Here is a 69,620-nt window from a genome sequence, read left to right as displayed (position 1 = left end):
TGCCAGTCACATGCTGTTGTCCCCAGCCATGGCTGTCCAGGATGGTCAGCAACACAAAGCCCTGCTCTCCTCACTGAAAGAACCATCTCCACCTCTGTTGCTAAATGATGTTGCTTTGAAGCAAAATGATTGCCTCCAGTATGAGACTGAGAAACACTCACTGAAACGACCTGCCTTTTCTAGGATGCCCTTTATTCAGTGCCTGATAGAGCCTGGCCCAGACTGAGCACAGAGCTTCTAAGCAGCATTTGCTCAAGTTAAAGAAAAAAATCTTTTTCCAAGTAACAAATATGCAAAGGGGCATCGTTGTCCCAGCAGCAGAAGTTTCTCCTGGAAATAAAATCTGTCCTGTATTTTCGGTTCACCTGTGCCTCAGCTACTTTCAATTTATGCAGTCACATTGGTCACATATACAATGCCTCCATGATGAGCATGGGAGTGCCTAGAAGTGGAGAGCCCCACTGACTTGATCCTGTTCAATGCTCCTGTGAAATTAGGCCGTGTAACCAGTTTAGCACAGCCCAGAGCTACACTAAGGCTCCCTGTCTCTGGGGTATTTCTTGACACATGCTCAGGGACACTCCCTGACCACACTGCCCAGTTTCCAGTCCTTGGTGTATGGTGAGTAGGAAGGGCCCACATCCAAGCAGTGCTCACTATGGAGGAGGTGGAGATGTGCTCATTAAAGCTAACGTTAAAAGCTTCATAGTTCAGTCACAGCAATAGGTGGTCCTTGTTCAGCACACAAGCAACGGCTTCCTCCTGATGTCGTGGTAACATGGCAGCCTTTTCCTCTGCATCAAGATCCTGGGTTTGCTGCTCCTCAGATGATTCCTTGCCATATAACAAGGGTGGAGAGTAGGGTGTGCATATCCAAGAGGAGGCTGCAGTAGATGTCTGTTCGTCCAGCAGAGAAGGTGGGCAGATTTCTTGGTGTAAGCAGATGCTCACCCAGCACACCGAAGGCCAGGCCCTCTGCTCACAGTGATTTACAGTGGTGGCTGTTCTAGGAGCTATCGAAAAGCTCAGACAGAAGGATGCATGAACATAGCAGACTCAAATCTTGCATCAGCTCCTCACTATGCAGTTTCTGCTCATGGGGCTGATGCCTGGATGACAGAGGCTTGGAAGTGCTCTTTCGACCTTCCGTATGCTGGAGCAGCTGAAGCATATCTGACCTTGATATAAAAGCTAGAACAGCCACAGGGTTCTAGTCTCTGTGATCCTTTACAAACCCTTAGAAGCAGAGAAGTCTCCCTCCCCAAGCTCTACACTGGCCACAATGGCCCTCTGAGTTGCCACCTTCTTTATGTTGCCACAGTGTGGTATGGAAAAGACTTGTTGGGCAGCGACATGGAATCAGCAAATATTTTCAGCTTTACCAACCTCCCCTTCCCCACTGCTACAGACAACACACAGTCCTTCCAGGAGGCAGGCTGCTCACTGAAGAAGTCCAAGGTTTGATAGAGGCAGACAGAATCCCTTCCCAGTTGACTCAGTGGGAAAAGCAGTCCAGACTCTCCCTCTGGCAGCAAAATGCATTTAAAATGAGGGAGCAGAGGGAAACAGGTTTGTGTTAATTCAACTCTTCTCTTTAATTAAAAAGATGGGGGTCTATGACCTGTGCATAAAATTAGGCATCTGCATCTCCCTCACTGCCAGAATGTACCTCACCTCTAAGGAGGGGGTGCTCTCTGCCAGCCTGCTCTTCTCTGTCATGTCAGTGCCACAATGAACTAGAAAGTAACTGGAAAGCTGGTGCCAGCAGGAAGCTATACAGGAAACAAGCTGCAGAGGCTCAGAGAAACTCAGATTTGTCCAACAAGCAACAGTCTCAAGTTGCAGCAAGGGAAGTTTAGGTTTGATATTAGGAAAACTTCTCTCATTAGGAGGGTAGTAAAACACTGGAAGAGGTTACCCAGAGAGGTGGTGGAGTCGCCAACCTTGGAGGTTTTCAAGACCTGGCTAGGCAAAGCCTTGGCCGGGATGATCTAGTTGGGGTTAGTCCTGCTTTGAGCAGGGGGTTGGACTAGATGTGACCTCCTGAGGTCCCTTCCAACCCTCATTTTCTGATTCTAAGTGAGAAGGGGGAGATTGTTAGAAGCAAGTGAACTACAAATACCAATCCCTTTGACTTCCACCAGGCTTCTAACTCACTGAGGTGCTCTTGAAAAATCCCATCCAGTGCAGCACAAGAAAAAGGGAAATAGGGACCAGAGAGGAGCAAACTAAGGGAAGCACTGGAAAGACAACCACCCCCATGCATGAATTCTGAACCCCAGCTGCCTAGACAACAACTAGTTGCTTGCAAACAAAATTACACCTACACCCCAATCTTGTCAACGTAGCCACTGAACAGTACCATAAGTAGGACTGGCTCTAGGGCACTGACTTCGAGGGGATGCAAGAACAGCAGGCACTACCACTGCCATCACCCAGGACCTCCTTGTGACACCTCTGCCACTGAAACTTACCTGCAGGCTGATAAGAGCAAACTGCCTTTCCCACTGAAATCAGTAGGAAAAGATTTCTCTTCTTCAGCTGTTGACATCAAGCTTCTTACCACACTGCAGGGCCACATTGGCCTGAGCCACGACCATGGCAGGGATGTGGACACTACAAGTATTTGCAGCATTATTGAAATAGATCCTCACCAGGGTTTTATATGCCGGGGGGAGGGGGGGCAGGAAATCTCTGTGTCTTTGTTTTAAAGGTTATATTGCTCAATTTCCTGGGGCTTTTATGGTTGTCCACATACACCTCAGATTTCAACCTTCTGAGGAGGTGGAAGGCAAAAACTAAATAGTCTCTGATTCTCACCTGGTCCTTACCCATATGTGGAAACATGCCAGCCTTTGGATTATGAAAGAGCAGCACATTTACCACAACATACTCACTTTATCATGGATGAGTAGACAGAGAAAGAGAAGGGCACACTTACTATCTGAATGGCCTTGCAGGAGCTGAGACGGTCATTGAGGCCCATCCAATGTTGGTAGTCCGGGTACTCTCCTGGGGTCAGAACATAGGTGTTCCCTGAAAAGTTAGGCCTCTCATAAACTACCCAGGCACCTCCTTGAACTCGGATGGAGTTGCAGCGGCTCAGGTAGGTGTGGAAATCAGAGCAATCGCTCTCACACTCGTAGCGACGGCCCTGAAAGTTCTTGTCTTCATAGAAGGTGACCTGAAACCCAACCAAGGCAAAGTTAATGGTCATTGGAAGAGAGGCACTAAGATTCAATGCACATGCTTATGTGCAGTCAATATTCTCAGTCAACGGTCATTGGAAGAGAAGTACTCACTCAACAGTTACTGTAGGAGAAGTGCTAAGAGTCAGTGTGCAAGTGTGTGTGCAGGGAGGAATGTGCATAACTGAGGGAAGAATCATTACTCAAAACCACAGTATTTTTACAAGACCATAACTTCCCAAGTGCTGCCTATACATAAGTAGGCTACTCTAAATATGATGACTAAAGGACACTAATGTAATTGAGACCCCCAAACTTAGTTTTTGAGGGGGGAATTGGGACTTATACTTGAACCACTTTGCTTGCAATAAGACTTGAGAAGAAATACATGTGAACTTCTGTTCCCAGCCTGAAGTGGGTGCAAGTCTATATGAAAAGAACTTTCCCTTTGTAAGCCAGGGTAAAACAAGAAGGAAATTGGGTTGGGGAAAAGGATATTCCTTATAGGTTCGCAAAAGTATTCTTTCTTTCAGAATAAAACATGCTGCCCTTTAAGTCCACTCACTTCCTGTGGATACAACTTTAAGGTGTTCCTTTCTTGTATTTGAAGGATGGTGGGGAAATGACCACGAGGAAAAAATAAATAAATAAATAAAACCCACTCGTTCAGTCTGCCTAACCAGACAAATCAAGAGTCATTAATGTAAACTGATAACAGAGCAGGGAAACTGAGCACAATTCACAAATTTCACTTTACTAAATAAAGCATTTTAATGGACAATATAGCATTTTAATGGACAAAGACAAAACATGACAATATGGCACCAAGGCTCAAGCAATGGGAACAGGCACCATACAGTTTATGCAGCTACTGGGGAATTTAAGATGAACACAAGCTGTGAGAAAATAAGTTAATGAGGCGCAAGGAAATATTTGTTCTTTGCACAGGCAAGTACTGTCCCATCAGTCAGCACTGGCCTTCCACCCCTGCTGTTTGTCATACATAGTGCCACACTTGCTTGCTCCAGGACCTTGCCTGCTCCAGGACCTTGGTTGTCATGGGTGACTTCAATTACCCAGACATCTCCTGGGAAGATCACTCAGCAAAATCTGAGCGGTCGCAAAGCTTTCTCTTGTGCGTGGATGACGTCTACCTGACTCAAGAAGTCTATGGGCCAATGAGAGGCAAAGCGCTGCTCGACCTGGTACTGGCTACGGGGGACGACCTAATCGGTGACCTAGTGATTGATGGGAAGCTGGGTGACAGCGACCACGAGCTGATCACCTTCACCATCCGCCGTAAAGCTGGCAAGTCAGTCAGCAACACAGAAGTCCTTGACTTCAGAAAAGCCAACTTTGACAAGCTCAAGAGGCTAGTCAGTCAGGCCCTCAGGGACCATGACCCCAGGGAGATGGGAGTTCAAGAAGAGTGGTTGCTTCTCAAGGAAGCGATCCTCAATGCACAAGCTAAATCTATTCCAACACGGAGGAAAGGCAGCAAGAAGGCACAGCAGCCCCCCTGGCTCTCCAGGGACCTAGCGGACCTCCTGTGGCTAAAAAGAAAAGCCTACAAAGGATGGAGGACGGGATTCACCTCCAAGGAGGATTACTCCGCGCTGGTCCGGACCTGCAGGGAGCAAACCAGGAAAGCCAAGGCTGCAACTGAACTCCAACTAGCTTCAGGCATCAAGGACAACAAAAAGTCCTTTTTCAGATATGTGGGGAGCTGGAGGAAAAGCAAGGGCAATGTTGGACCCCTGCTAAACCAGATGGGGCAACTGACAACTGACGCCCAGGAAAAAGCCAACCTATTAAATAGGTACTTTGCATCAGTCTTTCATCAGTTACATGGGATGCCCATGCCTGATATGGGACAGGGAAATCTGGGTGAGGGGGATCCCCTACCCTCCATCAATGCTGACCTCGTGAAGGAACACCTTGAGAAGCTGGATACCTTCAAGTCAGCTGGCCCTGACAATCTGCACCCCAGGGTACTCAAGGAGCTGGCGAGCGTCATAGCCCAGCCCCTGGCACGGATCTTTGAAAACTCCTGGCACTCTGGTGTAGTGCCCGAAGACTGGAAGAAGGCCAATGTGGTGCCGATCTTCAAAAAAGGGAGGAGAGTGGATCCGGCTAACTACAGGCCCATTAGCCTGACTTCTATCCTGGGGAAGATCCTAGAAAAGTTTATTAAGGAGGCCATCCTTGAGGGACTGGCCCAGGCTAACATCCTAAGGGACAGCCAGCACGGGTTTGTTGCGGGTAGGTCTTGTTTGACCAATCTCATTTCCTTCTATGACCAGGTGGCCTATCACCTGGACAAGGGAGAAGAGGTTGATGTCATATATCTTGACTTCAAAAAAGCTTTTGATCTGGTATCCCATGATCACCTCTTGGCCAAACTGGCCAGTTGTGGCCTTGGCTCCACCACGATCTGCTGGCTGGGAAATTGGCTCCGTGGTCGGATCCAGAGGGTTGTGATTGATGGCAGTCACTCATTGTGGTGCCCTGTGACCAGTGGGGTCCCTCAAGGCTCTGTCCTGGCACCCATACTGTTCAACTTCTTCATTAATAATGTGGACATTGGAGTCAGGAGTGGAGTGGCCAAGTTCGCCGATGACACCAAACTTTGGGGCAAAGCATCCACGCCAGAGGACAGGCGGGTGATCCAGGCTGACCTGGACAAGCTCAGCAAATGGGCAGATGAGAACCTGATGGTGTTTAACACCGAACAATGCAAGGTTCTCCACCTTGGGAGGAAAAACCTGCAGCACCCTTATAGGCTCGGCAGTGCTACGTTGGTTAGCACTACAGAAGAAAGAGACTTGGGGGTCATCATTGACCACAAGATGAACACGAGCCTGCAATGCGATGCTGTGGCTAGTAAAGCCACCAAAACGCTGGCTTGCATCCACAGATGCTTCTCGAGCAAATCCCGGGACGTCATTCTTCCCTTGTACTCGGCCTTGGTGAGGCCGCAGCTGGAGTACTGCGTCCAGTTTTGGGCTCCACAATTCAAAAAGGATGTGGAGAAGCTTGAGAGAGTCCAGAGGAGAGCCACGCGCATGATCAGAGGTCAGGAAAACAGATCTTACGATGACAGGCTGAGAGCCATGGGACTCTTTAGCCTGGAAAAGCGTAGGCTCAGGGGTGATCTGATGGCCACCCATAAATTTATCAAGGGTGACCACCAGGATCTGGGGGAACGTTTGTTCACCAGAGCGCCCCAAGGGATGACGAGGTCGAACGGTCACAAACTCCTGCAAGACTGTTTCAGGCTGGACATAAGGAAGAATTTCTTTACTGTCCGAGCCCCCAAGGTCTGGAACAGTCTGCCAGCGGAGGTGGTTCAAGCACCTACACTGAACACCTTCAAGAGTAAATTGGATGCTTATCTTGCTGGGATCCTATGACCCCAGCTGACTTCCTGCCCTTTGGGCAGGGGGCTGGACTCGATGATCTCCCGAGGTCCCTTCCAGCCCTAATGTCTATGAAATCTATGAAACTTACATCTAATAAAGCAGTGCTCTTCTGGCCAGACACTACAAATAGTTATCCCCTTGTCAATAGAAGGGAGTTCCTCCCTGCTTTCAGATCAAACCTCTTGCCCCACTTTAAGGCCCCAATCCTAAAATGTGTTCTACAGTTTCTTCCAGGATCAGGGCTTAGAGGTCTGTGCATCACACTCGTACTGTGCTAAGACTCAAAAAGAGGAGCCAATAATACAAACATCATGCCTTGCGTGGTAATTCACATTATGTCTCTTACATAAAGAAAGACGTGTATAAGAAAAACATGTATAAGAAACAGCTCAACAGTAGTCGCAAGAGATTCTACATGACTAGACCTTATCCAGTGAGGCCGAACCAGAGCCAAAAGAAGAGAACCCAGGTGTCCGGGCTCTCTCTCATGCTTTCTGCTAAGTAAAACTCAGGGCTCGGAGCCACATCTCAGTCTAGTTTAAATTTATTAAGGTTCCAAACCATCAGGCACACTCTTGCCTCCCCACTGGAGTTAGAGAGCATGCTGCTCTTAGCTTTAAAAAGTCCAGTGCTATAGTTTCAGTTATTGACATCCAAGTTGACTTCCAGGCACCCACCACTCGCAGTCACCAAGGGGAGCATGAGGCAAGATTCCACTCACCTGAGAGCTGCTTCTCTGATGTCAAATATTCAAGGTACAGGAGATGCACTTTGTCAAAAGCAGAGCCTTGTTGTTTTCTATATTCGACCAAGTTTGGTTTGAAAAGCTGAGTGACAGAGAGGGAAAGCCACTGCTGTTCTTGAAATACAAGCATTTGTCCTCTGGTTTGATCTCTTTCCTAGCTTCTCCTGCTCCTATGAAAATCTACTGCGTTAGCCCTAAGCTTCATCTACATTTCTCCCACATCTGTAAATGAAAGCTGCTTATTATGCTCCACCTCTTTCAAGTTTGTAATGTCTGGAAGCAAAGAATTCTTGCAAACATACCTTGGTTCCAGTTTTGGACATTTTTGATTTTCATGCGGCTCCCCAGATGCTGAAGGAATCACAGGAGCCGCTGCGCAGACCCAGAAGCGGAGGCCCCCTTTTTATAACAGACTTGTTATAAACCAGACAGTCGCTTTGTCATGAGAATGGGATCCAAAAATTGAGTCAGTGATTCTGAAACTATTGGCCGTTTCTAGAACAGCAAACAGGATTACGGAATAAAGGGAAGCTTCACTGTCCACTGTATTTGTTACCATTGCACTGTGCGCTGAATGCTTCGCTGAGTCAGAGCGCCAAAACTCTGCCAAAAACGTTAACAACAAAGAGTACCCAGCCCCCAGGAATGTGACAATTTGTCCTCGATCTCCCATTGGAGCATGCTAAAAGGGATCAATTCTAGTCAGCTGTTGTAAAGGTTTTGAACTCCTCCACCGATTTGTAAGGGAGGGTCCCCTACATGCAAGCACAAACACGTATCCTCCTGCATAGGACAGGAAGAGAGTTTGGAGAGGTTGGCCTCTCTGACAGGCCAGCACTCAAAAGCTTCCAGTGGGAATATTTGAGCTGCGGGAACACCATGCATTTCTCTAGCGTCTTCCAAGGAGGCAGCTTCATCTCAAGGATGAAGCGACGTGGCCAAGGGTACCCGGGACACTTATTGGAATCAGGATTTTTCTTAATTTGACACCTAGGACCAAATCCTGTTCCATCAAGTGGATGTAGGCACCTAAGTGTGATCCTAATTTCACCCTGCTCAGTCAAGTCCCTGAAAAACATTAATGGGACTACTTTGGTAACATCTTAGTCTTAAAATTAAGTCACCAGTGAGCAGTGAGAGGGAGGAGAAGCCACCCACATTTTATATTAAGTTTTTCAAGGACTAAAGCAAAGCAGAACAGGATCATAATTTGGTATCCAAGTCTATTTGAGACCCTACCAGGTGGCACAGAATCTAGTCCCTAGATTGGCAATTTAACCAGGATGCCATCCTTTTAAGAGACACCCTTAAGTTGAATGTACTGGCATTCAACAGGGGTGTAGGTTGTAACCATGTTGCTCTAAGGCACAGGTGGGCAAAATGCGGCCCGGGGGCCGGATGTGGCCCGCCAGGCCATTTTAGCCAGCCCATGGGACCCCTAAAAAATTTAGAAAATTAATATGAATCTGCCCTGAGCTGCCTGTCATGCGGCCCTCCATGGCTTGTCAAAAGTCAGTAAGCGGCTCTCTGCCCAAAATAATTGCCCGTCCCTGGCTAAGAACATAGGCAGACAAGGTTGGTCTAATAAAAGATATCAGATTCACCCAAAGAACCTTGTTGGGGTTGACATTTACAAGTCAACATGAAGGGGAAGAAAATAAGGAACACTACTTGCAAATATCTGTGCCTCTTAAAGTTACACTGTATCATAAATACCTCCTCAGCTAATTATTGCACTGACCCAACAACTGTGAAAAACAAAGCCGAGTGAATTTAACACCTGAATTTAGCCATTATTTCAAGAGACATCTCTTTTCAAATATGCTAGAAGCTATTCTGTTCACCTGCAAAAGCCAAGAACTCCACAGGCCTCCTAGACCAATAAGTTCGGCTGGAAATCTGCCCAGTGGCAGTCTATTTCCCACCTTGCCCAATCTTCTTTAAGCAGGAGCTATTTTTTTTGTATCTTTTCTAGTAGCAGGGTATGAGGCCACTCATAAGGAACAATACAAGTGCTGTTCTCTGGAGAACTTAAGATACAGCTTATGACCCAGCTCCTACAAAAGGTGGGCTTGGTACGTTAATCCTACAGCCGTACTCCCTTTCATTATACCCTATTTGCCATTCAAATGATGGGTGGGTAAATCTCTATGCCTTTACCTGCATTACTCCCTGTGTCCATGGGTCTCAGAAAGAGGTTCAGGTGTGTTTGGCCCCTCAGTAAACCACATCTTTACTTATAGCTTCATAGTTAGTAGGGTCAGAAGGGACCTGAGCAGATCATCAAGTCCGACCCCCTGCCACGGCAGAAAAAGAGTACTGGGGTCAAATGACCCCAGCAAGGTGATTGTCGAGCCTTGTCTTAAAGACCCCCAGGGTAGGAGCCAGCACCACTTCGCTTGGAAGTTGGTGACGGATCCTAGCCACCCTGACTGTGAACTAGCGCCTCCTGATGTCTGGTCTGAATTTACCCTCTGCCAGCTTGTGACCGTTATTCCTAGTCACTCCTGGCAGTGCTCGGGGGAACAGGGACTCCCCCAATGCCTGCTGGTCTCCTCTGACTAGTTTGTAACAGGCCACTAGATCCCCCCTCAGCCTTCTCTTGTGGAGGCTGAACAGGTTCAGGTCCCGTAGCCTCTCCTCGTAAGGCCTGCCCTGCTGATCATGCAAGTGGCCTGCCTCTGGACCCTCTCCATGTTGTCCACATCCCTCTTGAAGTGCGGCGCCCAGAACTGGACGCAGTACTCCAGCTGCGGCCTGACCAGTGCCGCATAGAGGGGGAGGATCACCCCTTTGGACCTGCTTGAGATGCACCTGTGGATACATGACAAGGTACAGTTGGCCTTCCTGACTGCATCCCCACACTGCTGGCCCATGTTCATCTTGGCATCAGTGATGACTCCAAGATCCTTTTCTGCTGCTGCACTGCCGAGAAGGGAGTTCCACAGCCTGTAGGTATGGTGCTGGTTCTTCCTCCCCAGGTGCAGCACCTCGCACTTGTCAGTGTTGAATCCCATCCTATTCTCGTCCACCCACCCCTATAACCTGTCTAGGTCTGATTGTAGCCTATTCCTCCCTTCTAGCGTGCCCGCGTCCCCCCACATCATAGTGTCATCAGCAAATTTGAACAGGGTGCTTTTTACCCCCTCGTCCAAATCACTGATGAAGATGTTGAGCAGTGCGGGCCTGAGGACCAAGCCCTGGGGGACCCCACTGTCCACATCCCTACAAAAATGTCCCGTCCACCACCACTCTCTGGGTGCGGCCCTCCAACCAGTTGGTGACCCATTTTACTGTGTGGGTGTCAACACCACAGTCCCCGTTTCTTAATGAGAACAGAGTGAGAGACAGTGTCAAAGGCCTTCCGAAAGTCCAGGAAGACTAGGTCCACTGCTACCCCTGCATCTAAGGATTTGGTGACCTGGTCATAGAAGGCCATCAGGTTGGTCTGACAGGACCTGCCTCTAATGAACCCGTGTTGGTTGCCCCTAAGCATAATCTCCCCTGCTGGCCCCTTGTGGACATGTGCCGGAATAATTCTCTCAAAAAGCTTACCCAGGATCGAGGTAAAACTAACTGGCCTATAGTTCTCCAGTTCCTCCTTTCTCCCTTTTTTGAAGATGGGAACCACATTGGCCCTCTTCCAGTCCTCTGGCATCGTACCAGAGCACCATGAGTGCTCATAAAGCCGTGCCAGGGATCCCACAATGACCTCAGCTAATTCCCTCACTACTCTGGGGTGGAGATCGTCTGGACCAGCTGACTTGAATACATCCAGTCCCTCCTGAAGTTCCCTAACTAGTTCTTCACTAACCCTTGGCCTAGGTACGCCTCCCCTGAGGTCTAAAGGGGGCCCAGAGGGAGGGTGGCTGTTCTGGTCCCTGCTCAGGAAAATGGAGGCAAAGAAGTTGTTAAATAGGTTAGCTTTGTGACAACCAGATTTCCTAGCGTGTCTTGCAAGGGCCCGTTACCCAGTACCTTCTTTTTGCCCCCTATAAATTTAAAAAAGGACTCCTTGTTGTCCTTGATCCAGGAAGCTAGTCCCAGTCCCATCTCCGCCTTGGCCATCCTGACTGCCCCCTGCATCCCCCAGCAACCACAGTATAGTCCTCCCTGGTGATGGCCCCTCCCTTCCATTGGGTGTGCGCCTCCCTTTTAGCTAGGAGACATTTCTGGATGCTTTGGTGAGCCATGGGGGTTTTTGCGCCCTCCTACCCCCTTTGATCCACGTTGGGATTACTTTCCTTGAGGCTTGGAGGATCGTCTCCTTAAGGAGCGACCACTCTTCTTAGACACCTGTCTCCCCTCCCCTCCGGGACCTCAGTGCTTCCCCGACTATTGTCCTCAGCTTTTTGAAGTCCACCCTCCAGAAATCTAGGGCTGCTGCCTTGCTGCAGGCCTTTGCCACCTTGCGCTGGATGGTGAATTCCAGCAGGCGATGATCGCTGTCACCCAGGTGGTCGAACACCCGCAGCCCCCCTCACCAGGTCGTCACCGGTGGCCAGCACCAGGTCCAACAAGGCGTCTCCCCTGGTGGGGCTGTGCACTTCGTGGGTTAGATGGAGGTCCTGCATTCCGGCTAGGAACCTACGTGAGTGGTGAGACCTGGCTGACTGCTCTTCCCAGCAGATGTCTGGAAAGTTCAGGTCTCCCACGATGACCACATCCTTTGACCTAACCACCTCCGTGAGCTGACTTAAGAATTCCTGATCTAGCTCTTCCCCTTGTTTGGGTGGTCTGTAGTAGACCCCCACCATTAAGCCTCTTTCCCCTCGACTGCCTTGTATTCTAACCCAGAGAACTTCAGAGTGCCCCTCCTCTGGCTCTGTGCTACCTGATGAGGATATGTATTCCTCCTTAATGTAGAGCGCCACGCCCCCACCTTTCCTTCTTACTTGGGCCATGTCCAAATGAATGCGGCCATGCAGTATGTGGCGCCTCAGACCCACCTGTGGATAGCAGATCCACCTGCAGAAGATCCTGGGCTAAAAAAACCTATGCAAAAAAAGCAGGGCAGCAAACAAGGGTGCAGTACGCAACACCCAACACCAGAGCCTGGTGGCCCAGAGCCACATTTCACCAGCTGGCCAAGCTCCAAGTTGCAGGAGCATCACGGCTGCAGCTCCCTAAGGCCCCCAGGATCTCAGGGAGGACTTCTGGGACCAGCCTCACCTACGCCACCTGGGATAACCTGCCGCAAGCCAGCGGACACACAGCACAGGAGTACCCCGGGGACAAGTAGCAGTGGCACAAGGTGCGCCACCACTTCTTGTCCCTAGCCAAACGCATCTATGCTCTTGGGGACACAGCCTTGTGGTTTAGGCAGATCTCCCCCTGGGTAAAGGGAAGGTCCTCATAAAATGAAAACTGAAGGCTAAATCCCCAGCTGGGGTAAATTACCATGGTGTCTCTGCTGACCTCAATGAAGCTGCACTAATTTGCACCTGGTGAGCTAGATTTACCCTTGTGATTCCCTTAGTCTCCTCCACGCATGCCTCTCAAATGCCCCATTCTTCCTCCACCTTGCTACATCTTTACTGCACAGTTAAAATGCTGAATACTTCAAATGCTACCCCAAAAGACACCCAGAGAATTTGATCTTGGCATTTTCCTCATGACCACTGTATTTAGATGCGTTTCATGTTTGCAATTTGGAAAATTAAACATCTCACCAGGCTGCATTTAATCAAACAGACCAAAGCTCTCCTGTTTTACCTCACCACTCTGAATTAGCCCCTAGGATGTGGATCTAAGAGGGGCTCCTAGGGAAGAACGACTTCAATAGCAGGAAACAAGGGTGGGGCCCACTCACAGTGAGGCTCAAGAGAGAAGCTAAAATATTGAGCAAAGTAAATGCTGCTCAAATCAAATTACTATCATGATATTCAGCATAATCTGAAACACGCTGACCTTTCAGAGAAGTGAGAAATCCAACTAGCTGCAGCTAAGGGAATCAGCACTTTCCCCCTAATGAAATGCTGGCCTGGTCATTCTGTCAGCTCCTGCAGTGCTCTGTGTCACTTTAAGTTCCCATTAACAGATGAAACCTTTTCCTTAAAAAACATACTTGGCTTGTCTCAGAATTCAATTTATTAAAATTTAGTGGAAAACAGCAGGAAACAAAGAGATCTAGGAGATTTCACAGAATGTCATAGTTCAACGGCTAAACTCATCTCTATATAAAAATATATCTACTGAATTTTACACACTGGGTAATCAAACATTTGTTCTGCAGTTTATAAAAACATACCAGGCTCTGCCATAAAAGTGCTCCCAAAAGTCACAATCATGGAACCAGCTTCACACCAGGAACTGCCTCCTCTACTGGATACGTTCAGGCCAAGATTGCTGAATTCTACCAGCTGCCTCCTGACTAAGGGGCTGACAGCCAAGCTCAGGCTTGCTTCTCTACCACTGTCTTGTACCAATACAGTCCTTCATTTATGTTTTTCCCTAGAAGCTGGGCTGGGTTGATGAAACAAGTTTTTCATATATCCCAAATCCTGGAAGGTGGCAACATGATGCCATGATCTTTTAACGAGGAAAAGAGAGTCCGGTTCATGCTGAAGCTGCAGGCTTTGAATTTCCTAATTCATTGGCAACAAAATAGCCTGGCCCCAAAGCAGTCACTAGGAACTGACTGTGGTTTGTCATCATCTGTCTTCAGAACTCTGTAACAAAGTAGAGAAGCAAGGTTTACTCCCTAAACACAGTCTCCAGAGATTTGATCACTTCCCCTACATGAGGTCCACAGCTTTGCAGGAGAAAAAGGCAATGTGAAGATCAAGAGCAGTGGGAATTTAGAAAATCATTCATTATGGTTTAAAATGTACTGTGATGATAGGTTATGCACAAGTGCCTGCATGTGCTACATCACCACTTTGGGGAACAGATTAAGTAGAAATTATGTGAAGCATCAAAAAAAACCTCCCTGCCGAAAGGTTCTGGTGAGTAGATGAGAATGTGAGTAAGTAACATCAGCAGACCTGTAGGCTCTTCTGCAGAGGAGCTAGGGTGTACAAGACAGCAGAGGGCCATTCAGAGGTTTTGGCTCCAAACTTAAGCTTGATCTGATGTTGTTGGGAGCAGCCCCATAGAACAATTTCACATTCTTGATTCACACCTGGATAGGGCCCCCTCCACACCCCACAACTGCTGTATATAGAAGAGGATGGGAAATTTTCCTACGACATAACAGGAGAGAAATGGCCCCCATACTCACCCTTCTGTTAGTGAAGACAATCCTACCCCGCTGCCTGCTTTGAGCCTGCTGCAGGAGGCACAAGGCTGTCCAGTTGCTGACGAAGTCCTGTGTAAATTAGCCAGTCATAGAACTTGTTCTCCACTAGTACCTGGAACTGCTTCCTTTGACTCCTGGAACCCACCAGAATAAGAAAAATGTAGCAAATGATACACAGTTTTGCAAGCCTTTGGGCCATACTTCTAGGTCTCTCTCCTCAACGACTGAAATGAGTAGCCCTCCCCAGTGGAAAATAATAATAAACTCATTCCTACTACAACTGACTTTGTTTGGGTTTAGGACTTGAACTACCACTGATATTAAGAGAAAGAGTTTATATTTAGTGAATTTGATTATTTATAATGCTTCTGAAAAAGATACACTGATAGTGCTGACAAAAGTCATGTAAACATCCTCACACTGCTGTTACCACACCTTTGCTGTCTGGGACTGACTTCTGGCTTTGGTCTGATGTTGCAGAGAGCACAAGCAGTTATAACAGAATGCAAAAACAAACCACCTCCATAAACAAACATCTACATCACGTGGAATTTCACTATGAACATCTCAGTCATTTTGCAATCCAGGCAGGATTTAAATATATGGTCTCCAGTGAATGGCCATTTCCATAGTTCCATCCTTACTCAACAAATACCCACTCAGGCATAAGAAATCTGGATAATCAGGACAAACAGGTGTAATAAAGAACAACAGAAGTCCTGAATCAGAAGACTCTCAAATTGTAAGGTGATTCTCTTCAATACACCCAAGTGTCTTGGAATTTGTACGGTACAAAGACTACTTAGATCAAGCAAATTATGCACAACATGGGACTCCTCAGATGATAAATAATAAAAGCACCATAAGGTGGTTTGGAAGGACTGATGGCCTGTTAGTATCATCCATCCAGTCTTGTTAGTTAAAGCTCGATTTCCAGACTGACAACTGGAAATTTAAAGAAGGCAAAGAAGCTACAGGATCTCTCCATGACCTGGCTAACATGACTCATGCACAAAACTTATCAGCAGAACCCAGAACAAAAAAGAAGCTAAATCACTTCGTACTATTCTTAACATGCAAGTTTTACCCATTGTGGTGTGTATCTGAATAAGGCTATACTGCAGGTTATTGCATTATAATAGTGCCGTGCATACTTATGAGACAGAAACCAGAGAACCTCAGAACTGCCACTAACTAAAGAGCTTTGCTACTTTTCAGCTCTTTTTAGCATCAAGAGAAGGCATTTTAACTTATTCAGACTTTTATAATGAGTGCTGGAAGAACAAATGTGTATATCAAAATGTAAAAAGGCTAGACGTAAGTGGTAGATAGAGGTCTAGAGGTTTAGCCAGAGCCTTGATTGTGTTGGTGCTTTTTAGTTCGACAGCTGCATACTTTTCAGTTTGAACAATCCCTTTTGCATCCAAGAGATTCATATACTTAATAAACTGAAGGCTGCAGTGGGTGATGGTGTTGTTTTGCTTTGTTTCATAATATTTATGCGAGCTTTTGGCAAGTGGAGAAAAATCTCTACAATCCAGGCATATTTATTTAGAAAAAAATTATATGCATTTTGAAACTCCTGTTGCCTGCTTCTTCCCCTCCCCAAGTATATGTAAAGGCAGCAGGAGTCGCAGTACTAAAAAGCAAAATCCCAAGACTCGAAGCTCCTAACACACTAGCATTCTAACATGCACAAAAGACTTTCTTATGAGGGCATTTTTGTTCAACGCTGCCAAATGAAACGAATTTCTACATGCATGGACAAGCTGAGCCTCAAACACACGTTTCTCCTTCCTGGAAGAAGCCAATACTTACTTGGTCAGTCCAGCCTCTTTCACAGTTTTCTGCCAAACCTGAATCTTCTGCTCTCGTTGTCTCAGTGCCTTCTGATAAGCATATGGAAGCCCTCCAGGCGTTTCTGTTGTGTCTCCCTCCATCTCGAAAGGAATAACAAAGGTGTAAAATTCGGAGGACGGTAAGAGCCGGAAGACATTTGCATCGCTGTTCTCTTTGCACACCAGCATGGGACTGTCCCAGTAGTTAGGCACTGTAGCCAGGCCTGTTCGACCCATGTGGTCCTCAAGCATTGGGTAATGGGTATGGTAAGGGGCAAAAGTTACTGCTTGGTTACCCAACAGGATGAGAGGACGTGTAGGTGTAAGGATATGAAAGGTGCAGCCAGTAGTAGATGAGATAGAGAGACAGTGGCAGACGACAATGACTTTAACATTGTCACAGCTGTGGATGTGAATGGCTGTCTGCACAGGGCCCAGAATAAAGGTGCTATTGCTGCACTTCTCGATGGTCACAGACCTGAAGGAGAGAGAGAGAGCCTATAGTGAGCTGGGATGACCATGCACAGGTTGGAGCCTATTTGCAACAGTTCTGTCTAGTGGGAAGAATAAAAGAATTTTGCTAGTTCTGGGTGCCAGCAGAGGTACCCAGAACTTTTCACTGCATCCCAGGTGAATCAAACTCACCGTAAAGGAGACAGCAGATATATAAAAGACTCATTGCAGCGATGGATCCTTACATGAGCACCCTCCAGGGTTTCTGAGCTCTTGGCCAAAGTCTGCTTGTAGACCTGACTCATCACCACTATGCGGTAAGCCTCAGGGACCATGTGGGCATTGCAGGCAATCTTTGCTCTCTTAGTTGTTCCTTCAACTACAAGACCAGAGTTATACAAATTAATTTTAAAAAGGTACAAAACAGACCTTCAGACATTCTTCTTACACAGGTGTGCCCATAACACTATACCATCTACTACACAGTATCTGGGAGCTACAGAATACTATTCAACCAAAAACCAACTGCACTGGTGCTTTAAATTATTTACCTCTCAACTCTCAGGAAGGTTCTTCCTGAGCACAAGGGATCTCCCTGCCACGCTGTGATTTAGACTTGCAAGTCAGCAGCTTGCAGACTTCCACCAGTGCACTAAAGGGACATAGCGGACCAGATCCCATTCCACCTAATTAGGCTCTTAAGTGATTTAGGCACCTAATTTTGACCCAATTCCACCCTGCTTGTGTCCCAGAAAATTAGTAAATGCACAAGTGAGGTGTGTCTTCTTCCTATTTGCTGCTTTTAGTTACTCAGTCCAAAGGCTAACATGGTAGCATGTTACAGAAGCACATGCAATACTGTTTTTGCAAGCACTGAAGCAGGTCATTCTTAGGAATCAAAGTCCACGTAGACTTCTAATAGATGGAGTAGGACGTGGCCCTATAAGTCTATTCCAGAGCTTTCCAACCCACTGGAGTGCCCTTTGCAAGTGCACAGCCCTCAAAATATCCTCCCTATTAGCACAATTCTTCCATTCTTACTACCATGGAGCCTGAGGACAAAAACACTTAAACTTGCTGTCTTCCCCTAAGAAAACGTATACGCACAAGTTAAATTAAATCCCTCATCTTTGTTTTGACACCTGACTGATATTTAGCAGCGTCAAAAAAAATGTTGTTAAGGCATCCCAGCTAGATCTCTGGAGAAATTGTTCAGTTTCCTTTGTCACAGACTCCCTTGCATGGCCTTGGTTAATCACTTAACCTACCCTGTGCCTCAAACTACATCTTTAAAAAAGGATAGTAACACTGACCTACAGTGTTTGGCCTAAGGGTGTTTGAGGATCAATTCTTCATGAATGTGGTCTCAATCACTGGAATAAGTACCTGGAAAATCAACCCACTAATCTGTTGCTCCCCAAGCAAGAAGAGTGATACTATCAGCAGAACTGCAGGGAGAACCTTAACACATTCATTTCATGTGACCTTTAAGTTGCTGAATCAATCCTTTGCTTTCATACACATTACAATACAGTACAAAGTAATGAACTCTCCACATTTACAAAACATATCTGTAATAATATGAAAGCTTATATACTAACTAAAGCCAATATAAGCTGAGCAATACTAAGAGATCAACATTGTTCAGTGATGGGAAGTCCAAACCTGGAGAATGGAGAATAAGAAATGAGGGTTTAATGGATGGAAATAATTTGGTAAGAGGGAGTGAAGTCACTTTGTGTGACCAACCCTTGGAGCTGTGAACTCCCCCTCCAGTCCTGTAAACAAAATGAAAGGAAAGTCTGCTCATGCTCAAGTGCCAGATCCCACATTAACACAGAAAAAGCCAAAAATTAATCCTAATGCCAAAAAGAAAGCCAAAACCAAGAGCTACCTTGCTGTGCCCATGCCAATTTTTTCCCAGACTTGAGGCAGGCAGACATCCCAAATGGGTTCACAGTCAGGCAGGACCTCAGCCAGCCTTCTAGCTTGGGAAAAGAGAAAGTTCTGGAGATCTTGGAATAGCCATTCTTCACATGAAAGGGCTGCCAGAGAGCAAGTTCATGCAAGGGGTGGACAGTTTTGGCTTTGTACAGAGATCCCTCTATCAGGAAGCTGAGTGCTTGAACAGCTTCAAGGGAGACAAGGCTGCTGTGGGTGGAGTGAGAGGAAGCTGTGAGCTGGTCTGGATCCAGTAGCAGTTCCAGCAAATCCGAGAGGTGGTTCAGCACAAAGGCTTGGTGGTCCAGGTCATTCCAATTCTTAGAAATCAAGAACAAAAACAAATAGCTTAAAATGGGACCAGCTCTCATACGGCTGAAACACTGTATCAACGCTATCTATTACATCCCTACTTACCTCATGTCCACAGCAGCTCTAAATGAAGAAAGAGATGCAAGCAGGATAGATTTCTGCCCCCACATCCCACAACTATTGCAGCTAGCCAATGCTTGCTTACAGCAAACTCATCCTGCACAAACAGGAAACTACTCACCTTGCCTGTTCGGAAGAGATTTGGTATTCACTAGGGCTGTGCAAAGCTTCGGTCCCTGACTTGATCTGGCAGAGATTCAACCCAATTCAGTGGCTGAATCTCCAAATCAAATTGGAACCCTCCAAATCAATTTGGAGAGATTCAGACATAGACAGTTTTAAATGTTTTTTCTACATACCTCTAGGTAGCAGGTGGTTTGTGAATGCTGCAATGCTGGGACACGAAGTGTCCCACAGAAGTGTAGGGGGCTCTCCAGTGCACTCTGTAACAGACCCGGAAGTGGACCAGAGGCACTTTTGGTTCACTTCTGGGTCAACAGTCACTGAGCCAGGTAGGCATGGGGAGGCCCCTCAGCCCACTCCCTGGAAGAGGACTGAGAGTACTTCCAGCCTGCTTCCAGGTTCGCTGCTGAGCACATGGAGGGCCCCCCTGCACTCCTGTGCGATGCTCCATCCACCCCAGCATCGCAGAGTTCTCAGGCCGCACTGGTACCTTGAGGTATGTAAAAAAAAATTCTGATTCTCCAAATCAGCATCGAATTTTCAGATTCGGATTTGGCCGAATCAAATCAGGCACAGTAATCCGAATCAAATCACTGTCCTTGATTCAGACTGAATCTGAATCCAAATCAAATTCACACCCCTAGCGTTCACGCCAGAGACGCGTTTCACTGTATTGGTCAGAGGGGAGAGGGAAATGGATCCCTATTCAATGTCTGAAATACAAATGGGCATATTGCTGTTGGAAGGAAATCAATGAACACTTGACAATCCAGGCCCACAAGTTTATTGTATCTGAATATTTAGAACAGATACAATAAGGTACTGACTCCAAAGGGATTGCATGAGTAGCCTGTGATGCAGTCCTGATGAGGAAAAGCTCATCTCCAAAAGGCTTAACTCATAGTTCCAGCACTGAATGTCTCCATATCAAGAAAAAGGGAACATTAGAATTTACGGCAGCCACAGACAATTATTCTAACTTATACAAGTTTACCTGGAACAGGCTTAATCCAACTACAAATAGGCATTAAACATACCTGCAATGACCATTCTAAATATTACTTATAATTGGGGCATTTCAGTCGCTCACAAAAAGGCTAACACCAACAAACATAGCCCCTGACCACAAAGGTAACCCAAACAGACATGATGGCACCCTACTTTGAACACCTTCAAGAGAAATTTGGATATTTATCTTGCTGGGATCCTATGATCCCTGCTGACTTCCTGCCCCTGGGGCAGGGGGCTGGACTTGAAGATCTTCCGAGGTCCCTTCCAGACCTAATGTCTATGAAATCTATGAAATAAAAACCTTGTGCATGCAATGAGTGGGGTAACTACACTGCAGCAATGACCACAGAGGGTGGCACTGTCAAAGGCACACACCATCTGCAACTATGTGGCAAAGGGATGTGGGACAGTAAATGATCACTGCACACAAGATGACTTTATTTCAAAATAGCTCACAAGCAGGGAACAATTGGTGGGGAATGCAGCAGTGGATGGCAATTTGTGCAGCGGCGACCACAAGATGTTTGCATTCAGGTTCATGAGGAAAGGAAGAATGGAGAGCAGCAAGGTAAGGACTCTAGATTTCAGAAAAGGAGACTTGGATTCACTCAGGGAACTGATGGGCAGGATCCCCTAAGGGGCTGGTCTGAGAGACAAAGGAGCCCAGGAGAGCTGGCTGTACTATAAAGAAACTTTACTGAGGGCACAAGAATGAAGCATCTCAAAGCACAGAAAGACTAGATAGTATGGCAAAAGACCAGCTTGGCTTAACAGGGAACTCTTCAGTGAGCTAAATCACAAAAAGGAAGCTTGTAAGAAGTGGAAACTAGGACAAACAACTATTGGAGAAGAGTATTGCTCAGGCATGCAGGGATGAAGTCAGGAAGGCCAAAGCACAATTGGAGATGCAGCCAGCAAGGGACAAGCAGGGTAAAAAGGGTTTCTACAAGTATGTTGGTAACAAAAGGAGGATCAGGGAAAGTGTGTGATGACTCTGAAACTCATGCTAACCTGGGGCCTACTCACAAAAGGTAAAATGCAAAATACTGATGCTAACTACATAAAGCAAAAGGACGCGAGTTCACAGGTAGGCCATCTGAGAAAAAATAATGAGGTATCCCTTGCAGCTTATCTCACTATATTCATTATGATTTCAAGCAGGCTCCTAGCTGTCTAGTATGTAACCATGTGAAATGTTTATCCTTGATTAATTAGTACGATAAATATTTCTCTTGCAATTAACCCATGTTATGTACAGGAATAGTCATTTTCCATATATAATAGATGTCCCCCTCCTGATATAGTTCTGTTTTGTCCAGTGATTCCCTTGATTTTCCAAAGACACTCCCCAAAACTCCCTTGCATTTTTCCTGATTGTTAATCAATTTCTTGATATGTTTTAAACTTCATAGAAACGGATAACCCCTTGTCACTGAGGAAGGTAATTCATTCAAATTGGAATTTTCTGGTAACCAATAATAAGCAGTTTGATTAACAGGATTTTCCTGTCAAACACTGCTTGGAACTCTCTCTTGATTTACACAACTTCAAGAATGGTTTCAAGAAGCTGAACTAAGGGTATAAAACAAAGTGGAACAGCTAACAGGGCACACCTCAGGAATGAAAGATCTCTCTGACAAGACGTGCTGCTATGCCCCTGCTACCTCAAGAAGCTGGAAGAAACAGACCATCTCTCTTGTCACCTGTTTAGTGAGAAATCATCACCTTATAGCTAATTACTGGACTGCTTTGGTTTGGGCTCATTTGACTTTGAAAACTTGCAGTAAATAAAGCCTTTCTGTCACTCGTTGAACGAGGTGTCGCGTCACTCCCTTAGTCTAGTCCAGAATTTTATTTGCTAACAGTTAACAAGCTAGCCCAGAATTTTATTTGTTAACCAGCTTTGAAAACAGTTAACCAGCTTTTATTTGTTAACAGTGTAGATCCCTTGCTGAATAGGGGATGCAACCTAGTAACAGAGGATGCATAAAAGGCTGAAGTGCTCAGTGCCTGTCTTCACAGACAAGGTCAGCTCCCAGGTTACTGCACCAGGCAGCACAGTTTGGAGAAGCTGACAGTGATGAAAGAGCATACTGGGGACTATTTAGAAAAGCTGGACATGTACAAGTCTATGGGGCCAGGTGTGATACAACCAAGGGCCTGAGGGACTCTCTCTTTAAGAAAGTGAAGGAGGATCTAAGGAACTACAGACCAGTCAGCCTCACCTCAGTCCCTGGAAAAATCATGGAGCAGATCCTCAAGGAATCCATTTCTAAGCACTTGAAGAAGAAAGCAATTAGGAACAGTCAGCACAGATTCACAAAGGGCAAGTCATGCCTGACCAACTTGATTGCCTTCTATAAGACGACTGGCTCTGTGGATAGAGAAACCAGTGGATGTTTCATAGTTTCTAGGGTCAGAAGGGACCTGAGCAGATCATCTAGTCTGACCCCCTCCCATGGCAGGAAAGATCACTGGGGTCAAATGACCCCAGCAAGATGTTCATCTAACCTCCTCTTAAACACCCCCAGGGTAGAAGCCTGCACCACTTGTCTTGGAAGCTGGTTCCAGACCCTAGCCACCCTGACTGTGAACTAGTGCCTGCTGATATCTAACCTAAACCTACCCTCTGCCAGCTTGTGACCGTTATTCCTGGTCACTCCTGGCAGTGCTCGGAGGAACAGTGACTCCCCCAATATCTGCTGATCCCCCCTGACTAGTTTATAACAGGCCACAAGATCCCCCTCAGCCTTCTCTTTTGGAGGCTGAACAGGTTCAGGTCCCATAGCCTATACTCATAGGGCCTGCCCTGTTGTTCCCTGATCATATGAGTGGCCCTCCTCTGGACCCTCCCCATGCTGTCCACATCCCTCTTGAAGTGCAGCGCCCAGAACTGGACGCAATACTCCAGCTGCACCCTGACCAGTGCCACATAGAGGGGGAAGATCACCTCTTTGGACCTGCTCGAGATGCATCTGTGGATGCATGCCAGGGTGCGGTTGGCCTTCCTGACTGCCTCTCCACACTGCCGGCCCATGTTCATCTTGGAGTCAATGATGACGCCCAGATCCCTTTCCGCCTCCGTGCTGACAAGAGGGAAGTTCCCTAACCTGTAGGTATGGTGCCAGTTGTTCCTCCCGAGGTGCAGCACCTGGCACTTGTCAGTGTTGAAACCCATCCTATTCTCGTCCGCCCACCCTTGTAACCTGTCTAGGTCTGATTGTAGCCCGTTGCATCCTTCCAATGTGCCCAAGTCCCCCCACATCTTAGTGTCATCAGCAAATTTACACAGGGTGCTTTTTACCCCCTCATCCAAATCGCTGATGGAGATGTTGAACAGTGCAGGCCCAAGGACCAAGCCCTGTGGAACCCCACTGCCCACGTCCTTCCAGGTTGAGAAGGACCCATCTACTACCACCCTCTGGGTGCGGCCCACCAGCCAGTTGGCGAACCATTTGACTGTGTGGGTGTCTACACCACAGCCCCCCAGTTTCTTAATGAGAACAGGGTGAGAGACAGTGTCAAAAGCCTTCCGGAAGTCCACGAAGATTATATCCACTGCTACCCCTGCATCTAATGATCTGGTGATCTGATCGTAAAAGGCCACCAGGTTGGTCTGACAGGACCTGCCACTGATGAACCCATGTTGGTTGCCCCTAAGCATGCAGTCCCCTGCTGGCCCCTCCTGGATGTGTGCCAGCATAATTTTCTCGAATAGCTTGCCTAGGATCGAGGTGACACTAACCTGCCTATAGTTTCCCGGGTCCTCCTTCCTGCCTTTTTTGAAGATGGGGACCACGTTGGCCCTCTTCCAGTCCTCCGGTACCTCACCAGAGCACCATGAGTGCTCATAAAGTTGTGCCAGGGGACTTGCAATGACCTCAGCCAGTTCCTTTAGAACTCTAGGGTGAAGATCATCTGGGCCGGCTGACCTGAATACGTCCAACCCCTCCAGAAGCTCCCCAACTAAATCCTCGCTAACCCGTGGCCCAGGTGTGCTTCCCCCGGGGCCCGAGGGGGGCCCAGCAGGAAGGTGGCTGTTCTGGTCCCTACTTAGGAAGACAGAGGCAAAGAAATCGTTAAACATGTTAGCTTTGCCGTCTGGTGTGACGACCAAGTTTCCCATGGCATCCTGCAAGGGCCCCACATTACCCGGGACCTTCTTTTTACCCCCTACGTATTTAAAAAAGGACTTCTTATTGTCCTTAATCTGGGAAGCTAGCCCCAGTTCCATCTCTGCCTTGGCCTTCCTACCTTAACTTTAGCAAGGCTTTTGATATGGTCTCCTGCAACATTCTCACAGGCAAGATAAGGAAACACGGGCTGAATAAATGGAATGTATGGTGGACAGAAAACTGGCTGGATCATCATGCTCAGAGGGTAGTAATCAATGACTCGATGCCTAATTGGCAGCCAGTGTCAGGTAGAGTGCCCCAGGAGTCAGTCCTGGGGCTGTTTTTGTTCAATAGCTTTATCAATGACCTGGAAGATAGGATGCAGCACACCCCCAGCAAGTCTGCAAATGACACCAAGCTGCAGGGAGTAATAGATAAGCTGGAGGGTAGGCTTAAGGTTCAGAAAGATCTAGACAAATTGGAGGATTGCACCAAAAGAAATCTTATGAGATTCAGTAAGGAGAAGTCCAGCACTTAGGACAGAACAATCCACGCGCCAGTACAGGCTGGGGGCTGACTGGCTGGACAGCAGCTTTGCAGAAAAGGACCTGGGGATTATAGCAGACAAGAAGCTGAACATGAGCCAACAGTGTGCTCTTGTAACCAAGAATCCTGGGCTGCATTAGTAGGTGTATTGCTAGCAGATCAAGGGAAGTGATTCTTCCCCTCAATTCAGCACTTGTGAGGCCACACCTGGAGTAGTAAGTCCAATTTTGGATGCCCCACTACAGGAAGGATGTGAACAAACTGGAGAGAGTCCAATGGAGGGCAATGATGATGGTTCAGGGGCTGGAGATGGTTCAGGGGCTGGAGCACATGACATCTGAGGAGAGACTGAGGGACAACTATTCAGTCAGGAGAAGAGAAAACTGAAAGGGGATTTAATAGCAGCCTCCAACTCCCTGAAGGGTGGTTCCAAAGAGGATGGAGCTGGACTGTTCTCAGTGGTGGCACATGACAGAAGGAGCAATGGTCTCAAGTTGCAGCAAGGAAAGTTGAGGTTAGATATTAAGAAAAAATTTCTCACTAGGAGTGTAGTAAAACACGGGAACAGATTGCCCAGAGAGGTTGCACAATCTCCATCCTTGGAGGTTTTTAAGACCTGGCTAGACAAAGTCTTGCCTAGGATAAGCTAGTTCAGGCTGGTCCCGCTTTGAGCAGGGGGCTGGACTAGATGTGACCTCCTGAGGTCCCTTCCAACCCTGATTTTCTATGATTCTATAACTGTCTGTCTAACATTACCAATCTACTGTGTTTAGAGTTTCAAGCGCTCCCGAGCTGCAGATCATAAGCTCTAGTTCCACATGATGCTACAATATGCATGGTGCTATTATCACAGCCCATACAGAATTCTGCTGAAGTTTGCAGTTGGCCTTAGTTCAACATGTGGGTCACTGAAGTGTCTTTACTGAACTGACACCACTTCATAATTCAATTTCTAATACAGCATCCTGTGAATTGCAGCTGGTTTGATATATCCAGTGAGTTTCCTATGTTTAGAAGTACTTGATATAGGACTTATCCACCACATGCAGGTAGTCATATCTGACTCGCCAATCTAGGTCTCTGATTTACAACTGGGTATAATTAGACATCACTCTAAAGAAGGCCCCCTAGAAATCTGAATGTATATTTGTGGAAGAGCAGCTTCTGCAATATATGGACATTTTCTGCTTTGCTGAGATTCCGGGCATAAGCTTTTAGAAAACCCATCACAGGTTGAGACTATGTAAAAGTTCAGCCTGCAACAAATTTCCATTGATAACATTTTAAATTTCTAAAATGCAAAATCACAGTGAACATCCCAAGACAAGATTATATACTATTTATTAGCTCTATTAATGAGGTGCAGCTCTAGCAGCATATATGAGTTAATAAGAAAAGCACAAGCAGGAGTTCACTCTTCCACAAACTCTCTTTCTCCCCCACCCAGGGCTAGCTTGTAGTGGAGGTTTTGTAGCCTCACCCACATACCAACCTGTATGGGGACTGAGTTAAGCACAATACCTTGTTTTGACAGGTGGATTTTCCAATCAAACTGGAAGACTGCGATCTGGTCCTGAGACTTGGCCACTCTTCACCAATCAAAGATGTCCTCAAAGAAACCTTGTTTAGTTGCTGAATGTACAAGAACAGCAGGAACTGTAGAGTATCTACGGAAAACTGATCAAGAAGGAAAAACAGTATTAATATTCACCAGAACATTACCAATGGCTACAATCATTTAATTATTCTTTTAAAATTGAGACAACCTGGTATCTACAGCATTAACTGATTTTGATTTCCTGCGCTATCCAGTGTTTGGCACTAGTCAGCTATTAAACAGTCCTGAAGAAGGCACTAGGGTTGCAGAATAAATCATTGAGCTTAAATAGATTTAGGGCTTGGAAGATGTTTGCTTGACTTTTCAAGCCCTCTTTATTGTACTCCTCTTAATGGCAGTCATATAGCAACATGCAAAAAATCAGCATCTCTCAGCAGCTATATTTACAGGGTTTGCCTCTGTAAATGCCATTCTTAACCCTGGGAGGACAGTCATGCTAAAAGCTTCTTTCCACTAGTCCAGAGCTCCATTTTGAGCACTTTGAAAACAGCAAGCTGTCAATAAAAACTGGCTGTCCTGAAAAATCAGAGCTGAAACAGCAGTTATTTCCGTCTTTGAAGCATTTTTTTCAGTGGAGTACGTCTTTTCACCCCCTAGCTCAAATATCTGAACTGCATTCAAATCCTGCCTCTTAATTCTGCACTTTGCAAGATTCAGTTAACCCTAGTTTTGCATATTTTCTGCAATCTCAATCACAAAAAACACTACTGATGGCTGACTATCACAACAGCACATACACTTTATGAATGAACACTAAACCCAGAAAGACAATGTAAACAACTGACAACTGTTCTTAGGGTAGGGAAAGAGCTGTCAGGAATTTGGCCACTTAAGCTCACTTGATTTTAGGACATCATGAGAATCTCTCTCATATTCCTGCTATGTTTTATATTGTGATTTATATTGCAATATTTTACAAATATTTATACTCCCACATGAGTCAGTAGGAATGATACTGCAACTTCTGCTCACTGCTGGCGATTTTTTTCCCCCAAAAACACAAGAGTAAGTTTTTGAGTGCACACACATCTTTAGCCTCCTGTGCCAGGACTGCAACCAGTAAGGGCTGAAATTTTTAAATTTATCAACATGAGACAGATGTTCTTTTTACATGTCATACACAGTGGGGAAATAGGCTTTGTGCCCTTTTTGGCATATGTATGAAACAAGGAGTGACTTAATATGTGTGAAGGCCCATAGTTTTCTGATGGGTATTGGAGAGTCTTGATATCCCCCCTGCCAAAGATTCAGTTCCCACCAAGCTAAGCGACAACTAGCAAAACAAGACTTCAGTATGCCCTGCCTCTCTTTTTAACCAGTTTGATCCCCTTATCTTAATATAGACGCTAATTTCATTAACTAATTAACACGTTAAATAAGGGTCTTTTCTGAACTCTCCTCCCTTTAAGGGGGATAGATTTGTTCCCCCTCAGCCTTCAGAAGGCAGTCAGCAAAACCACATTAGATCAGTCAAGGTTCCTTGTAAAACAAAAAAGTAAAGAAAAAAAAATTCCTCTCCTTGTACTGTATAAGGGGACACAAGGCCCGTTTAAGTAGTTTGCAGAAGACTTTTATAGAATTCTCCTTTGTGAATATGTTTCCAAGCTGTACAGTGCTCTGCTTTTGAAGGCTTAAGCCATAGCTTTTTATTTTGGTACTTTCTATACGAAGTGTTTAAAATGGCTCTAATACAGGAAGGGGCCTCAGTTTATAGTACCATTCCTGGCGTTGTTAAACAGATTGCTGGACACTGACATCACAGACATGACAGTGTAACTCTGAAGGGAAGATCTGATCACTGGGGTTTGCCCCAGACACACAGAAAACATCAAATTCTCAACCGGGGGTGGGGGGTAGGGAGCAGTGCACCCTGGGGTGCTGAGAGATGCTTTTAAAGGCATCACGCAATATTTTAGCACTGTCAGGTGTTCAGTCACAAAATAAGGCTGGAGGTCACAAAATGGGATTTGTTGCCTCTAAAATGTTCCAAGCTACTTGGGGTCTTGCCAAGTCCTTTTCAGGGGAAGAACAGCTCTGGTGTCTTTCCATCATCAAAGAGCTCGGCGCTGCCATTTTCCCAAGTGGGCTTCAATACTATAATGGGTGAGCAGTGTCACGTGCAGGTCAGCAGCCCAGGCCCTGCTCATGGGTGCAGCAGCTGAGCAACCACCAAGGGCAGTGGGTGAGATTGCCCAGGAGAGGTCTGCACTGACCCCCACCACCAAGGCCAGGTCCCACTACGCTCCTCCGACAGACGCAGCCCTCAGCCCCGCCGCCCGCAGGGGTACGGCCGTGGGTCCCATACCCTTAGCCCTGTCTCCAGCCCTGGCACCTCTGGGCGCTAAGCCCCGCCCCTCTCGGCTAGCCCCGCCCCCGGCCGAGCCCCGCCGTGCCTGGCTCCTTAGCTGCTCCAGCTCGTGGTCCGAGGCGCAGGCGGCGGAAGCCTCAGCCCGCTCCAGGCGCTGGGCGGCGCTGCGCGGGGCCAGCGCGTCGAAGCGCTCGAAGTAGAGCCAAGCCAGGTCCCGCGGCAGCTGCAGCTTCCCGCAGGCGATGCGGCGCCACAGCGGCCAGCCCAGGCGCGGCCAGGCCCCCGCGCCCGCTCGCGCCCGCACGTACGCCGCCATCTTGCGCAGATAGTGCGGGCCCAGCTTGGCGGGCGGCGGCGCTGGCAGCGCTCCCAGTAGCAGCGGCTCCGCGCGCACCCACAGCCGGGCCAGGCCGGCGGCCGGCTCCGCCATAGTAGCCGCGTCCCCCTCAGCCACCCACTGCGGCCTTCTGCGCCTGCGCGCTCCGCAACTAGGCTCCCGTTCGCGTTCGAACGGGCGCGCTATCCGCCGCGCATGCGCGCTTCGCTGGAGCAGCGAGTTGGTAGCTAGACAAACCCGCACTTCCTCCTCCGAGCACACGTGCGCTGCTGATAGTCTAGGGCCGGCTGAGTTAAGGAGTGGCAGAGCTGGGCCGTGCTCCGTGGACCTGCCAGTAGAGTCGGATCCAGGTCCAGCACGGGGAGCTCTAGGTTGTGTCACCCGCCTGTGCCAGGAATCACTCCGTAGGGATGTATAGGGACAGGGTCCTATGCGCCCCGCAACTTCGGTTCAGCCGCAAGCTGCTAGGCTCAACCCGCACATCCCTGGGTGAGGGTAGTTCCCGTTCCTGCCCTCCTGTGTGGGCGAGCTGCTTCCCACAAAGTTTGTAGCAGGGGCTGCCTGGCCCGCTTGCTTGACAAGCGCAAAGTGCGTGACGCCTCCGCCGGGGGCCACAAGGCAGCGGGCCCTGGGTCCAGCACTGACCAGGAGTTTTGTCTCCCTGCAGCCAACTGTGCCTGTAGCACAGGTGTGACTTGGATGAGTGGTGTGACTGCATGTCCTTGGAGCGTAATAAGCAGGATGTCTTGGCTAAATTGGTCCGCTGACCGCGGGGCGCATCTCGTTCTTAAAAACAATGGGTTTGGGTCAACAAGAAGCAAATCTGATTTCTGTAAACCATTAGACTCCCACAGGCACAAATTCAAGTCACCACCATCCACTGCCAGCGTGTACGCGAGACGCTAGAAGCGCAGTAGACTACTGCATCACGGCGAGAGCTGTCAGTGTGCAATAGAATTGGCCTGCTGCGCAGTGTTGGGTCAGAATTAAGTCTGCTGCCAGTAGCGTCGATTGCAGCGCATTAAGTCGGTTCTTGTCGTTTTTCCTGAACTCAAGGCGCTACAATTACGGTGCACGAATGACTGATGCGTCCACCCTTACACATCTGCACCGACACAGCAGCGCCCCACCTAGTCTGCGCACGCGCACAAGCTGCCAGTGACGAGCATCGCCCTGCCCTCTTTCCATTGGAGGAATTCGGCTTGTGTCACTTGCGAGGCGCCGATTGGTGCCTTGCGGTGGGGGGGCGGGCTTGTGCTCCCGCGCTGGGATTGGTTGGGCCTGCCAGGAGAACGCTTCCTGCGGGTCTGGAACGCGGAGCCCCCTGGCTGCGCTGCAATTGGCTCGCGGGCTGCGGCGACGAAGGCGCTGAGCGCTGACGATGAGGGCGGGGATTGGCCGGCCAGCCCGGCCGGGTGGTGAAGTGTGCAGTTTGGATTGGTCACCGGTCTGCGCCGCGCTGGGCGCCCATTGGTCCGCGCCGTTCGCCGGGCTCCGCTTCATGTCCATGGTTACCGGCGAGTGAGGCCTGCGCTGCGGCCCGGCCCCGCCATGTCCCGCCGCGCGCTCGGCCGCCTCTGTCTGCTGCTGCTCTGCCTGCTCGGGGAGGCCACTGCTGGGTGAGTACAAGGAGCCGCAGCCCCCGCTTGCCGCCCGCCCGCGCTCTGTCCCCACCCCACCCCGCTCCTGCCCCGTCGGTTGCTCTGTGCTCTCCTTCCTGCCCTGTGCCCCATCCCCATCACTTGCTCTTCTCTCGGCTCCCCACCCCCACTGTTGTATTGTGCCATTCAGCCTGCCTTGCCCAATCGATTGCTCTGAGCTCTGCTCCTTTCCCTGTGCTCCCTGCTCCATTGCTCTGTGCTCTGCTGCTTGCCCTGTTTCTGTCCTATCCCTTGCTCTGTGCTCTGTTCCCCCCTTTGCCTGATCAGTTGCTCAGTGATCTGCTTTTCTGCCTGATCAGCTACTTTGCTGGCCTCCCTTTGCTCCCCTCCCGATCAGTTGCTTTGCTCTCTGCTCCCTGCCCTGTGCTTCCTGCTGGATCTGCTCCTCTGCCCCTTGCCCTGTCTGCCCCCAGTCGCCTCCCCTATATGCCTCACCTGCTGTCCTACACACAGGTGCCGCCCGTGCCACTTGTGGCACCCTGTAGGGCAGCTTGGCCACCCCTGGCCTCCATATTCAGTGTCTGCACCCAGGCATCTCCTCCGTTCTGCTCATTGTCTCTCAGTCCCCAGGGCTGGGTACCCTTGACACCTGTCAATGCCTCAGGCCCATGCACTTTGGGGTATTTTCATAGATTTCATAGACATTAGGGCTGGAAGGGACCTCAGGAGATCATCGAGTCCACCCACCTGCCCAAAGGGCAGGAAGTCAGCTGGGGTCATAGGATCCCAGCAAGATAAGCATCCAATTTACTCTTGAAGGTGTTCAGTGTAGGTGCTTGAACCACCTCCGCTGGCAGACTGTTCCAGACCTTGGGGGCTCGGACAATAAAGAAATTCTTCCTTATGTCCAGCCTGAAACGGTCTTGCAGGAGTTTGTGACCGTTCGACCTCGTCATCCCTTGGGGCGCTCTGGTATTGAGAGGGTAGTGTAGTGTGACGCAAGTTGCTTTCCCTGTTGCCAGCCTTGCCTGGTGAAGTATGTGGGGATGAAGAAGGGAGAAGCATGGGCACTGAAGCGGGAACAGCATCCAGGCTGCAGCCTCCTGGATGCTGGTTGATGGTGCAAGGATGGTGCTTGTTAAGGCCCTGGGTTGGGATTCAACAAACTTCTGATCCTGGCTGTATCAGGGATATCCAGTTTGACCATGGGTCAGTCTCCATCACTTCTCTCTACAGGGGACCCCAGGATATCCCTAGCAGAGCACTGAACTGGGGCCTGGGAGACCAGGGTTTTAATCTCAGTTCTGCCCTAGAATTCCTCTCAAGCCACCTGCTGAATCTGTTTGCATCTCAGTTCCCCCTTTTGTGAAGTGAAAATAACAGTGCTGACTGTCGGGGGAGGTGGGGAATGCTTTGGTGCTTCTGAGTAGCACACCAGGCTTGCACCTAAGTTGGAGCTGCAACTGAATGCTTTCTTTGTCCTGCATTTCTCAGGAGAGATTTCTATAAGATTCTGGGGGTGTCTCGTGGTGCATCAATAAAAGATATTAAAAAAGCTTATCGGAAACTAGCCCTGCAGCTTCATCCAGATCGCAACCCCGACGATCCACGTGCACAAGAGAAGTTCCAGGACCTGGGTGCAGCCTATGAGGTCAGTGAGTTAACCAGGTACCTGCTTGCAGCACTAATACAAACCTTGCCCTTCCTGCATAGTTGGTGTCTTTGCTCATGTAGGAGTGCATGGGAAAAGGTCCTTTATATCCAGCAGTGCCCTTCCAGTGTGCATCAGTCAAATATTTTAATGCTGATTATAATGCCCTGGTGATAAGTTGTAGTAGTTGCAAAAGGAACATGCCAGTCAAGTTTGTCTACCATGGCTGGGAGAGGAAGATTGCAAAAAGCCTCATCTTTGCTAATGAAACAAATGGGATTTTTATTTCCCCCATCCATGTAAGGCTTCTAGCAGTGGTCACAGGCCAATTGCTAGACTCCACGTTTTATTTCCAGAGTTGGGTGATTGTGGAAGAGAAGGTAAGGAGAAAAGGCAGCCGCACATAACTCTTTCATTGACTGAGTTTGCTAATCCTTGGAGAGGGTTCTGGATACCTTGTTGTTTGCCAGGCATCCTGCCAGCAATTAGTTTTCTGCAACCAGAAAATATAGATCAGGGATTGATCTGCTTCTGCACACTGCTGCTTTCTATCTGGCCAGAGCCACAGGCCACAAATCTCTGCTCCCTCGAGCACCTAAGTCCACCTGTGCTTACCCTGCCTGTTGAGCCCTGCCCCCAGGGGCAATGGAGAAAGGCACAGTCTACAGCAAGAGTAAGGACAGGTGCAAGAGAGTGGCAGGGAAGACTGCAAGAGACATGGGTGGCATGACACAGCTGTGTGACTCCAGTCCCCTGTGTTGTCCCACCTTGGATCTGGCTACAGGCTGTAGGTCAACAGCCCCTGATAGAGGTGATTGCTGTAGCTGTTGCAAATGTCTGAGGGCATTAGGGTTGAGTATTTGCCCAGTCAGAAAATAGTCAGTTGACCAGCAAAATGTCAAATAATGGACAAGTATTTTAAGCATTTATTTCTTGAAAAGTACTTTAGTCTTCAATAGGTTAGAAATTTGTGCTAATTCCAAAAAACCAAGTTGGTGAACTAGTTTTGTGGAATAATGAAATTAAATCTTAAAAAAGGGTGATGAATGATAACAGCTAACGTTGTTAGATAAGCATACATTTGAGACTGAACACTTCTTTTTCTTCTCCCTGGCTTTTATTCCCAACCCCAGGGTCAGTCCAAACCTTTACAAATTAGGGGGGAAAAGAATGAAACAGAAATAAAAACCACATAGCAATTCTATACTGTTGGTTCCTACCTCAGCACAGAGTAGCTCCAGTGGCTCTGTTACTTAACACAGGAAGGGGGAGGAGACGAGATGAATTCGAGAGTCAGGGGCAGGATATGGAGCACTTCTCTGAAATGGTGTGTTCATATGTGTGAGTCCTAGTTTTGGCAGGGCAGGAGAGCACGGAGACCTCAGTCCTGCCCTTGCTAATAGGTGACACTGTGATGGTTTAAAAAAAAAGAAAAAAAAGAGGAGATGGGTGGCATTCTTGGCATCATGCAATATTTGATAATATTTACCTGCAGTCAGATGATTTTGTGTGATTGGTCTATGGCCTGACTTACCTAAGGAAATCTAAAGGTAGATTTTTTTTTTTTTTTGGCTTAGGATTCTGAAATTTAATGTTAAAGTGAATTGTTGCTTAATAAATTGCTGCTGCTTCTCTGCTCCCCCTCCCTACCAACCTTTGTGTCATCTGCAAACTTTACCCCAAAGTTCTTCGTTCACTGACAAGATTCATAGATGCTAGGGTTGAAAAGAATCTCAACAGATCATCGAGTCTGTCCCCCTGCCTAGGCAGGAAAGAGTGCTGGGGTCAGATGACCTATCCAGCCTTCTCTTGAAGACCCCCAAGGTAGGAGAGAGCACCACCTCTCTTGGAAGCCCATTCCAAATTTTGGCCACCCTTACCATGAAGAAGTTTTTCCTAATATCCAGCCTCAATCTGCTCTCTGTCAGTTTGTGACCATTGTTCTTTGCTCCGTTCACCAGGGTGCCTCTTGGGGTAACATCTCTGATCCCTTGCTGCGTCCCCCTAATGAGTTTGTAGGTGGCCACAAGATCACCTTGCAACCTTCTCTTGCAGAGGCTGAAGATGTCCAAGTCCTTCCGTCTTTCCCTGTAGGGCTTGTCCTGTATACCCCTAACCATACGAAAGACTTGAGAGGGTCCAGAGGAGGGCCAATCAGCATCCTTGAAGTACAGTGCCCAAAACTGGATACACTACTCCAATTGCAGTCTGATCAATGCCACGTAGAGGGAAAGTATCACTTCCTTGGATCTATTCATTGTGCATCTGCTGACGCATGATAAAGTGTGGTTAGTTTTGCTGATGATTTCGTCAGACTGACGTTCTTCATGGAGTCCGCTACGACTCTGAGATCCCATTCTGCTTCTGTGCTGCTAAGAGGGTCACTTCCCAGCCAGTAGATGTGCTGGATATTTTTGCACCCTAGATGCAGCACTCTTCACTTGTCCTTGTTGTACTGCATCCTATTGTGTACTGCCCACTTTTCCAACCTGTCCAGGTCTGCCTGCAATCGTTCCCTACCCTCCGGAGAGTGCACTTCACCCCACAACTTAGTTCTCTGTCCAAGTTTGTGGATGATACGCTTCACACCTACATCCAAGTCATTGATGAAGATATTGAAGAATACGGGTCCAAGAACCAAACCCTGCGGGACCCCATTACCCACCTCCTTGCAGGTCGATACCAACCTATCTACTACTACTGTCTGGGTGTGACCACTAAGCCAGTTTGCCACCCACTGGACCATGTTAACATCTGTGTCACAGCCTCATAATTTATTTATGGGAATAGGATGAGATACTGTACTGAAGGCCTTGCTGAAGTCCAAGAAAGACTGTAGATCAGGCAAGTAAGAAGAGCTCTGTTAGTGATGAATGGAGATTGGAAAGACTCCATATGAAGTGGGAACTCTCCATTAATAGGCTGATTTTTATCTTACCAACTAGAAGGCAGAGTATTCAGCATTTTGCCCCTGAGGTGGGATATGTGCAGGTTTTGTAAAGACGCCTTTCTGATCCCATGATTAAGAACCTATAACATGTTTTCCCTCCCACTCTGTTAAAACACAGAGTTCTGAGGTAGATTTGCCATAACAAGGTTCAGAAAATAATGATAGCTTCAGGCTGGCTTCACCAGTTACGGTGCTCTGCCCCAAGTTATCTGATACTTATGTCTCCTCTTCTACTTCCATATTTGCTTGCCTCATCTGTTGTAGCCACGGCCTAGTGCTATCTCAACCAATTATCTCTGCATACATCATCATGGAACCCAGCTGGGTGAGTTCTAGGGAAGATCCTGCCTGCAGGCACAATATTCATGCACAAATTACTGAGATAAGGTGTGAACTGACTGCATCTTGGCTAATCTACCATAACTGCATACATGTTCTTATCCTACACTAATGCCAGTTAGTTTGTCCCACTATTTGAGGGGTAAGCTACACCCTGTTTACAGGAAAAACGTGCATGTGACCAGTTGTTGCAAAGTAGCTGACATGCAGCGAGTTTACACCCTAGTTTAGCTGGTGATTAATTTATGTGCCTACACTGATTCAAAGCAGAAAATTCTCCACCCCACAGATGGACTTTGCTAAATGGAAAAGTTGCTTTATAATCAACTCAGAATTGTGTTCAGGTGATTGGTTCCTCTCTCACTTGTGCTGGACTACTTTATCCTAATGCATTGGCCTTTCAGTTAGTTCCACAATGGTTCCCCTAGTTGCTATTTCAGTAGGTCACTTTTGTGTGGTCATTCACCACCCGCCTTCTCATTTCCCAGTTTAAGGTGCTACTTGAGTAAGAGAATCTGTTCTATTTACCTTTTTTGCATACAATGTGCCCCCAAAGTAAAACACTTCTTGTTTTTGGAAGGGAGAAATATTGTGGAAAAAATATTGTTTTTTTTCAGTTGTGGAATCGGCAGCACACTCCAGCCACAGCAACAGAAGAAGCATCCCTGGGGTTTTAACAGCTGCTTTTTTCTACCTACACTACTCCCTTTGCATCATTTGCTGATCACCAAAAAAGTGCGGGGTGTGTCCTGGAATAGAGACTGGGTTGCAAGCAGCAGCCTGTGATGGCAAAGTGAGGAATGTCATTGTCCTTTCCTGCATCACATTTAGAAGATGACACACAAAGCACTATAAGTGATGTCGGCAGACAGAAATATCTGTGTGAACACTTAAAACTTAATTCCTGACTGGTATTCAGCAGTACAATGAAAATGCTTTGAAGGGACACTGTTAAAATGAAATCTAGCTAATTTAAGAAGCTGTCGTCATTGCCATACATAACACAAGGACTTCTTTGCTTATTTATGATTTTTACATCAGGTTTTCCTCTTTAAAAAAGTTCTAACTATTGTTATTATTTTAAAGAACCACACAAATTGGAATAACCTTTTTCTTCTGCACAAAATGTCATCAAATGCAAATAGATCCCGTCCTATAAAGATATATGCCATATGAATAGTTCCTTAATTTTAAGATTAGCCATATTTACTAGTCTTTATAACTTAAAATCCTAAATCTTGAAAGATTGTAGATAAACATTTTTGAGACAGAAACTGGAATCAAATTCAGCTACTAATTTTTGTGAAAAAAATCACAGAAATGCCCTTTTGAGCTTCAATGAATAATTTAATTTTCTTAAATTAATTTGTTTCAAAACAAGATCCAGTCTCTGAGACCGAGACTAGAGAAATACTGTATTAGCAGACCAGGAGAGAATACTTTTGACTTGCTCCATTCACTTCTCCTTCTGCTCAGAGCTGTATACCAGTAGAGTGCTTTTAAAGTTATGCTAGAAATGAAAGCAGTAGGTGTACAATCTGCAGGTGACTACAACTGCAGATTTTAGTTGTATAGCATTAACACTGCCATCAGCACCTTTTGTGAAAAGTGCAGGTGCAATTCATTTCTGTTCTCCAGGTCTTAACATCCATTTCATGCACTGTATTTTTCTCAGGTACAATATTCATCCTTCCCCACAAAAGTTGGGTGCACGTTTAAGTAAGGAAGCTACTTTCTTCTCTGGAAAAGAAGGAAGCCTGGAGACGCTGTGCATGCCATGCAGCTGCCAAGATGCAGCTGAGAGACTTGTCCACTCAACAAAGCGAAGGGACAGAGTTAGCTGTTGGTAGTATTTTGATGAGAATTGTGATGAAAAACCAGCACTTTATTTACAAGAACTCAAGTAAAGAACTACTTACAGTAAAGAAAAAACTGTATAGTTTGCAAAGGTCTGAGGCATAACCATGTGTGATGTAGAGTTAAGTCCTTCTGGGAACGTAGTATGTCCAGTAAATGCAGCGTCTCGAGGGAGTCTGCTACATTAAGAAGTTCCTGATGCTACACTTCCTGGATATTCAGTATTCCCAGGAGGACTTACTCTCCTGTGGGCCAGATCTGGTCTCTTCACAGGCTGGCTCCAGTCTGCAGGCGATAAGTTGCTTACCTCTGGTGTACAGGGCTTACATCCCTCACTTTGTTCAGCCACTGGACGTTATAAGTGCTGCCTACCAAGCAGGATGCTCTTCATTAGCCATGCTAGCAAGTACAGTGCAACTTGCCTTGCATAAGTATAGCCTAAAGACCCATCTGAAAATCTGTTTCCATTTAACACACGTGTGTGGCAGGACTTACAGTTTTCTAGGGCAAAATTTGTCATATCCCCGTTCTGCAACTGCTGGTGCACAGTCCCCAGCTTCAGGGACCAGTCCCAGATGCAGAACTCCATGTTGTGCCTTTCCAACTTCCTGGTGCACACAGCCTGGAATCACAATCCTGGCTTCCACATCTACTGGCAAATTAAAAACCATGTGTGGTACAACCCAGTATGGGGCTGTATGACTCTTGCTTTACAGGTGCTAGGCAGAGGAAGTTGATGGACTTCCCTTGCCTAGCACCTGTAAACCCATGTGCCAGGCAACCGCATGCTGGCTTTAAGTTTGCTGGGCAGGGAGAGCCCGTTGGTGCCAAGCCACATGTTCAGTTTAAAGTGATATACAAACCAACCACAAATATATTCCACATGAACGACCTGGAAGATGGGATGGAGTGCACCCTCATAAATGATGGAATGGAGTGCATCTTCATCAGTGACCTGGAAGATTGGATGGAGTTAATCCTCAGCAAATTTGCAGATTATACCAACCTGTGGGGAATAGTAAATATGATGGAGAGTGTACTAGGATTCAGATAAATCTTAACAAAATGGAGGATTGAACCAAAAGAAATCTCATGAATTTCAGTAAGGAGAAGTTCAAAGTCCTTCGCTTAGGACAAAACAATCCCATGAACTACTACAGTTTGGGGACCAACTGGCTAAGGAGGAGCTCTGCAGAAAAGAACCTGGGGATTGCAGTGGATAATAAGCTGAATGAGCCAATATTGTGTCCTTGTTGCCAAGAAGGCTAATGACATACTGGACAGCATTGGTAGGAGCATTGCCAGAAGATTGAGGGTCTCCAACTGGTGAAGCTATATCTACAGTACTGCCCAGTTTGGGGCCACCTGCTGCAGAAAGGATGTGGACAAATTGGAGAGAGTCTAGTGGAAGGCAACAAAAATGGTTTGGGGGCTGGGGCACATGACTTGTGAGGAGAGGCCAAGGGAACTGGACTTATTTAATCTGGGGAAGAGAAGACTGAGAGGAGGATGGATTTAATGAGCTTTCAACTCCCTTCAGGGTGGTTCGAAAGTGGATGGAGCTGGACTGTTCACAGTAGTGGTAGATGACAACAAGAAGCAATGGGCTCAAGTTGCAGCAAGGAAAGTTTAGTTTAGATGTTAGGAAAAGCTTTCTCACGAAGAGGGTAGTAAAGCACTGAAGCAGGTTTACCCAGGGAGGCTGTGGACTCTCCATCCTTGGAGGTTTTAAGACCTAGCTAGACAACTAGATCATCCCAGCCAAGGCTTTAAGGTTGGTCTTTCTTTGCACAGGGGGCTGGACTAGATCAGGTTCACCTCCTGAGGTCTCTCCCAATCCTAATCTTGATTCTGTGATTATATGTGGAACATCTTCATGATTTCTTTGCCATTTTGTTGCATAAGTTGATTGAACATATGGCATATACATTACCCTTTATCACACAATTAACACGTAAATTGAGTGATAAATGTAATGTCTGCCAGGGCCTGTGTGCTTGTTCTTTTTAAATCATTTTTCAAGCTGCCATAAAAATGCACTTTACCCTGTAATTTGGCTTTTGCCATTAATGAGCTGATTGTAAAATGGAGGTTTATAGCTCTTGTTAAAGGTGAGTCAGTTAAACTGAAACCAGTTTCAGTTTAACTGGGGAGTCCTGCCCATAATTAAAGCTGTCTTTGTCTACTGCTGCTTGTTTGTCACTTAGAAAAAATGTCAACTTTCATCTTGGTTGAGACACCTGAGTAACCCAATTCAGTTCTGAGCTAACATATATTGTCCGTTTTTGCTCACCCCTTGCAGGTCCTGTCAGATGAGGAAAAGAGAAAGCAGTATGACACATATGGTGAGGAGGGATTAAAAGATGGGCACCAGAGCTCCCACGGAGATATCTTCTCACAGTAAGGATTTTTTTAGCCCTTCTAACTCCTCTGGAGGCAGGGAAGACCTATCTTAGGACACCAGTACTAATTCATGCACTTCATTAGAGCCAGATGCTATTTCCAGAATCACTGCCGCCTTTTTCATGGTCAATAGATAGGTGAATCGGCATTGACCTATAGAAACAGATGGATAGTTGAAGAAGTATGACCATGAGAGACATCTCAGCTGTCATGTTCATGTCTATGTACCATCCCTTCTTCCACAAAGTAGTGAACAAGCCTCTGTTCCCTCTCCGTCATAAACCAGTATTGCTCATTTGACAGATGGATGTGGTAGCGTGGGTGATATAGAATGGACTCTAACTGCATTGAAAATGCAGACTCTTCCTTGAATTACCTGGGGTATACATGGGGTTTTTTGCACTTGCACAGATCATGCTTTTTAAGGGAAATTGTACTGCATTTGTCACCATGTTTTCAGAGTAATTGCAGCACTTGGGCCATTATATCCTGATTTTGCTAGCACTTCAGACAGCAGCCCATGTTTCAGTATACCTGTATATTAGAGCTGTCCTGCTTTGAAGCAGCTAGGGGCTGAATGGGACATGAGCTGTACTAGCAGGGGCTGCATGTCTGAAGGCTGCACTAGGGTGTGCTACAGGCTTTCTGGGCTGTGTGGTATGGACACCTCCCAACCCTGTCCCATCTCGTCTGCTGCACCATGCACCTGTGCCTTGCCTCACCACTGCACCATGCCCATCCCCACCAAGTTCTGAGGTTGAGAGCAGCCCATATTGACTAGTTTGCTTGCAAAGCATGTTTTGAAAGCATTTAGCATGTTTGACAGAACAGCAGCCAAAAATGAGGGTTTGATTGTTAGTGTTCAGTATGCTGTGCAGTGCATCTCACACGGTGACAACAGAAGTCTTCAAGCAAGCCTATTGCTATATTAGTCTTTGATGTGTCATAGCGAGTATAGTCTTTGCTTCTAATGTTACATGTTAAATTAAAGTTGCGTGTTAACTTAAATTTCATCCTAACTTAATGAATGTCCACTACTCTGTAGCTTTTTTGGGGACTTCGGTTTCATGTTCGGAGGAAGTCCTCGTCAACAAGACCGAAACATTCCACGAGGAAGTGACATCATTGTGGACCTGGAAGTTACGCTGGAAGAAGTATATTCAGGAAACTTTGTGGAAGTAAGTAACTTTGTGGGAGTCTCTCCACGAAACTGTTGGTATTATTGATGGCTGCTAGCCTGGCCATTGGTGGAATGGTGCATTTGTATTTTAAAAAACAAAAGCATGAGTTACTTGCTACCAGAATATCTGATAAGGGATACAAACAATACATGTTTGGAGAGGATACTGAGATTTGCTAATAAGTATATTGCTTGTTGGCTTATTCCCAGCCCCTGAATGTTTGACCACAAAGAGATACATTTTTTAATGCAATCAAAAGTATCTAGAAGGAAAATGTTAACACTTGGCATTTCTGAAACATTGTGTTCTGGTGTCATCCTTGCAGAAAAGGGTAAACTAATCACCTCACTGGGGCACTTAGAGTCCAGTCACATATCTGTGGTGGATTTCTGTCCTGTCTTGATTTCTCCTCCACATAAAACCAAGTTGTTGCTTCTAAAATACTGGATCAGGGTGACCACCTTTTCAAAAGGGGAAAGCAGGATGCATGCCCATCTTACCCTGCCAGCATGGCTGGACCAGAGCCAAGTGAAGCAGGGGTGGATGCTGGCTACCCACTGCAGGCTCCAGGTTCCCCGCCCTACTGCTTTTTTCTCAGGAGCTCTGTGTGCTGCCTGGGTGCACAACTATACCACGAGGGCCCCCAGGGGTAGGGCAGCAGGGCAGGGAGCCCTGAGCCCACAGTGGTAAGCCCACATCCACCCCAAACAGATTTTGGGGGGCATGTGCCCGCTGTAGCTCCATCCTGCTCCCAGCCCCATGCCCTTGCCCCACTCCCTCCCTCACTTTGGGGGGGGGGGGGGGGGGGGGCTCAATCTTCTCCCCCCCACCAGTAGACTTACCTGCAGGAACCTGCTGTCCAGCCTGCCTGGCTGTGTTTCTGGTCACATGCACATGTTGTGGGCATGCACATGCATGCAGCATGCCCTTGCATCTCGCTCCTACAGCCCCTTGCAGGCTGGAATGCTGCTAGCCTGCAAGGGGCAATCCATCATCATGGGCAACTGGTTCCACCTTAGTCGGGGCAGGGAGGGGCACATGCCCTCCCAGCAACCGGGGGGTCCCCCTGTGGCCAGTCTCACCGCGGGGGTACCCCTGTGGCTGCTCCCTGCCTGGCACTTGCAGGGGGGGCACTGGCACTTGCCTGCCACCCATCGCCTAAGCAGTGAGTGCAGCCAGTCAGGGGGTGTATGTGTACTCCCGTGCATCCCCTATGTGTTGCCACTGCCCACCACTTCCTGTGGATCCCTGTATGGCACTGCAAAACCAGGACAAATTCTGTCCCCGAGTCATGCAGCCCAGGACCGGGGCTTGAGGTTCCCACCCAATTAGGGGCAGATGGTCACCCTATACTGGATACTGATCTTTAGACTAAAAGCACTGTGCAGAAAGTAGTATTCCAGATGGGCCAGTGTGAAACAGTAGAAAGCTGCAAGAGAGAGACTAAACACTAAGCAAGAGATGCAGGGTGTATTTAGCTGGACTTGGGCTCTTGACATGAAGTAATGCATCTTCCAAGAAAGCAGCTGTCACCCTGTTCGTGTAGTTAAAGCAGGAGGTTAGAAGTTCTTTTTACCCAGCCAAATACCTGTCACAATATACAATCTAGATTGTGTACTTAGTAAACACGTGGTGCTCTCCTGTAACTAGTCATGTTTCTGCTGGTAAACCATTCTGTTAAATAACGGGCTAAATGCTGAGTTACATGAGAATTATATTTTAAGCATCTGTGTAAAATGGGCAGCTTAAAACTATTTTCTAAAACAAATACAGTGCAAGTTTCATTATAGGTATTATACATGTAAACTGTAAACCCTAATGTCTAAAATATAACCCAGTTATGGTTGAATCTGGAGGTAAAACTTTAGCTTTCTGAGTCTCCCTGGGCTTCTGGTTTTAAATTTTAATTTCTTATTATTATTTTTCACATTTAATGTCCTTGGGTTTCTTTGATATTAAAAAAAAAAAATATTGCCCATTTGAGTGAATTAGGTATTTGTATCCAATTCTGTCCTCAGAAGCATTTTCATCTCTATATAAAAATCCTGTCTGATTTGAGCCCCATGACAAAAGTGAAAGATTTTAAAATACCAACAGGAACTTTGCACCTTGATGCATTATAAAAAAAGAAAAACAAATACTATACATGCAGCCTTCAAACATTTGTCTTCAGTGACAGATGCCTCTGCAATAGTTTAATACTTTAAAATAACCACATACAAAGCAAGAATTTGTTAAAAATGCATCTGATTAGAGGGCAACTTTCTACTTCCTCCATATGGTGCTTTATTCAGCTGCCCAAAATACTTAATCTTTTTGTTAGATGCTTCAGATCATGACCTCTTCCATTTAGAAAGGTATAGAGCATCTAGGAAACAAATGCGAAAAAGCAAAGTAACAAACAGAGGGCCTTAGAGCAGCTGCTCTGGTATTTTAGTACTTCATGTATGTTCAGCAGGAAGCAGAAAACTGAAGACTGGATTTAGGAATGCATTTCCAAGAGCAAAGGCAGTTAGAATTTGAAGAGCAGCGCTGATACCTCTTAGTTATTTACAGGGGTGTAGAGCTCAGAACTGTCTGAAGTATCACTGCCATCTGTATTTGATTAATATATTTTTCCCTTGCAGGTTGTTAGAAACAAGCCAGTTGCAAGACAAGCACCTGGCAAGCGGAAATGCAATTGTCGACAGGAGATGAGGACCACCCAGCTTGGCCCTGGGCGTTTCCAGATGACTCAAGAAGTTGTCTGTGATGAGTGTCCCAATGTCAAGTGAGTGTGAGATTTCTACTTTTTATGAAACTGGCTGAAACCGAAACTGGCCACTAGATGGGGGAAGAACATGTGTACCTCTAATAGTTGAACACTTTAAAATAACCCAATACAAATACATATTTTTTTTAAAATAATGCTGCTGATTTTAGAGGGCAGTTATCCTTCTACTTTCTCAGACTGATCTATTGCTAGCTGCAAATTGGCAGGAATCAGCAACCATGAGTAGCAGGTGACAGCTTTTGTGAAGGAGAGTGAAGCAAATATACCTCACCTGTAGCAATGGTGTTGGTCGTAGATATGTTGGTCTAAGACAGACAAGTTTCTTTGGGTAAATTTTTTTTTTGGCTAAATCTGATGTCCTTTATTAGACCAAGTCTGATTTATCTTGTATTAGCACAACTAAAATAAGTTAGTCTAATAAAAGATATCAGATTTACCCAAAGAGCCTTGTCAGCTGTAGCAAGACTTTTGACATGGTCTCCCATGACATCCTCACAAAGTAAGCTAAGGAAATGCAGTTGGGACAGAATTACTGGGAAGTGGGTACATAACTTCTCTGGATAATCAGACTCAAAAAATAGTTGTCGAATGCTCAAATGTCTCGCTCCAAGAAGGTATCAGAAGGAGGAACCCAGGGGACTGTCCTGGGCCTGGTGCTGTTCAGCGTCTTATTCATGATTTGCAGCACCGAATTGAGTATACACTTTGTAAACTTGTAGGTAACACCAAACTGGAGGAGTAGCAGACACTTTTGGAGGACAGAATTAGCTTGAAAATGATCAATTGGAAAATGGTCTCAAAGAGGTCAGAAGAAATTAAGGAAAGATGAGTACAAAATACAGCAGTTAAGATGGAACAAGTACACAACTAATGACTGACTAGACCAGGAGTGGGAAAAATGGCAGATCCAGCCAGCAGCTAGACTCCATCTCCCAGCAGCCCCTGCCCACATCGCTGCAGCTGGTTTTCCTGGACACCCCAGTCATGGCAGTGCTGTGATAGTGTGTGGGCAGGGTGCATGGCTGGGCAGGAAGCTGCTCCACAACCAGGGGTGGGATCTTGCAGTGGTGATAGCGTGGTCCAGAGCTGAAACAAAGCCATGATCCACTGCCTGCATGTCCCTACCCAGGGCATGTGGGCAGTGGATCACAGCTCTTCCACAGCCCTAGACCACACTGTCACCACTGCAGGATCCTGGCCCTGGAGCAGCTAACTGGGCAACTGCTCTGCCACTCTTGGTGTCTCCACTGAAACCAGCCACAGTGATGTGGGCAGGGGCTGCTGGAAAGTGGAGTCCACTATAGACTGGACTTTGCCCATCCCTGAACTAGACTGTTGCTGCAGAAAAGGACCTGGGGGTTATAGTGGACCATACATTGAATGTAAGTCAATGTAGTATTCTGCCACCCCCACCCCCCCCAAAAAAAAAAATCAGTTGTATACTGGGATGTATTAACAGGATTGTCTTATGAAAATCATCAAAATTGATTCTTCCACTCTGTTCAGTGCTAGTGAGGCTTCACCTGAAGTATTGTGTCCAGCTTTAGGCATTGCACTCCTAAGAAGTTGTGAACAAGTTGGAAGGAACCTAGAAATGAGGGGAACAAAAATATTTAGAAGTCTAAGAAACATGACATATGAGCAAAGGTTGGAAGAACTGGGATTATTTGGTTTGGAAAGAAGATGGCGCAAGGTGGTTGATTGCTAGTTTTCGAGTAGACAGAAGGCTTGTTATAAAGATAAGATGACCACAGGGGACAGGACGAGAAGTAATAGATTGAAATTGCAACAATGGGAAATAAGCTTGTATATTAAAAACTTTTTAACTGTACAGGTGGTTAGGTAATCCATTCTAAAGCTTAGATAGGTTATGGAATCTCCGTCATTTAACCTGTACATGAAAACTTCTGAACTCTCAGGACAAATGTTTGGACAGAGACAATGGTGCCTTGAGGAGGTTCAGATAAGATGTCCCTTTCAACCTTATGCATTTTTTTCCCCTCTGTTTCTCTCTTGGGTAGAAAATATGTATGTGTGTGTGTGTGTGTGTGTGTGTGTGTGTGTGTGTATATATATGTGTGTGTATGTGTGTGTGTATGTGTATGTGTGTGTGTATGTGTATGTATGTGTGTGTGTGTGTGTGTGTGTGTATATATATATATATATATATAAATTTTAATCTTAGCTTTCCAGCCTCATTGTCCCTGGACTAATCCTCAGTTCAGATAGGTTATTTTTCATTTGTGGCATCTCTGGATCCTGAGGTAGGTTCAGTAGCTTACACTTTGCAGCTTTATAATGGTTAGCCATAAAAGTAAGAAAAAGGCAATGCCTCTCTGAACACTAGGCAAACTGGAGTGCAGTCATGATGTGAGCGGTTTGAGAGAAGCTGTGGCTAACTGTGGGAACAGTCCTTAATAGTCTGATTTTAAAATGAATAAGAATCACCAATGTGAGCAGTCTTCTGCCTTCTGTTCCTCTCATCTCCCACTTGAATTTTCAGGCTTGTGAACGAAGAACGAACATTGGAGGTGGAGATAGAGCCAGGTGTGAGGGATGGCATGGAGTATCCCTTCATTGGAGAAGGTACAATAGTAGCTGCTGCTGCGCTTTGTTCTACTTGTGCTATTTCCCTGGCTACACTGGGATCATGTCTAGCAGTAAGGATCCTTGGGCATACTGTGGAGGATTGTTTTGAACAGGAGTCAGCAACCCATTGACAGATCTGGCCTGCAGAGCTGTTTGATCCAGCCCAGAGCCAAGGGGCTTCACACAAGCAGTAGATAGAAAGTAGCAGCTGCATTGCAGTGGCTCCAACTCTAACAGCAGCGGTGCAGGCTGGGTGAGAAGTGGTGCGTGCTTAGAGCTAGGTGCAGTTGGAACAGCCCCCTGCTGGAAAACCTGCCAACCCCTGTTTTACAGCATATTGTTTTTAAGGGGTTAGTATGTCCTGTGCATGGTTTGGCAGTCCAAAGCCAGGGTGGTCAAAAATGGCCTAGAGGCTGGATCCTGCCCACCGAGGGATTCTCTTCAGGTGTGTGACAGGACAGGAGCAGCGCAGTGGCCAGACTTATTTCCTGGCAACCCCCATGGCAGCGGCTTGCTCTGCCTGGCTGACAGTATCTACCACTGCCGTCAAACCCAGTCCTGCTACCCAAGCATCCTGGCTTGTCTGCCTTGCACCCACCACTGGGGGCCCTGAATATAAAGCAGGTCAGTGGGCAGGTCTCCATGGAGACTGACCTGGGACTCCCACGGTCAGAGCACACTTGGCCAGATGGATGGGATGAGGCTGTGGGTGGGCATGAGGCAGCATCCAGGAGTGGAATAGGCAGACAAGATCAGGATTGCGAGGCGGCAACAGTATGGGGCTCAGGCCCAGGGCAGAGCCACAATCCACTCCCTGCATGTCCCTGCCCACAGAACTAGTGCCCATTGCATGGGGCATGCAAGGAATGGATTGTAGCTCTGCCCTGGGCCCCAGCTCCATGCTGTCCCTGCCCCATAATCCTGGCCCCGCCTGCCTATCCTGCTTCTGGACACTGCTTTCCCCACCACCACCCACTGCCCCATTCCATCCATCTGGCTGAGATCACCCTGCCTGTGGGAAGCCCAGACTTGTCTCAGTGGAGACCCTTCCCACCCACTCTATCCAGCCGTGGGTGTGGAGCGGATGTCCCAGGGCCAGATAGGATTAGTTGCTACCACCCCTGCCCTGCCTTAGGTACTCCATTAAGGAAGTGGCCTGTAAGCAGGGATTTCTTCATTTAAGAACCATAAAGACTTTACAGCTTATGAGAACACAAAACTAAGTCTCCAAGTGATAGGGCTTGCTATGCTGCCAGGCAAAATGGGTATTTCCAGGTGAAATGCCAGTTAGGATTATTAACAGGTTATGTAACATACCACTTATAACTTACTTCACAGGTGAACCTCATGTAGACGGGGAGCCAGGTGACTTGCGTTTCCGCATAAAAGTTCTCAAGTAAGTAACACTAAATCACATCATTTCACTTTTCTTTAGATAATTAAGAGGAAGCTTGAGAGTGGCTCTCCTATCAAGGCTGGCAGTTTAGATGTCATGTACATAACCTAAAGTCAGTGAGATCAGAAAGCCAGTCATCTAATGGTTTTGGCAGAAGGCTGGAGTCAGGGCTGTGCAGTGACTATCGAATACTGTGGGTGTTGAGAAACTATTGCCTAGAAGCTCATCAGATATTTTCCTTTTTTTTGTTTTGTTTGGCCCAATATTTGGGGGTGAGTTGGTAGATGCTAGCTGAGTCACATGGGATGGTTGGACACGCCTTTCCTCCTCTTGCTTCATGCAATGAAATACACCTCCTTACTACAAGAGAAAGTTGTTGGATGAGTCATATATGACACACCTTGGCACTCCGTGTCCCAGGAACTGAAAGATCCTTAGTAATGCACATATTGAGTACAGGAAAAGGAAGCTATGTCTGTGAATGCATGTCTTATCCACCCTTCTGTGAGTTGTGAGCTTTCCACACTTATTCACAAATTGAGGGAGGTGAGCTAGATGCCCCAGTTCTTGTAGGAGAGAAGCACAAAGCTGAAGTTGCTATGTTTTATTCACAGACACCCAGTCTTCGAAAGAAGAGGAGATGACTTGTATACAAATGTGACTATCTCGCTGGTTGAGGCATTGGTAGGCTTTGAAATGGATATCGCGCATTTAGATGGGCACAAGGTGAGGCAACAGTTTACTCTTGTTCACTAGGAGCTGAATCTTAGTGACAAGTTCCTCAAGCCCTATAAGGATTTGTCCAGTGCTGCAATTTCATCTGTTGACCATGTACAGTCTTGTCTCAGTGCTAGAGATAAAAATGTCTGTTTAGATTTATTTGGAAGCTACAAGTGAGGAAAATCCACGATTAGCTGGAAGGGGCAGCTCTGGCAAGTGGTGTCTTTAAAATTTGTCAGTGTTCCAGTATGTCCTGGAAGTAATGCTCTCTTGGTCCCTGTGCATGCTGTTGGCTCTGTGGAGACTTTGTATTGAGTGTGGAGTGCAATTTAAGAAATCGGGAGTTGTTCTGAACCATTTGTTTTTGGTTTTTTTTAAAGAAATTTTTGCCTTCCAGGTTCATGTTGCTCGGGATAAAATCACAAAACCTGGGGCCAAGCTGTGGAAGAAAGGAGAAGGTCTTCCAAATTTTGATAACAACAACATCAAAGGCTCACTAATAATAACCTTTGATGTAGAATTCCCCAAAGAGCAGCTAACAGATGAACAACGGGAAGGTATGTGCAATGTTGTGTCAGAGAGCTAAGAGTCATGCCCATTAAGACTTGGATCATATAACTAAGATCATGGCCTGCAGTACTCAGGGGGGGATTGTCCCTTTCTCTCCACATGTGGACAACATAATTGGCTTGGTGCCTGAAGAAGTACTTCTTGTCCCAGCTGCAGTTGGAAAGATACTGGATGAGATTTAGGTGTACTATTGATCTGATACTTGTATGGCAGTTGACAAGTCTGAAACTGCTTTGTAGTGTTCATCTATGTACAGTGTTAAGAAGGGCCAAGGCTGGACCTTGCTGTTACTAGAATGGGATCTCAGATGTAGTAATTTCTTTTGTGAGCCTTGTATAATGATGGGATTGGAAGGGCCCTCAAGGATCATCTTAAGGGACTTCCTTTTCTTCTGTTTTTCTGCAAAGGGGTTTAGATTGGAACTGCCCTCCAAGACTGGTCAGTCTCCCCATAGCCCAGAGATCCTCCAGGTATTGCCCCTCATCTCATTACGGTATTTGAAGTCAATGGTCTGGATTTCCAGGTCATCCAAGGAAATGTCTCACTAATGAGACAGGCAGGAGGCTCCAGTAGGGGCTATCACCAAAACCTCCAGCTTCCCCTTGCCTGTGTTAATGCTGTAGAAGCAGGGAGCATGAGAGCAAGCTTAGAGTACCAGAATGACTCTATCCAGACACACATTCATGGAAACATAGTAAAATGGGGCTGGGAGAGGAGCTGTTGGTGTGGCAGCGCCTTCTGAGGATGGGACACCCAAGTTTAGTTCCGTCTTCAGCCTTAGAAGATTTAACCACCCAGAAAAATGCCCTTATCTCACTAGGCAAGAGGTTTATTCTCTGCCTTTCCAGCTGAAACTGTTCTACTACACAATGAAGAATGTAAAACTCATTGGACCAAAAAGAGAGCAAAATGGGAGCACAAAACCTGAGGAGGCAGGGAGCATGTTGATACGGTGTCACTTGGTCCCTCCACCACTTCCTCATACTCCGCCACTTGTATTTTTAAAAGGAACTGGCAAATAATGCTTATTTACTAGGGAGTCTAATCTTGTCAGTATGTGCTGACCGTGCACTAAGAGTACCTGTCAGCTTGTGGACATTCTCACGCTATGGGACCTAGAGGGAGAAATACTTAGGGTCATGTCTTTTTCTGCCTTTTAGGCACCTAAGATTTGATTCTTTTCCACCCTGCTTGGGTCCTTGAAAATTCACTAACATAGTCTTGGGGCCAAAATCTATTTTTTCTAATAGACCTAGGCTGTTCTAAGTCACAAAAAGCGAGGTGGAGGAGGAGGGCTAACACACCTTGTATAAACAGCTTTCAAGGACTTGAACAGGCTACAGGAGAATTGCACTCAGGTAGAATAGGATGTCGGTCCTGATCAAGCCTAGAGGTGAGCAAGGCTCCAAGCTGTTCACCTGTGTCAAGATTATGGTAGTTCTGGGCGAACACTCAGAGGTGTGGCACTCTCTAGGTACCTGGAGAAGTATAGAGTGGAGTTCAGTTACTGCCTGCCCCTGGAAGTGCCAAAGCAAGGCACTGTTTCAGGATGACAGTTTTTAACTAGGATACTCAAGACCTTTGGATCTGACCCTGGGTGCTGCGCCAGTTCTGCTGATCGCATGCCAGGAAGCTGACTTCTAATCTTGGGATTCTGTCAGAGTATCTTCAGGAAAGCAAAATGACACATCCTTTGTCCTCTCCATCCTACTCCCACCCATGTTTTGCAGCCTAGGCCCTTAGGATGAAGAGGTGAAAGTATGTTTGTCTTTCCTTTAACACAGTCTTCCCTACTAGATGGAAGATTGAATTTTCAGTTCTGGCTCATACTTCTGTCCCTTATGCCATCATATCTGATATTTCACTATCAGATAAGAAGTGGAAACTATGTCAGAGTACAACTTCACATTAATCTATTAAGTATGTAGAAATGACTGTACTAAGAATGGTATCTTATTTACATTTTAAAAAGGAAACGGACTCTATCGCTTCTTTCCTGGTGAAGTGACTTGTTTCCAAGAGTCAGAGAGTACCCTGGATAGAACTATCTTCCCAGCCAGTAGGGTAAAGGAATGGTAGATTGGGTAGCACACACAGGAGAAAATGAAGCATCTCCTCAACTGCCTCCTTTGCCCTTACCTGCAGTGTTGTGAAGTCTAGAGCATAGGTTACTGTTTCATTGGTTCTCTTGGCCTTTTTCTTATTCAGTCTGTCACCTGTAGTGCAGCAGTATATTATGATAGCATATTACCTTAATTCTGGTGAAGTGAGATTATATTTCAGCCCAAATGAAACAGAGGTGCAGCAGTTTGACCTGTTCAGTGAGGTTACATTGTTCAAATGTACCAGGTACCACCAAACGCCTCTTGTATCCTCAAGGCAAATAGGTAAAGAGGGTCTATGGCTCATGTTAACTCTTCTCCTTTTCTTTTGCAGGTCTCCAACAGTTATTGAAACAAGGATCAGTGCAGAAGGTGTACAATGGACTGCAGGGATATTAACATGGGGACAAACTGGACTTGATTGAAAATGAAAAATGAAACCAGTGATATTTATCTGCAGTCTTTCTTGCTGCCTATTGTGGAATGAAGAGGAGAGGGGAGGGTAGAGTAAACAAGTCGTATTTTTTTGTAAATGGTGAAAGTGCTCAGATGGTTTATGGCAAACATGGCCCTTTGCAGGATATAACTGGTGCTGCCTATAGAGTTCCTTCCATGTACTGGAGCAGAGAGGAGTCTCCCTGTGCAGAAAAATGTTGGGGAGGGGGGTTTAAATTTAGTGCATATTGGAAGTTCTGGTTTTTAAATATATTTTGATGTTACTTTTTTGACCCTCTCAAAGTATCTTTGTAGTTTCTTCTGCCACTTGTGTCCCTCGTGCTACTCTTCCCTAACTACTTAGTCTCTCTTCTACCCACCTCTCTCTCCCTATCCCTGCTGGGCCTAGTTGGTTATATTATGGGGCAGGAACTCATTTATTCGTAGAAATTAAGTAAATGAGAGCCTGTAAGAGCTACAGGTGACTGCTGTTGCTGCAAAGACCTTTGCCCTGTATATCGATCCTATCCTAATTCTCAGATAATTCTTAAGCTCTCAGTAATCACACTTTCTTCAAATGCTGCAAAGGCCAAACTTGATTTCAAACTGGGAATGAGCCATCTTCACCCATCCTCTGCTGTACATGACCCTGCAAAATGGCTCAACAGACTCCGCCTGTGACCAGTATGGAAACATTTGCCTACCACCTTATAGAATCAGTGAGTCCATAGAGACCTAGACAGATCATTGAGTCCAACCCCCTGCTGTGGGCAGGAATGACACTGGGGGTGGGAGGGGCCATAAGACCCCAGCCAGGTGCCTGTCCAGTCTCCTTTTGAAGATTTCCAGGGAAGGTGAGAGCACCACCCCTCTGGGAAACCCATTCCAGGCTCTGGCCACCCTTACAGTGAAGTAGGTCTTCCTAATATCTAACCTAAACCTGTCCTCCCTCAGCTTGTGGCCATTGTTCCTGGTGACTCCAAGGGGGGTCCTGGTGAACAGACTTTCCCCGAGTCCCTGCTGCTGGCCCCTGATAAGTTTGTAGGCAGCCACAAGATCCCCCCTCGGTCTCCTCTTACGGAGACTGAAGAGATTCAGGTCCCTCAGCCTCTCATAGGGCTGGCCATGGAGGCCCTCAACCATATGAGTGGCCTCCTCTGGACCCTCTCCAGGTTCTCCACGTCCCTCTTGAAGTGCGGCGCCCAGAACTGGACGCAGTACTCCAGCTGTGGTCTGACCAGCACCGCATAGAGGGGGAGCAAGACCTCTGGACCTGTTAGTGATGCCCCTGTTGATGCATGACAGGGTGCGGTTGGCTCTGCCTATTGCTTTGTCACATTGGCGACTCATATTCATTCTGGAGTCGATCCTGACTCCAAGATCCCTCTCTGCCTCTGTGCTGCCGAGAGGGTCAGTCCCTGACCTATAACCATAATGCTGGTTCCCTCTCCCCAGGTGCAGCACCCTGCACTTGTCCTTGTTCACAAAGGCTTGGCTGGAACAATTTGTGTATCTCTTGCCTTTTATTCTCCATGAGAGCGGGCACAGCTGATAGCACTGAAAAAGTTAATGAAAGTGTGTGGCAAACTGGTTGTGTATTAAAACTACAGTGGAGGCATTTCTCCTGGAAGCAACTGTTTTCTGAAGAAGGCTCAGTTGTAATGAAAATAAGCTTGTGTCTCTTATGAGCTGTAATCCCACATGGCAGTTCATATTAGCCAAAAGCCTTGCAGCCTCTTTCACCTCTTTCAGAGGAAGAGGTCTCTTTTCCTGGGAAAGACTTCTCTTTTCCCTTCTTGTGCTCACTGAGGTGGAAGTGGAGGCTCTTTTGACTCAGTTTGGATGTCTTGGTAGGGCTGCCTTCATGTACTCTTCATTGCACTTAGGAAGAAGGTGTTGAAAAAGCCGTGAGGCAGACCTGAGCACACCCATGGGAAAGTTTGTTCTGTGGTTCTTCATTCCAGGCATGTAACCAGAGTGCATGGGTAAGAGAAATTACAATGAGTCATTCCCACATGTGGATAACAACTATTTTCCTTTCTACTCAGGAGCTAGCGCTTCCAGACTGCTGTGTGTGTGTTTTGGGGTTTTGTTTTGTTTTGTTTGGGGGGGGTGTTTTGTTTTTGCCCCAGTTCTTTCAGGAAGGCCCTTGTCCAGTCCTGGTTCTGGATCATACCTTGACCAATTTTCCCCTTGGTGGTTTTCTCATAGCCCCCACCTTTCCCTGAAAGCAGGTCTGATTCCTACAGCCTCTAGTTTGGTGTCGGACAAACACCTCCCTGTTTCCATGCATTTCTCACCGAGTGCTATTCTAGCAGGGCACCCAGAGGGTGATACGTGGTGATCCTGTTCCCAGCACTGTCAGATGCATGGATTTGTGCAGTGTGGCCTTGCCTGTCCTTTCCCTCTCCCTCCCCGGGCTTTTCTTTTGCTTTACGGAGCACTGGGGCCCATCTTGCCAACCTGGTAGTACCGGGTGTTCCTTGGACTCGACCACTTTGCAGTCTGGTACTCGATTTTTTTCCCAGCCCTGCTTTTTGTTAAAAGCAGAGTAGTCTGGGCTCCTCAGCACCAGCAGAGCACCTGTTTTCTCTCTGGGTCTCCCTTAGTTTGATACATTCTAATACCTGTTTGTTGTTCTTACCAATGCAGCAGAGCAAGCCTGTAGTGGTGCCCAGGCTGTGCCAGCAGGCTACCAAACTAGTTGAGATCTGCAAAGAGAGCTCCAGTTAGGCTTGTCTTCTTCCAGTTCCCTTTCAAGTGTGCTGATTTGGCCTAGCCAGCCACTTCCATTCAAACAACACTGCTGAGGGTGTCTAGCTGTTCATGCCATCAGCCTGTCAGTTCCATGGATGATCCAAAGGATTGTGGTTCTGTATTAATATAGCAGTATCCAATGCGCCACTTTGTTGCACAGCTATAACACCCATACAGTAAGGCTTTAAAGCTGCCCAGTTCATCCCTGCCCCCAACATGAACACTCATCACCATCTCTTGCTTTGGTAAAGATGCTTTAAAAATGAGAAGACATTATTCCTACCCCAACTTCAAGGGGCATGTCATATACTGGGGGGCTGTAACTCTGTGGAGCTGGCAGTCTGTCTGTGAGGCTGCCATTTCTGCAGTAGTTGGTTCAAGCCTGTGGTAAGACACCTTTGTGTATATGAAACAAAAATTAAATGCAGCAAGTCAAGATGTGAGAGTAAACGGAAAGGAACAAATTATGCAGTTTTATGCTTCCCCATTTTTTTTCTTATCTTGGACAAAAGGCTTTCTGTGAAACTTTTTCAAGCCTTCATAATTAATAATTAAAAACAATCCATATCCTGTAACTGTCAGGAAATCTTCCTGGAAGCTGAAGTTTTCTTCCTCTGGACCAGTCAACAAGCATTAAAAGGATACCTCGTTTACCCAGAAACAGCCCCTTTTCACGAGGAAGTTTGGGCTCTCCCAATGGGAACAAACAAACAGGTTTTGTCCACTAATAGCTCTGCCTGAGTTGATGCTAATGTCCATTTCTGCACTGAGTTGATGTCTCTCTAATTGAGACTTCGCCTCAGGATTTTTCATTATCCTGCAAGGAAACCTGTCTCCATGCGCTAGTTTGCCTTTGTCCCCAGTGTGACTTGCTTTTCATGGTACTGCAGACCCATTTCCAGTTCCGGGTAGTGCTCTTTGGCTTCTCGCATTCTTTTTCTCACCAGTTCCATCGTGTCTGCAACAGTCTGTCCATGATAAGGCGGGCACATGATGTCCAGTGGTCAGAGACAAGCAGTTGGACAGGGATTTATGTCATTTTCTATGCGAGTATTAACTCACTGAGTGACATTCTCCAGCACAACCACCAGTTCCAACAGAGCTTCCTGTTAGATGACCTGTTGATGGTCCGTCCATTCAAATAAGAGTTTTATTTGTTTTAAGGAGCTCCCTTAGCATCTCTAAGGATCTGGCTTGCCCCATCAGGCTGTTCTGGTTTTAGTCTGGTTGCCTAAGGAAAGATTTTGTAAGTTGCATTTCATTTAGGAATTTCTCAGGTATTGACCAGCGGCACTAATCTATGTGACCATGGTAGGATGTGCAAGCTGTTTCATACTGCCCTGTGTCTTGTTCCAGTAAACATGAATATTCAGTAAATATGGAGCATGAATATTCAGTAAACCTCCTGGACTTCCCCAAACCTGGCCTTTTCAAAGGATTCAGGGAACTTGAACTTTGGAGCTGGCAAAAGAAGAAAAATCACACGGTCTCTGGTATAGATACATTGGAGCTCCTTGTAAATGGATTTGGACCTGATCAAGAGCCCTACTTTACTGAAGGTTTAAGTCTCAGTTTTGGGAGACTTCTAACATGTTTTCCATTTCTTGTTGCCTCCTCATATTTCCTAACTCCTTAAAGCTGCTTCACTCCAGAGATGCTATCAGGAAACCAGTAGAAAATGGTACAGAGGGAAAATCCCTGAATCTTCTTATCTCAAATATGTGCAGGAGTCTTCCCCATATTTTGTTTTCCTGTTAGCAGGGGCATTGGCCAGAAGAGAGAGCTAGTTCAGGAGCCTTATCCAGCAGCAATCCTGTGAGCATTTTTTTTCCCCTTAGAAGAAGTGAACTTTGGACCTGCACCAAGCCATCCCTCTTACCTGTTCTCAGGTGGATACATTCAGTAGCTGGTCGGGCCTAGGGATTGTTCATAATAGCTCTGCTTCCTGTGAGCACTCATCTAGGGATGCAGGATTGGAAAAGACATCACATCCAGTCCCCTGAGTTTGCAGGCAGTTGCCCCACCATGCAGTCATTTTGCAAGCAGAGCTGCACAGTGCTGCTTTTGAGTGCCATGGGCCATTACTCCCACTCAGTCTTTAGTAGGCTTTCTTATCTCCCACTTCATAGCATGCATATGATTCTGGTTGATATATTTTCTCTCTCTCTGTCTTTTGTGTTTTTTCCTTCATTAAACCCCTTGGTATGGCAGAGAAAGAAAAATAAGCGAAGCTACACGTAAAGCAGAGTTAGTTGTTTCTAGGCCTGGTGCTCTGTTTTAATTTTCCTTCCTTTTTGTGGAGGTTGGCTGCATCCCTGCTGCAATGGAGTTGGGAGTGGGAGGGAGAACAGCAGGGCTTGTTTCCATGTCTGCATTCTTTCCATGTGCCAGTGTTGTTTCATGAGCTCTAACGCAGGGCCTCAAAGCAAATTGTGGTAATTTCCAAGCAGAGGAAGAAACCTCCTTCCTTTCTCCCCTCCAGAGTGCTCCTGGGGGCAGAGGGAGTTCTAGGATCCCTTCACATTGGGCTCTGCCCTTAGTGTAAATCTGCATTTTTATTATATATAATTCTTGCTGTAGGAGATCAGAGATGCAAATATCCCGCCTGCTTTGCACTCCCCACTTGCTCTCCTGCCCTGCGTCCTGCCTTATCTCTCTCTCTCTCACACACACTCACACTCGCACACTCTATCCATGCCAGTTGAGGTGCACATGCCTCAGGTGGGCTGCCTGTGCTCCACAGCAAGGTTTTGAAAAGGAACGTGGTTGTTCAGTTGGATTCAGGGAGCAGATTTGTCATCTTTTTGGCAAGCAGGGTGATATTAAAAGCTATTTCTGCATGCAGGCCATGACCTGGCAGCAGGTCATGTCCAGTAGCATGGGAAAAGCTGCTGCTGCCTGTGCTTGCACAAAACAAAGGGGTCAGTGTTTTGTGGCTGATGAGGACCTGAGTGACAAGGAGGAGGCAGATGCCAGTGTGGGGGCAAGCTGCAGACCTGCTAGCTGCTCAGCACTGATTGTATGCCTGCTGTGCCAAGCCTTGGCTTCCTGCTCAGAGCTCAGCATCACCCTGAACACTGACATTGGCCACCAGCCAGCTTCCTTCCTCTCCCCATCCTGCACTTGTCACTGACGCTGGCTCTGAGGAAGACCTGCTGGAAGCTGGGAAGCAAGACTGTTAGTGGCTCATGAAACTCCCTGCTTCTTAGCAGGGGCCCCTTTGACACTGCAATGCAGCAAGGTACTGTACCCTTGCAGTGCCCTGCCCGTGAGCTAGACTCCAGGGTGCACTCTGGCCACTGGAGTTGGGATTGAAGTCTGTCCAGTAGCCTTTTAGGGGTGAATGTGCAGCAGAAAAGGATCTAGGCATTCTAGTGGGTCACAGAGAATGAAAGCTAATAAGGCAATCTGTTGCCAGGTGGGCATCTCTTGGGGTGTGTCAATAAGACCGACGCATGTAAACTTTAATTACTCTCCTCTGCTTCACACTGAAGTCTCAGTTGCAGGCCTGTGTCCAGTTCACCATATTTAAAGACTTAGACAAATGAAGAGTCCAGAAAAGAGGGAAGGGATGTAATGCTACTGCTCAGCTCCCTGAAACCCTATTGCTACAAAATGTGGGTGGGTTCTCTTTCTTCTCACAGCTTTCTTTTGAATTAGTCTCAAGGCTAAGATAAGAATAGATGCTTGTTACGTGAAAGGTGGCTAAATTTAATCCTCATCAAGGCATCTTAAGTCCTCTTAGGCACCTAATAGGTGGAACAGAGTCTGGCTTTTGGTGGGGAAGGAATGAGAGAGGAAATCCTGTATATATTATATTTACGGCATCATCTTAATCATTGGGATGCCCTCTCTTAGCAGACTGCATTCCACTCTGATCACCTTATTTTTAAAACAAATGCTGCCGGAAGAAATGAACAATGGAAATTATTAAGAACATAGACATTTTTAGAAAGAAAAAAAAGTTTATGGAGACGGGCTGAAAAGATGGGAATAAATAATGTAGTAAAAGTACCTGTGGTTTAAAGAAGGCCAGTTGGGCACTTTTATTCACTCTCTTATGTAATAAGAGGAGCCCTCAGAGAGCAAGTCTAAAACAAATACCATTCTACATGCCGCACAATTTACCGCTGGAACTCATTCTCAGAAGCTAGGGTTGAGATCAAGAGTTTAGCCGCTAGCCAGAGTCTTGGAAAAACTGGGCAAGTTGCTTATTTAACTCCTAATTACAACATTTATATAGGTTGCTTTAAACTCTGAACCGAGGGCATGAGCTAATCCAAGTGGGCAGGAAGGAACTTTTCCATAGGTATTCTGCAGCCGTTTTCATGCAGCGAATAGCCAACAGATACTGCATGCCTACCTTCCTGGATTTGGTAAGGAAAGAAGTTTGCAGAGCCTTTTGTGTCTACGTACTTAGTGTTAAATTGTGTGTGGAATGTGTTGGAGCCTAGCAATGCCTGCAGCCCATCAGGATTTCAAGTCCCGTTAGCAGGAGTTAACTAGCAAGGTGCCTGGAACTTAAAATGGTAGCACAATAAGCTGCAAAATAGCTCTAGGGGGCAGCAGCAAACCCCAGAAAAGCAAAAGAAACTGCAAGGCCGTGGGGTTGGCATGTTCATTGTCCCCGTGTGAGTGATTCTCTGCCCTAAGCCAGGCAGCAGCAGAGGACAAGCAAACAGGAACTAGACTTTCCCAGAAATCTTCCCCAGTAGAGTGTTATTAAGCCATCCAAAACATGATGTATTTCAAGAGCCAGACACGAAAAACAAGCCCCATTGCACTCAGCACTGTTTAACGAGCCCTCAAGCCAAATCCTTCCTGGCAGGGCCCCAAAGCAGGGTGTCACCCCGAATGAGGGGGAAGGTTGTCAGAGTGAGCCCATCCTGTCGCATCCCAAACCCAGCCCCTTTTGTCTGTGCTTATCCCATAGAGACCAATCCTGCACAGGGCCTGCAGGTGCTGATTGACCTAGCAGCTCAGAGGTCTCCACATTAGGTTCCTTGCACAGTTACTCAGAGTGGGGCTCCAGAGAGCAGGCTGATCACGTGCTACTGGCTCCCTTCTTGTTTCCAGCAGTTAGACTGCACTAAAATAATGTTTGATGTACATATTAAACCCCTTCCTAACTTGCCTTTGCCATGGTAGCAAGTCCTGTGCTTGCCACAGGAGGTGCAGGAGATTTTGCTCCAGGCTGCTACATAAAGTGTTTTCCACTGCAAATGTCTGCAGCGTAGCAGATGCTTTGGAGGCAAAGCAATAATATTTCTACCGTAATCCATAGCAGCCTCAGGTCAGAGACCTCCTCCAAGACACCTGGACTCTGAGCCTGACCTGCACATGACTGCGGAGATGTGCTCCAAACAGCAAAGAACAGAAAGCCAAAGGCCAGTGTTCAGCACAGCCTGGAGAGAAGTCAGACATGGTCTGAGGGCAGGGCTGGTGTTTGGCAGCAGTCTGTGTTTGAAGGCCAAGATTGCCAAACATGATGCCCTGCTGTGACGCTTCTAATGCTGTGGTCAAACATCTGCCTGAGTGTTTACGGGGCTGAAACAGGAGTTCTGGTCATCAGGCCAGTTATTTAAGTGCCTTGCTTAAGACTCCCATGTTAGTGTCATCATTATTGTTATGGCTGTTATTATTCTTATCTCTTTGAAATCTTGGCTTGTGCATCTTATGATTCCCAAAGGAATCCCCTATTAGGGTGGAAAGAGTCATTCCCCTCCAATCTGGAAATACCATTAAAAGGAAAGAAATTGCCTGGCTTAGATGGAAAAGGCCTCTGAGCACTTGGCCTAGAGTCTTGGTTGACCTCATAACACAATGGGTAAATATTGGTGTTTTAAACACCTGTGATCAATCCCTAGCGATTAATCTCAACACAGTGCTTTGCCTTCCCCTCCTGCCTCTCCCATCATTTCATCTTCCTTCACCCCCACCTTCTTGTCTGTTCACCTCCTTCCTTTGCAAAATATTTTTGACAAAATTATATTAAGAGAGAAGTTTGCTGCTATATAATGGGCAAGTCTGGCATCACCAGCAACTCACCTGATTTTATTGAACGTCTGGTGAGATTTAGTACTTCCCCGAAAGAGCAACACAAGCTTGCAAAACAAGCTTGGCTTTTGCTTCAAGACAGAGAGTGTTTAGCCCTTGTGGGTGCACGGAGAAGTGCGAACCAGACCCCCTAGCGCCCCTTTGGGAGGAGAGACGAGAAGACAAATAATAGATGCAAGGTTTAATGCTGTGAGATTTATTAAGCCAACGCCATCATGATTTGTAGCCCAGCTAGCGATTGCTTGTCGCTTGACACTGGCAATATTGCAAGTCGTCCAGTTTGCAGTGAGCTGCATGGCTGCAGGATGGCACCTCCCTGCAATCCCTTGCTGCTGGGACTTCTCTGTGCCTCACTGCCCCTTTCTTTAGTTGACAAGGGAGCAGGGGGCAGTGGTGACTCCATCCTGCACATGCCACACATTTATACCAGGGTAGCTCTCTAGCACTGGTGTAAAGCAGGAGCCAGACACATCAGGTATTATTCTACATCATTGGCATAGAGTTCCCATGGGAGCAAACTGGGTAAAACTACAGCGTTGGTGTCATGAGTCTGGAGCTATCTTGGGGTGACCCTGGACTGCTGCTGGCATCCACCCTCCTCTGCCAGTGCCTTGCCTCAGATTAACAAACTGTTGAAGAACCCATGAGACCAGGCTCTGTTCTGCCCCCTTTCCCACAGTGTGCTCACAGTCCTTGCTAATTGGGGTCAGTCACCCCCAGCCGCCCCAACCCCATTCCCTGGCAGGGAGGAGTCATGGTCTCTCACCCACTACCAAATGGGGCACCCCAGACTCACCCCTTCCCCTTGCTTGGTTTTGCACCCGCTTCTACCCAGCTCGCGGCTTCCTTGGCCTCCCTGCCACCAACCTTCCAGCTTCTGGCTGAGCAGCCACTGCTAACTGCTTTATAACATGGGTTGTTCATACACATCAACCCCATGCCCATCCCAGCCATGTCACTCCAGGTCTAGGGCTGGTGTCACCTGCTGGTGACCTTGCAGCCCCAGGTGGGGTCTGGTTTCCAAGAACGGGCTCTGGAAAGGCCAGATGCTGCCATAGACCAAGTCTCTGTGCTGCTGCTCAGGTCCTGTCCCCTGCTGCTGTATCCAGTGAAGAGCCAGGGACCCCAAGGGCAATTACAAGAGAGCCAGATGTGGTGGAAAGTGGGGTGCTGGGGCAGCGCTGCTCCCAGGTCAGGCAGAAGTGCTGGTACCAGGAGGGGCATGGGGACTCCTGTGGGTGGGATGGAGCAGGTCTGTTGCCATAGCAGAGCTCCATGTTGGGCTGGCAGTGAGGGTGAGACCTCCACCACCACTACGTCCTCCCTCCCGTGCAGAGGAAGATGCCCATGGCCAAGCCTGCCAAAGCAAAGGCCCCCAAGGTGAGGCCCAGCACCAGCGGGGTGTGTGAACGGGGATCACGTCTTTCTGTAAGGCATAAGTGGGGAGAGTGGGGGTCAGAGCACAGCAGAGGAGGCATCAACCTCTGCCCACCCCCCGGACCTTCCCTCCACCCCCACTCACTAGAGCTGTCCCTCCAGGGGTGCTTCCTTATGAAATCCGGGCACTGGGTCTTCAGGAAGGCCTGCAGGTGGGAGGTGGTCTCGGGGTAACTGTTCAGCTTCTTCAAGACAAAGGGGCCCAGCAGGTCGTTCTCCTTTGGCCTCTGCAGCTCCCAGGAGGTGTTGGGGGGCCTCTGGGGCAGGAAGATCAGGAATTCTTCTCCACTAAGTAACACCTCGTGGAAGCCCTGGGAGGTGCCATTGGGGAAGAGGTGGCAGCCCAGCATGCAGTGCAAGTGCAGAGGGTCTGTGAGGGGCACACAGAAGATGGGGACCTGTCACGGGGGGGATGCTGTGCATGGCGCTGTCTGGGGTTGAGGAATTCTGGCATGGGGCTGGCTAGGGAACGGGGATATCCTCCTGCCCCCTCACTTTCCCCCAGTCTCCCCCTTGTTTTCAGCCCCCTTTCCCTCCTCCAGGCTTTTCCCCTCATCTTTCTCCCATTTGCCCTCTTCCCTTCCTGCTCCTGATTCGCCAGCACCCAATCTCTGCCCTCCACCTCTCTGCTACACAGCCCTTTCGGCTCTAGCAGGGTGTGAGGTGACAGCCTCTGCTCTTCGTGGCCTCTCCTCTTACCCCATCCTTCCCCTGTGCCACACAACACTAATTTCTATTCCCCTCCCTGGCACTTTCAACTTGCCCCAAGCAGCTCTAACTCAGCTGAGCTGCTGATAGCCACAGGTGCTACCTGGCAGGTAGAAATGCTGTTGGATACCACAGCTCCCAGCCACACAGCCAGACCCCGGCAGCTGTTAGGGACCCCACACATGACATGCTGTGCAGCCCCTCTTGTGTTACTCACACTGTATGTTCCTCTCCATGGCAGCAAGGCGGACGGTGCCACTAAAGTAAGTGAGATAAGTCTCCAGGCTGCGCTTTGTCTTTTCCCACTGGTCCGGGGACTCCAGCAGGATCTGCTGGCTAGCCTCATGCCCCTGCAGGCTGTGGGTCAGCACCCCATCCAGGGTGGCATTGCCCAGGAACTGTACAGTGGTTTCATTAAAGTCAGCCAGCAGCTGCATGGTGAAGGTGTGCAGGGCTGGCAGAGGGAAGGGGTCTGCGATGGAAGACACACACGCGAGTAGAGTTACAGCATGACACGGTCACACCACGCTGACCCAGCACTGCTGGCCTCAGTCCAGGAGGACTGTATGTACATGCAAGTCGAAGACAACCGCAGCAAGTCCCCAGCCTCTCACCGGGCCAGTCCCTCATCTCTGCCTGTTCTCCCTACCACTGCCCCCTTGCCTTGGCCCTACTACTGGCAACTGTCACAGACCAGCTGGCACCAGGCTTTCCTGTGGGGCCCTTTTCCTTCCCCTTCTGTTGTTGCAGCACAGGAGAAGTGTCGGAGCTAGCAAGAGACCTATATGTTGCTCATGGTGGGGGCGTTCTCCAGACAGGGCTGGTCCAGGGTCTGCTGGGGAGCGCCGCCCTGACATCTCAGCTCCATCCCTTGACCTCGTCACTTGGACCTGTAGTCCCAGCTCCCTTGCACCAATGCCCCGAGGCACAGCCAAAAGGCAGAGTGGCTCAGACTGACTCCCACAACTGAGGTGGAGCAGAGGGGCTGGCTGCAGCACCCCCCCCCCCGCAAGCTAGCCAGCCAGAGTAGGGTGCTGGGGAGCCCCTCTTACCTGCCTCCTGTCCCCAACAGCTGAGCGCACTGGCGAGCAGCAGCAGCAGCATCCTTGCAAGGGCAGGATGCTCAGTGCTGCACAGGAGCCAAGTGAGCAGGTGTGGAGCGTGGGTGCAGGCGCGTGGCGAGGCTCTGCTCTGCATGCCGCCCAGTGGAGCAGTGCTGGGGAGATGAGGGAGGCTGGTGTCTGGCATAGAGAAGGCAGGGCGGGGAGGTGGGGCTCGGTGACGGAGGCGGGTGGGAGTGTGATTCCGGCTCTGTTCCATTTCCTCATCCCCAGCTGCTGACACCCGTTCCCTGCCGGCCCACTGCAGCTGGCTCTCCCTGCCCTTTCCGAAAGAGAGAGGGAGCTTCCAAGTCTCCTGGGTTGCAGGACAGGACCCCTTGCTCCTGGCTGGAGGCTCGCCTGGCTAAAGCAGCCCAAGAGAGGCAGGACTCATGGGCTCTGCTCCATGTCCATCTAAGAGGCTGCCATGCAGCAAGCCTGGACTCCTGATTTCCCCTCCCAGCCTTGCTGCTGTCCCCCACCTCAGGCTAGGGCAAATCATGTGCCTCTTTGCCTCAGTTTCCCCCACTTGTACAATAGCTCTGGCCCTTCCAAAGAGGCGTGAGGCCCTGCAACAGAGTGCAGTGTGCTCTGTTACTTATGGGGGCCTGAGCAGCAGCAAGACAGCCTGCAGCTAGCTGCGCTCTCAATCGGGCACAACTGCCTGACTAGGAACAGGGCCTAGCTGTGCCCTATATGAACAGGGGCTCTTAACTGCAAGACCAGCAGCAACTTGCTGCCAGCAGCTGGAGAGACACCACCAGCTGAGCTACTGCTCAAAACACCTTGGAGGTAAGGGCAGGAGCCATGGGGATGGCTGGAGGCTCCTGGTCCTGGGGCATGATGTAAAACTACACCATTCTGGGGTTGGATGGTGTGGTGGGGCTGCTTGCAGCAGGGCAGCTTCCAGAAAATGCTACACCTGGGCCCTCTCCAGTGAAGGGTGAGTATGGGGTGCCAGAAAGCTTCAGCCCCTGCTGCCTTGTGGGTGACCCCGTGGAAGGGGGAAGCCAAAGGACAAAGCAAGAGCCCAGACCCAAGGTGAGCTTTGAGGCAGGGACCCAGGTCAGGAAAGAACCTGGGGCAGTGCCTAGACTCACCACGAGCATTGAGCCAGAAGTAAGGCTCCAGGTGGGTGGGGGAGCTATACAAGAAGCTCCTGGGGCAAAGGGATTAGGGATTTTTGAGGCCCAGTGTAGGGCAGGGGATAAGCTTTGGGATACTGAGAAGCCCAGAGTGGGGCTGGGAGCTCTGAATGGAAATGGGCTTGAAGCCCAGTATTGGGATGGGGCTTGAAGCCCTGAAGGGGTAAGGGCTTGGAACCCAGAGTGAGGAACAACAGAGAGCCCAGTGCGAAGGCACTGGGACCACGAGCTGCAGTGGAGAGTGAGAGTCCCACTGTCACCTCTCAGCTCCGTGTTCTCGGGGAGCCCTGGCACAGGACGCAGCCTGTCTGACTTGCACGAACTCCCGCTCCCGACCTCGGCCTGAGCAAGAGCTGATTAGAGGAAGGCCTTGCAAAAGACAAGGAAGATGCAGTGGGAGACGCACTAAAGCCCTCCAGACAAGGGTGACAAGAGTGAAGCAACTCCCCTGGTCTCATTTGCATCCAAGTTGGAACCAGATGACAACTCATTTACATGGGAGACAGGACAGACATGCGCCTTCGTTAGCATTCAGGATGGAGGACAGAGATCCCGAGGCACGGACCGCACTGAATTCTGGGACCAGGGAAGCAGGGGAGCACTGCATGATGGGGGATCCCTGCTCCAAATGCTAATCAACCCACATCTACACACACCCAGCTCAGTATTTATCACTCCAATTCTAGTAGTGACTCCTCTATTGGTATCCAAAACACTGAATCTGCCTCTCTGTATTGTGAGCTCCCTCAGAGCAATGCCACCTAGAGCCAGGAGTGATCAGTTCCTTTTACCCAGCACGTGACCCGTTGTTTACCCCTAAACAAACCTAGTGATCTCCCCTGAGCCATTGTTAGTTGGGTGCTGAAGGGAGAGGAGGCTGACTGGGCACACGTGCGGGCTCTCAGCGTGTGCCCCTGCAACGTACCTGAGGCGGCAGAGGCTGAGAAGCGACAGCGGGGGCAGCAGCAGCTGATCCTCCCCCGAAGGTAAGTGGGCAGGAGCCGGCACAGCTGCAGAGGATCCCCGGATCCCTCTTTGCTGAGCGGGCCAGGGAGGCGCGCACGCAAACAGGCGCGCTCTGTAAGGGCGCGCCAGCAGAAGCAGGCAGGGCAGCAGGAGAGTCTTCCTCAGGAGGGAGGAGGCTCCGCCAGCAAGGAGAGGTAAGGGCTATCTGCAAGCCATGGTGATGACTCACAGTGCTGCCAGGGGCCCGGCCCCTGTGGTGCCGCCCTGCCAGGGCTCCTCTGAGGCTTCCACTCAGACGGACCCCTTGGGGGGGCTGCGACCACCTGCCCCCCGAGATGCGGGGGGTGGCTGGGTGGGATCCCCAGGGGTGGGACTGAGGCCTGGTAACTCCCCCGCCTGCCCCTCTTGTGAGCATCTATAGGCTCTGGAGGGGCAGGTGGCAGAGCTCCAGGCTGAGGTGAGCATGCTGCAGAGGAGCCGGGCGGTGGAGGATGAAATTGATACGTATTTCCGCTCTCTGCGGGGACAGGAATCCACCAGAGAGACCCCACATACACAATGCCCAACTAATCGGTGGCAGCAGGTTCCTGTCAAGGGCAGGATAGCTCGTACAACTGATGTGCCTGCTCCCCAGACACCCCTTGGCCCTGGGGCAGCCCTGGCCCCACTGGAGGAGGAGGCAGAAGAACAAGTCCCTAGAGAAACTGAAGCCACTCGACCGACATCACTGGCTCAGAAGAGGCACAGCACGAGAAGAAGGAGATGTAAAGTTCTGGTCATCAGGGACTCCATCCTGAGGGGAACTGATGGTCCAGTCTGTTGCTCACAGCCCTGGTCACGGCAGGTCGGCTGCATGCCCGGAGCGAAGATTCGCGACATCACAGAGACCATCCCTAAAATCATCAAGCCCTCTGACTACTACCCACTCGTTGTGGTCCATGTGCGTACAAATGATGCATCCAAGGGCAAGCTGAATAACATCATGGAGGACTACAAGGCCTTGGGACACCAACTGAAGAAGATGGGAGCCCAGGTGGTATTTTCTTCCATTCTCCCAGTAAGTGGACAGGGTCTGCGTCATGAGGCCTGCACTGACATGGTCAACCAGCGGCTTTGGAGCTGGTGCCACAAGGCAGGCTTCAGGTTTTTTGACAACAACCCATGTTTTTGTATGGAGGGCATGCTGAGGTGGGATGAGTTTCACCTCTCCCCTTAGGGCAGATGTATCTTTTCCTCTAGGTTGACTGATCTCATACGGCGGGCTTTAAACTAGCTTCAAAGGGGGAAGGGGCCGCTTCAAGTGGAGAGGATGCTTCAACAGCACACAGGGTGACAAGAGGAAGGGAAGCCCAGGTAATCAACGTCTTGGGAGTAGGGGGCCACAACTGTCCTGGGAGTGGGAGGGAGGCACGTGCACCCTCAGGAGGCCTTAAGTGCCTCTACACTAATGCTCATAGTATGGGGAGTAAGCAGGAGGAACTTTCCAGGAAAAGACCCTTAAGGTATGTCCAGCTAACCATGCACAGAACCTGCTGACATAAACTAAAGCAGCCCAGCCCTTCCCTCCTCCCTTCAGTCCTATTCTCCAGGCTCAGATTCACCACCTTTGTGTTCTCATGCATGACCCAGTCCCCGCCCTGCATGGGAGTCACACCATGGAGCAGCTGCAGCTCAGTGCTTCTCCACCTCCAATAGGGCAGCCTTCTCCAGCCCTCAAGCCAGGGCAGGGGCAGTGCCAGCTTCTGGGACACTCAGGATCCTTCCCATTTGACTGTCCTAGGTCAGTGGGGCATGGGATGGGGTACAGGGTGGGGCTGTGGGCCCTGCTCTCAGCTAACCATGGCCAGACCTTAACCCTTCTGATGGAAGCCTCTTAAAGGAGCCGTGGGTGTTCGGCATCAGATGGAGAACTCCTGGCCCAACCCACCAAGCTACCCCCAGGGATCAGGGGCAGAGAGAGAAAAAGTAGCTCCACCTGCAGAGCTGTGGCAGGTCCTGGGTACTGGGCTAAGGAAATCTGGCTTGACCAGGAAATGGGGCTTTGGGACCGTCTCTAGAAGGTGCACTCCAGACCTAGGCCAGGGCCAACTGGTTCCACATGAAGAGACCTTGTTGTCCATCGCAGCATTGCCGCCTCTTGGGGTTTTCTGGCATGTCTTACAAGGAAGGCCCTAGCTCCAGGAGTCCCACAATTGTGTGAGAATCCCTTTAAAAGGAGATCTAGCACTCACAGGGGTAAGGAAGAGCTTGAGGTGGGACAGGAGGGGCCCCCAAATGCTGAGAAGCCAGAAGGGGAATGCATCCTAGGTGGGTTTCTCTGGGAATTTTGGAATGTCATGATTGTTTAAGCCAACTGAAGCCCAAATAATGATTTTTGAACACTGGAGGGTAGGGGTTGCAATACTGCAGCTTTCTCTTCCTGAAGCATGCTGGAAGAGGAGAATCTAGATCTAGACTCCCACCAACAGAAAGAGCAGTAATGTCCCCATTATTGGGACCATGGCAAAGGAAAGGAAACTAGCAGAGACCCCAGTAGACAGACATGGAGGGTATGTGTGCAAAAATCACAGGATGGGCTTAAAACAGCAGTACTCATCCTATGGCAGGGCTGAATCTGGCCCACAGAGCCATATCATTCAGCCTGTGGGGCTCCCCAAGGTTTCAGAAACTTGGAAGCAGGGGAGAAATGGCAGTGTCCATTGCCACAGCCCTGGGAGCCACATGAGGTGTGTGGGGTTGGCCTGGGGCCAGATCCAGCAAATGGGCTCAGTCCACCAGCACAACCCAATGCACAGGCCAGATCGGGCCAATGGACTGTTTCTGCACCACCAGGACCCTACGGCCAGAGGGGCTGGGCACCATTGGCTTTGAATGATCTGTATGGCTTTGTCTTTTACAGGTTCATATTTCAGAGGCCCTCTACCTGGGATCTGCTGAGTGTATATTGACAACATTTCATAGAAGCAGGATGTTAGCTGCTCTGGTCCCCCTGCTCTCCCTATGTCACATTAAGGTGTTGGGTTTATATTTATATATATATTATATATAATAATTATTGTATATATACATATATAACTCCACCTACAACACTCTGCCAAGTGGCCCCTGTAATTCACCTGGCAGCTCAAAGCACACTAAAAACCCATTACCCAATTCGCACTGCATAACTGCATGCCCGTGCACCCATCTTCATCATGCACCTGCCAGGGATCATCATCATCATCACCTGCCCCAGAAAAGCCTGCTTGTTTGCTCTCAAAAGGAAAGATCGGAGGTTGTCTGAAGCAGGGTTTGAGCTCTTTTCATCTCCCTTCAGAGGGATGCATTAGCTAGTGAGTTCAGTGTCCTGGGTGGTGGGGGAAGGGATGCATACCCACTCACCCTCCCCCATGCCCCCAGTCCAGTTCTGCTACTGGTTTACTCCTACAAGGAAGTTGAGGCCTTCAGCAACATCCTGCCCTAAGTCATGGTCCAAACAAAGCAGCTTGTTCCTGCTCTCACGGGAAACGATTGGCAAATACATGGCAGATAGGTTCACTGTGGGTATTAACATGGCAAGAAGGAGG

At 48.0% G+C, this 69,620-nt stretch overlaps 4 protein-coding genes across 5 annotated transcripts in view; 1 reads left to right on the top strand and 3 right to left on the bottom strand.

The window, feature by feature from the left end:
- The window catches only part of CRYGS (crystallin gamma S), a 6,595-nt gene extending 2,055 nt beyond the window's left edge, over positions 1 to 4,540 (bottom strand). Inside the window, exon 1 of the mRNA XM_090051671.1 lies at positions 2,942 to 4,540. Within this exon, the coding sequence (XP_089907797.1) occupies positions 2,942 to 3,217 (276 nt within the window). The 5' untranslated portion in view covers positions 3,218 to 4,540. The remainder of the gene's footprint in view (positions 1 to 2,941) is intronic.
- Positions 4,541 to 10,393: 5,853 nt separating this feature from the next.
- Positions 10,394 to 29,522, bottom strand: TBCCD1 (TBCC domain containing 1). Its single transcript, XM_090051669.1, has 7 exons — positions 29,066 to 29,522; positions 26,576 to 26,731; positions 18,781 to 19,147; positions 17,079 to 17,265; positions 16,414 to 16,911; positions 14,578 to 14,729; positions 10,394 to 14,026 (listed from the first exon to the last, which is right to left on the bottom strand). Exons 1-6 carry the CDS (start codon positions 29,408 to 29,410, stop codon positions 14,600 to 14,602), a joined length of 1,683 nt encoding a protein of 560 aa, XP_089907795.1. The 5' UTR covers positions 29,411 to 29,522; the 3' UTR covers positions 10,394 to 14,026; positions 14,578 to 14,599.
- A 1,222-nt stretch (positions 29,523 to 30,744) lies between these two features.
- On the top strand, positions 30,745 to 56,865 carry DNAJB11 (DnaJ heat shock protein family (Hsp40) member B11). Its single transcript, XM_090053473.1, has 10 exons — positions 30,745 to 30,936; positions 32,413 to 32,569; positions 40,018 to 40,115; positions 41,164 to 41,296; positions 43,927 to 44,069; positions 46,576 to 46,658; positions 48,000 to 48,057; positions 48,672 to 48,783; positions 49,175 to 49,334; positions 51,784 to 56,865. The coding sequence occupies exons 1-10, from the start codon at positions 30,869 to 30,871 to the stop codon at positions 51,846 to 51,848; spliced, it is 1,077 nt and encodes a 358-aa protein (XP_089909599.1). The 5' UTR covers positions 30,745 to 30,868; the 3' UTR covers positions 51,849 to 56,865.
- A 4,013-nt stretch (positions 56,866 to 60,878) lies between these two features.
- Positions 60,879 to 66,236, bottom strand: PROCR (protein C receptor). Of its 2 annotated transcripts, none has more exons than XM_090054152.1 (4): positions 66,014 to 66,236; positions 63,061 to 63,315; positions 62,221 to 62,505; positions 60,879 to 62,124 (listed from the first exon to the last, which is right to left on the bottom strand). In XM_090054152.1, the coding sequence occupies exons 2-4, from the start codon at positions 63,278 to 63,280 to the stop codon at positions 62,012 to 62,014; spliced, it is 618 nt and encodes a 205-aa protein (XP_089910278.1). In that variant the 5' UTR covers positions 63,281 to 63,315; positions 66,014 to 66,236; the 3' UTR covers positions 60,879 to 62,011. The 2 variants fall into 2 exon arrangements, with proteins under 2 accessions (XP_089910278.1, XP_089910277.1); XM_090054151.1 differs by lacking the exon at positions 66,014 to 66,236 and adding an exon at positions 63,896 to 64,787.
- Positions 66,237 to 69,620: the final 3,384 nt, after the last annotated feature.

The sequence above is a fragment of the Crocodylus siamensis genome, chromosome 6, assembly GCF_052110815.1.
Source record: "Crocodylus siamensis isolate JL-2025a chromosome 6, ASM5211081v1, whole genome shotgun sequence".
In the NCBI taxonomy this organism is placed as follows: Eukaryota; Metazoa; Chordata; order Crocodylia; family Crocodylidae; genus Crocodylus; species Crocodylus siamensis.
This window is presented reverse-complemented; position numbering and strand designations above follow the sequence as displayed.

Excerpts from the sequence above, each read along its gene's own strand:
- DNAJB11 (XM_090053473.1), top strand. The coding sequence starts at position 30,869 with ATGTCCCGCCGCGCGCTCGGCCGCCTCTGTCTGCTGCTGCTCTGCCTG. Across the intron at positions 40,116-41,163 it reads CACGGAGATATCTTCTCACA|CTTTTTTGGGGACTTCGGTT; the intron begins GTAAGGATTTTT and ends ACTACTCTGTAG. Across the intron at positions 48,058-48,671 it reads TTCCGCATAAAAGTTCTCAA|ACACCCAGTCTTCGAAAGAA; the intron begins GTAAGTAACACT and ends TTTTATTCACAG.
- TBCCD1 (XM_090051669.1), bottom strand. The coding sequence starts at position 29,410 with ATGGCGGAGCCGGCCGCCGGCCTGGCCCGGCTGTGGGTGCGCGCGGAG. Across the intron at positions 26,732-29,065 it reads TGGAGCAGCTAAGGAGCCAG|TTTTCCGTAGATACTCTACA; the intron begins GCACGGCGGGGC and ends CTTCTTGATCAG. Across the intron at positions 16,912-17,078 it reads TATCTGCTGTCTCCTTTACG|GTCTGTGACCATCGAGAAGT; the intron begins GTGAGTTTGATT and ends TCTCTCCTTCAG.
- PROCR (XM_090054151.1), bottom strand. The coding sequence starts at position 64,163 with ATGGAACAGAGCCGGAATCACACTCCCACCCGCCTCCGTCACCGAGCC. Across the intron at positions 63,316-63,895 it reads CTGTTGGGGACAGGAGGCAG|ACCCCTTCCCTCTGCCAGCC; the intron begins GTAAGAGGGGCT and ends CTTCCATCGCAG. Across the intron at positions 62,506-63,060 it reads CATGGAGAGGAACATACAGT|ACCCTCTGCACTTGCACTGC; the intron begins GTGAGTAACACA and ends TGCCCCTCACAG.